Genomic DNA, 72089 nt, shown 5'->3' on the forward strand with positions numbered 1-72089 from the left:
GGGAAATTCACGACCTGTTGAGTCAAGAAGTGACAAATTAAAATAACATCATGTAATTGGAAAATCTCCTTGCTTCTCAAGCATCACCTTTAGACAAAAGAGGTTTTGGACTTGAAGATGGTCAATGTTCTACGTCACATGGAAAGGACAACAGTTTTTAAATGATGAACAACCTCCTACCTTCAAACAAGATCACATGAACAGGTTTAATAAATCTTACAATGACAAGAATATTACATGATATTAAATACTTCAAAAAATGTGGTAGCCCTTTTTATATTAGAAGAGATGAAGATTATTTGGGCAGGTTTGATTCTAGATCAGATGAAGGTATCTTTCTTGGTTACTCTTCTAAAAGTAAAGCGTTTAAGTGTTATAACAAAAGGTTGTACAAAATTGTTGAAAGTGTGAATGTTAAGATTCATGAGGTTACTAATGTGTCGTGAGAATGTGAATAGTAGTAAGGAGGAGACTAGCACTATTGTACCTCCTTCCCCTTTACCACAAGCTTGGACAATGAACAATGATGAGGAAAATGCACAAGAAAAGGTTCACTTAGAGTGAAAATAACTCCCCTTTATATGATGAAGGTGAAGCAACATATAAACCAGCCGAGTGTGCACCACAAAATGAATCGGGTATATCTTCCTCGAAGACTCTAAATTTGTGCAAAGAAATCATCTTTTAGATCATGTTACCTGAAAGAACTAGAGCCACTAGAAAGAATGTTAATTGCTATGAAGATGAAAATGCATCTCCACATTTTTTGTCTAAGTGTAAATGTTTTAAAGAGACAGCCAAGGAAAAAAATTAGTTTTCTGCTATGGAAGAGGAATTAGAACAGATTTAAAAGAGCAACACATGGGAACTTATACCTATACCCAAGGATAAAAATGTCATTGGTACTAAATGGTTTTACCATAACAAAATAAATGAAGAAGGTAAAGTAGTGAAGAACAAGGCATGCTTAGTTTATAAAGGTTATGCTCAGATTGGAGGTGTAGATTACGATGAAACATTTTCTCCCATAGCAAGGTTAGAAGCAATTAGAATTTTCGTTTCGTTTGCTTCATTTAGAGGTTTCAAAGTTCATCAAATGGATGTTAAATTGGCATTCTTGAATGGTGATTTAAATGAAGAGGTGTATGTTGAACAGCTTAAAGGGTTTATCTTGAGTAACAATTTCGATTATGCGTACAAGCTAAAGAAGGCACTATATGGGTCAAACAAGCTCCAAGAGCTTGGTATCACAGGTTGGATAGATATCTACAGCAACAAGGCTTCAAAAAGGTCTATGTTGATAGCAATTTATATATAAAAGAAGAATGTAACAACATTCTCATTGTTATTGTCTATGTTACTAGTTCAGGTTTGGTTCCAAGTTCGAAGTTTGGGAACCGATTCGCAAGTTCGTCAAAATTTTGGAAAGGGGTTTGGCTTTTTTAGTACAAAAACATGTAGGAATTATATATATAGATTTATGAAGCATGAGTTAAAATTAGAATGTAGCACAGTAGCATAAACACATTTAAAGAACAAAAATGTCATAAACTTGTAATCATAGTGATCATACCATCATATAGTTAAAAATTAAAGATTCAAAACATTCAAAATAAATCATGGCATCAAGTTCAAGTATCATTGTTTCACGTTCATTGTTCAACTAATGGAATAAATATCTATTAATATTCTAAGTTCTTCAATATCCATCTTCTTCTTCATATTCGTCCTCTTCATCTTCTTCCTCTCCGGCATTCTGGCATTAGTTGAGCTAAGGCCAATGGGATCAACAGCAGCAGCAACATTAATTGTGGATGCGAAAATATCATTAAATTTTGCAAAAAAATTTGATTTTTGCTGTCCGCAGGGCCCATCAAACAGGCAGGGTCAAACTTGGCTCGATTTTCCTGGATTGGTCCGCCTAGGTTCAAACTTGATTCAAACCCAATCAAACCCGCAGTCAAAAAACAGCACCCTGCTCAAACCAAAGTTTGAACCGGACCAGAACTTTGAACCAGTTCGAATTTCTGCTGGTCTGGGAGGGGGAGGGACAAACCATGGTAATTTAGATTATTGTTTATATTGATTTGATTTTTGGAAGTGATTGCTCTAACACGACAAACAAGTTTTCTGCTAGTATGAAGAAAGAATTTGAAATGTCAATGTTGGGCGAGTTTTCCTATTTTCTTGGGCTTCAAATTCATCAATCACCAGGTGTGATCTGTATTTTTCAGTCTAAATATGTTGGAGAGCTGCCATAAAGGTTCAGGATGGAGAATTGTAATCTGGTTAGTACTCTAGTGTAAAACGGTTGCAAATTAAGTAAAGAAAATGAATTTCCTAGTGTTGATCAAACATATTATAGTTCTATGGTAGGAAGCTTACTAATTGTTACAACTATTAGACCTGATATTATGGATGTTGTTGGTTATGTTGCACGTTTTAAGGATTCTCAAATTCGTAAAAGGAATGGTTAATCTTTGTATGTGGCACTCAAAATTTTCTGATTTTACTTTAACTACCTACACTGATTTAGATTCAGGTGGTTCAGTTGATGATAAGTAAAAGTACAAGTGGTGGTGCCTTTTTCCTTGTTTGCTGCTTTGTTTCATGGTTTAGTAAAAAATAGTCTTCCACATCATTATCCACAGTTGGAGTTGAATGTACTGCAGATGTGTCATGTTGCTCATAGGTAATATGGATGAAACATATATTGCTTGATTTTAAAATTGATTATGCTGATCCTATATCTATTGTGACAACATTGGCACTATAGACATCTCCAAAATCATGTAATACGGTCATGTACTAAACTCGCTCCAATCAGATTTCATTTTGAGAAATAGCATGTTGTTAGCTATGTTGTCAAGCTGGAATATGTTTGTACTAAAGAACAGCTGGCTGATATCTTTACCAAGGCATTACCCTGAGAACACTATGAATACTTCAGGAGCAAACTTGGTGTACTTCTTCATCACTAAGCAACTTACTTGGAGGGGGAGTTCTTAAACACATTATCTTTTACCCCAAAAGACATTGTTTCAGTTTTATCATTGAAGTCAAAGGGGGAGTAGTATCATTCAAGGGGAGATGTATAGGATTGCCATCAATGAAAAATAGGGGGAGATTGTTGATATTTTACATTAATGTCAAAATACACGTGTTCCAGAAGTATGGATGTTGTGAATTTAAGTTTCATGCCAATCCAACCTGGCACCTAATAACAATGAAATCTGGGCAATAACTTTGAGTCGAACTGTTAACTTTTGTCATTAACGATTGACGCCAGCTTCATGATCAAGACAACATGGTCCCTTGCAGTCTGAATGGATACCATGAGGCCTGATCTATAGCCAACCTTCACTGCAAGCTGCACAATTGGCCTGAAACAATCAAATTCACTTCCAATTTCCTGTGGCCGCTTCTACATGATGATATGAGATCAGTCTAGAGCTCTCAAGCAACGTTTTCCTTCTCTCAGCTCGTCAGATCTACATTTCTCGATTCTGATTTACTGTTCCAGGTGTTAACTTATATATCATAGGTGGGAACTTGCATTAAAATGTGTACAAAATGCTTAGGTACAAAAAGGATTCACCAAACCTTCGACGGGTCTACAAAAGGAGTGTGTTGGGGTAACAGATGTTGGTTAGAGGAATCTATGTGGGTGAAGAAATATGTATTGCATGTGTAAAAATGAGTTTGGGCAGTTTGCCTATCTATAGGCATCACAAGAGGCTTTTTTTGTTAATAGATATTGTCCATTTGTAATTGCATGCAATTGGAGGTGAGGTAATTAAAACTGTCCTCGATGAATTTGTTATGAGGTAAAATGCATATTCCTTTTACTGACATTTTTTTATAAAATTTGGTGAATTTGGATGATAGTTGTTTTCAAGAAGCAAAATGCGAATGACAAGATGCATGAATGTAACTAGCGCTTGTGGTTAAGTTGTTAGTAGGTGTTAAAATTTGAAGAAGTATTGAATACATATAAAGTCGTTATACAAAAAGTCTAGATGCTTATAGGTACAAGGAATAGTCAAGTATTGATGATGTGCATTAGAAAACATATCTACTATGTTTTTGAATGAAGAGCGATTTGGGTAATTATCGTAGGTTATGAGATAGTCAACCATCACAATTTTCTACCGTAAGGAGTTAAAAACTTTTTTTTTGCAGTCAGATATACAAGATATACATCCCTTTTGTATAGATATAGGGCAAGTGGAGAAGTGTTGGGGCTGTAGAACACTAATACATTTTGCATGCTTTTATATGAGTTTTAGAAGACCAGTTTATAAGTAAATTAAAAAAAGCAGTGTAAAGGTTTTTTTTGTGTGGAGATTGTAATTGAAACAATCATTGGTCACCTGGTCAGTTGTGGTATAGGGCTTACAGAAGTATCATTAAATTTTTCTTGAGGATGTAGAGGGACCTGTGATTGATGTATGAGAAAGGTGTTTCTTTTGATTTAAATCTGATTGTTTCTCTTGTTGAAAGTCATATGTTGTAAGCTATTGGTGGTAGCCATAAAGCTGGTTGTTTGGGGGGTTTTAGAGGTTGGTGCCTATTTTTTTATTGCTGAGTTGAGTTGTTCCTCATAGTCAGGTTGAAGCCTGAATTTGAATCATGGAGCTTGAAGCTTGTTGTACTGGGTTGTAGCCCATTATAAACTGATTGGTAAACCGTGGTTTTTACCCGAAAGGGTTTCCATGCAATAAATTGTGTCATTGTCTCAAACATTTTCTTGTGGATCTGTCCCATCTCTATTAAAATTTTAAAATACTGATTCCCCCCCTCCTGCTCAATATTTTTTGTGTTCTCAACATTATGCTAGGGATTATTTTTGAGGGAATGATATTTGCCATGTTTTCAATCTTTTGGGTTTCCATTAACAATGTTTATACTGACAATGTTATAAACTGCATGCGTTCTATCATGTCATTAACTTTGTATGAAAGTGATATCTGTACTGACGCCCTGAATTTTTTTTCATTTACTTTGAAAGGAGTTTGTCACAACTATTTTGCCAACACATCTGTAAGTGCTTGCGATAATTCTCAACTGATTTATTCATTCATTTGTATGAAAATACATGAGTTGGAAAAGATAAATTAAACTAAATCAAACTAGAGATAGCAAAGATAACATCAACACCAACTAATTTTAGTATTTACATTGATTAAATACCTCATACTTGCATTCAAATGAGTCATCATAGGTCTGATGGAGAGGACAGATTTTGGACAGTTAATAAGAGTAAGATATTAGGTCTTCTAGTGACTCAAAATGGTACTTGAAGAGGCTTCTATGCTACCAAATTCACTTCCAACCTTGTGAATAGGTCACTCAAACTGCTCAGAAACTTTTTGCAGCAAAGAAAACACCTAGTTTGACTGAATATTGCTTGCAATCCCTTCAAAATCCAAAGCTGTAGTTAGATGATGCCCTTTGATACTTGTATGGGTATCTAAAAATATTCTGATAATAGATAGCTTCTATTATTATCTTAGATCTATTATTATTTAATAGTTATCTATTTGTAATCTATTGTAAATATTAGAATGTTTCTAATATTTAGTTAGCTGTTAACTGTTAGCTAGAGTAGAATGTTTCTATTATTTATGATCGTTTCCTAAGGAAGCATCGTTTATTCCGTTGTATATATATTGATGTATTGATCACTGTTAATAACAAGCAAGTATTTTACCAATTACTTCCTATAATATGGTATCAGAGAAAATACTAAAATAATTTTTAAAAAAAAAAAATCTCAAATGAAAGCTTTCCTTGAAATCTGAAAAACATTTTTTTTTCTGCATCATTTCTGGTCTATGATTTTTTAAAGAGAAAAATCCGGATAAGATTTTTTGTGCAAGGCATCAGTTTGTATCTGGTTTGATATTTTGGCTCGTTCGTGGGTATTGGTGCTGAGATTTCTACTTCGTAGTCTCTTTCTTTGCAGCTGTTTTTTCTAGGCGTGTTTTTTCCTAACGAATTTTCGCAACTACAACCATCATTCTCTGCAACTCGCCAATATATAACCTCTATTTTTTTTGCCTGCACCTCATGGCTATTATATTACATTTTTTAATCCAAATCATGGTCATTTTTCACACTATTGAAGGCATCTAGATTTTTTTACAAACCTTTGGTATTGATTCGTGCCTAGAATCTGCTGTTTTTTTTGCAAATCTGCCATTATTTTGAAGCTTTTTAGCACAGGCCATTTTTTTCTCGAAACCCCAATTTTCTGTACTGGATCTAAAAAAATTATAGATTCTTCGTGGGTTTTTTGAGAGCTCAACTAGGCTGTCTATTTTTTCTAAGTGCCTCGATTTTCATGCCTCAATTTTTTAGGGAGCAGAACCAAAATTCGACATGTTTTTTGTGGGTTTTTCGAGCTCTCTTCAAGGTACCTCTTCATTTTTCTGGGTCTTCTAAAATTTTGCCTTGAAGTGCATGCCTACAATTTTTTTTAATATTTTCATTGAAAAATGTGCGATGGCATCTCTAACAAATATTTTGCTCGAGGGAAATGCAAAATTCAATGGTCAGAATTATGGCACATGGAAGAGGTGAATACTAACAATCTTTGAATATCATAATACTGATGAGATTATTTTGGGTGTTACACATCGTCCATGAGATTATACTGGGTGTTACACATCGTCCAACTGCAACTAGTACTGATTAGAATACATGGGATCAGAATAATGGGGAAGCAGTGATGCTTCACAAATTATCTGTGGCTGATGATTAGCTCCCTCAAGTTCTATCCGGCAAGACAACTATCGAGATATGGGACTTCAAACAAAAGTAGGGCCTTCTTTCTCTAGAACTCTCTATTTTCTATTGTCACGGATGAGTAAAAATCGCTCTAGGAACACTTGAATAAATTCCAGGATATCTATGATCAATTTCTTCTCATTGGATGCAAGATGGAGGAAGAGGACATTGTGGTAATAACCCTCAAAAGCTTACCCAAGTCCTACGAGCATTTTATCGAGACCCTCAACATCACTTCTACTGGTGGTAATCTGAAGTTCACAGATCTTTGCATACTTCTGTTTCAACAAGATCAGTTGAAACAACATTTCAGTAGTAGTTCTAGCTTCACCTCCAAAGAGCAAGCCTTTGTTGCTAAATCCTTTTAGAAGGATAAAGGCAAGTCTCATTCACAACAATCTTCTCAGTAGAAGTCCTCTACTTCAGCATCAGAAGGCTTCAAGAAAGAGAAACAAGTATGGTCACATGAAGGTTAAATGTCAGAAACATTTAGTTGCCCAAGCTAAGCAATCCGGTTCGCAGCCCAAAGTGAATGGTGCAGAGCACACTAACTAGACAGAATTTTCCTTTTATGCCTTCATGGCTAAAAGACTTGTAGATCATGTAAATTTGTTTGCTTGGTACACTGATTTAGGTGTTTCTCGTCATTTCACCCACCATAGAGACTGGTTCACTGACTACCAACCTTTTTCATATTCAGTTACTTTTGGAGGGAAGAGTACACTATTGTCGGTAAAGGCAACATTCCTATCGAGTCTACTAAGAGGAATCTCATTTTCTTCGATGTGTACTAAGCTCCAAGGATGAAACTCAAGCTACTTTCAGTCAATCAAATGACACAACACTCTCCACGGTTGGATATCACCTTCAGTTGCACCATCACTGATAGGGATACTCAGTTTGTTGTTGCAATTGCCTTGAGGATCATGGTCTTAAAAGACTTGTTGATTCTAAACATTCTTAGGACCCATCTATGGTTGCTCGATGGTCTTCTATTAGCTCACTTTGGCATCAACGGTATGGGCACTTAAATGTGCATTATCTCTCTCAACTTGCTCGAGAAGAGTTTGTCCTTGGTTTGCTAGAGATTTAGGCTTGGCTTGGAGTTTGAGATGCATGTCAAGCTAGGAAGCAACATCACACACCTTATCTTGTTGCGATTCATGGTGCGCTTCTTAGGTAATTCAGCTTGTTCATGCCAATATCTGCAGTTTTATGGCTACTCCTATTCTTGGGTTCAGGTATTTTCTGTTGTTTGTTGATAATTTCAATAGAAAGATGTGGGTATATTTTCTTAATAAGAAATCAGATGTGTGTACAATATTTCAAAAGTTTAAATCTATAGTTGAAAAAGAGTCTGAGAAATCTATTATTGCTCTTAGGAGAGATAATGGGGGGGAATTTTTTTGTACTGAATTCTCTAGCTTCTATGATATTCATGGCATCAAGCACTAGTTAACCACACCCCACACACCACAATAGAATAGTGTAGTTGAACATCGAAACAAAACAATCATCTAGATGGCTTAATCCATGCTTGAACACAGACATGTTCCACAAATTTTTTGGCCAGAAGTAGTTAACACTGCAATTTACCTCTAGAGCCGGTCACCCACTATGACGGTCAAAATTAAGACGTTGGAAGAGGCTTGGTTAAGTCGCCAGCCCAAAATTAGTCACCTAAAGGTTTTTGCCTCTCTTGTCTATGTTTGGATCCTTGATGTGTCACGCACCAAGTTGGATGCCAAGTGTAAAAAACTCATGCTTGTTGGATACAACAGTCTTCACAAAGCCTATTGCTTGATCAAAATTGAGACATCTCGTCTCTTGTATAGTCGTGATGTAGTCTTTAATGAGCAATGAGGACCATTCATGCATGTTTCTCCCATTCCTAATCCAGTAGATCAGCCTATGAAAGCTCATGATTTGAGAGTTCCGCTTCCATGAGATCAACCTGATGGGAGGGCTCCAGTAGCTCCTTCAGCTCCAATTACACCAATGATTCCTCTACACACACCTCCTCCTTCTCCTATAGGATCACAAAGATTTGTAGATGCTTTAGTTGAGTTTGATCCAGATTCTAATGTTGGTCCTCCTCTCCGACCTAAGTGGTGGGCTAAGACTTTTGCTGATGTTTGAGATAATGAGCTCATTGACGAGAAAACTGTTCGGAAAAAGAGCAAGCCTATAGAGCTAGTTAATTTTTCTCTTATGGCCAACATTCACAGTGTGTTTGAACCTCAAACATACTCAGAGGCCAAAGGACTTTTAGGGTGGGAAGAGGTCATGTAATTTGAACATCAAATCCTACTAAATAATCACACTTGGGTCCATTATGATCTTCCACTAGGGAATAAAGCCATTGTCTACAAATGGGTTTACAAAATAAAATACAAGTCTGACAGTACTCTGGATAAGTACAAAGCTCATTTAGTTGCAAAGGGCTTTTCTCAACGTCAGGGCATTGATTATGTGATCTTTGCTCCTTTAGCAAAGATGAGCACTATCAAATTAGTCCTAGCCATGGCAGCTCAATTTGGTTGGAAGGTCCATCAAAATGGACGTCAAGAGTGCTTTCTTGAATGGTAACCTACAGAAGAGGTTTACATGACGCAGCCTCCTGCTTTCAAGGTTGTTGGAAAAGAACATCAGGTTCTCAAGCTAGTGAAAGCCCTCTGTGGTTTAAAGTATGCCTTTAGGGCATGGTACATGAAAATTGGTAAGTACCTTAGTGATCAAGGCTTCCAAAGGAGTTCTTCAGACTCAAATTTGTACACCAAGACTACTGACGGTGATATCAACCTTCTGGTCATTTATGTGGATGATTTGATCATTACTGGCAGTTCGGCATCTTTGATTCAAGGAATCAAATAGAGTTTATGCCAATCTTTTGATGGCTGATCTCGGCCTTATCCATTATTGCCTAGGTGTTGAGGTTTGACAACAATCTTTTGGTATATTCGTTTCTCTATCCAAGTATGTTAGGGCTCTGTTAGACAAATTTCGTATGTAGGATTGCTAGCTTGCATCTACTCCCATGAAGAAAGGTCTAAAGTTAGCAGCCAAGTCTGATTCTCCTCCCATTGATGATACTACATACAGGCAACTAGTAGGCAACCTCAACTACCTCTCTGCTACTAGACCTGATATTAGCTTCGTAGTCAGCTACATCTCATGTTTTATGAGAGATCCCAAGGTTGATCATTGGATGGCAACTAAGCGCGTTCTTCATTATGTGAAGGACACTATAGATTATGAACTTTACTCCCAAAATTCTAATTCTAAACTTAGTGGATTCACAGATTCAGATTGGGCAGGCTCTATTGACGATAAAAAATCAACTTTTGGATGTGTTTAGTTTGGGATCCGGTGTCGTCACACAGACCAATAAGAAGCAATAGGCAATTTCTCTCTCCTCTACAGAGGGACATTTAAGGCAGGCTGTGAAGTTGTTTGGCTTCATCGGATGCTTGGGGATATGCGAATGTCACCAGTAGGACCGACCACTTTGTTTGTTGATAACGAAGGCGTTATCAAGTTAGCATGGAATCCAGTCTTCCATGAATGAACTAAGCATGTGAATGTTCACTGTCACTATATACAATAGCTAGTTGAAGACGGGATATTAGACTTGCAATATGTTCCCACAACGGATCAAATTGCAGATATTCTCACCAAGCGTCTTGGTCCTAATAAGTTTACCAAATTTAGAGGACAGCTTGGTGTCGTGGATAGATTAACCATTAAGGGAGGGTATTACGATAATCGATAGCTTCTATTATCATCTATTAATATTTAATGGTTATCTATTTGTAATCTATTGTATATATTAGAATGTTTCTAATATTTAGTATGTTAACTGTTAGCTGGAATACAATGTTTCTATTCTTTACTATTGTTTCCCAGGGAAATGTTGTTTATTCATTTGTATATATTGACCTATTGATCACTATTAATAACAAGCAAGTATTTTACCAATTATTTCCTGTAATAAAAAACACCACCAAACTCAAGTACAAACACCTAAACCCCTCTTAGAAACTTCTGCAATCACTTTACCTAATCCAAATGCCTCTGTATGAAGGAATTTCATACCTCAAAAGGAAGACTTAAGTATGGAACCACCGTCCACATGTTTCCTTCAACAATGTATATCTCTGTTCTAGGGCAATTCAGTATAGAAATTCAGATGCAAGACAAAACTTACTGAAATGTATAATCTTCATCACCCTGATGCTAGGAATCTTATAAACCAACATCCATTAGCAAAACCTGGTTCTTTCAAGAGATATGCCCCGAATTTTACATTATTCCTTTGCTTTTCAATGATTTACTATCAGAAACAGTGTCTAATAGTTTCCAGTTTGAGGAATAATGATTTATATTGAAACATGTGAGCATTAACATTATAGCAGAGAGGGCTACATTACATTCTCAACATAAAGTATATTCATACTGGTTGACAAAAGAACACATTGAAACCATTGTGTACCGGGAAGTAACAGATTTGCTGACTTGTCACCCTGAAAATGATTAACAGTGCATTCAGATCTCCACAGTGCCAGAATTATCTAGTAATACTCCTTAGCGACTTGAGTAGACAGGGAAGAACAATAAATACACCCTTTTAATTCTGACCTGATAATAGAGACACCCCAATATAATTTCTTGTGCCAAACATTGCCGAAAATTCTGACATACTGTTCCTATACTGTTGCACTCTGGTTACTGGTCAATACCAGAAATATATATATATATATATATTGCAGGAATATCAGAGAAATCTTAGTGCAATGTTCACAAGTCGGCAGATTTAACAGAGGTTTAGAAAATAGACATGCTGCATGATCACAGAAGACATTCCTACATAAATTCTTTACAAACCGAGCACCAAATTTCATATTGCTTTGAACTGAGATGGCAGATTGATGTCAAATATTCATTCATGATGACATGAATGATACCATAGTTAACATTACTTTGCATTCCTGGAGGGAACTCAGGCTGCTAAATTCACCAGTGAACACTAATAATCTTCCAATCTTTCATATTCCCATCACCAATTTATTGAGACCTTAAACGATCTTTGCATGATGGAGTACGAGTGCATGTTTGGGTTTTATAGAAGTCGTCACCGACTCCACAACACTTTTATTAAAAATAACCCCAATGCACACTATAACTAAAATTATTCATCACAAGTTTTAAGAGTCCCTTCCACTTCAATATTTAAGCACACAGCTTCTTATAAACCCAATAATATTTTGCAGAGACAACAAATATATAAACATAATTCATCAAATAATATTCTCGACGATCCTTGGTAATGATTTGCATTCAGATATAATTAGAAATTGATGCTGCTAATTATCTTATATTATTATGTCAAATGCTTTTCAACTTCGGATCTATTGAAACCCCTGCTGCTCCCCACACAGAAAGTTTAATCATATTATGAAGTTCAAATGCAATCTCACTTTTATATTCAGCACAGCTATTGGCATTTTCCAAGAAGTGAATCTCCACCAAACTAAGGAATTATCAATAGACTAAATAGAATGAAAGAAGGATAATATTATTTGAGGCGTTCAATACAATCTCAGTGTAAAACCTTTCTTCTGTGTTTGTCTCTGTAATGCTCTTTGCCTATTATGAAATATATCATCTTCATTGCAAGCCCAATTGAAGAACCTGTGGGAATCTTTCTTCTCCACCTGGGGAATATCTCTTACTGCTGAAAATGGCTTCTGAGGCACTTCCCTAGACACACTCAGAAAACTCTCAAATTAATAAAATAAAAAATAATCCAAAATCATACCTTTCACCAATTCCCAAAATCTATTTCTCTCCTATACCACATTATGTTTCAATGATATAATTGACTTTCTAAAGTATTTTAAATAATTATTTAATATTCATCATTTGATAAAAAATTAAATAATTAAACTTAGTTATTTTTTCTCTTAAACTTTAGAAATAGATTTAGGGGACTTTACAAGATACAAGTCATAACTAGAGTTTTTATGTAGATAAAAATGTATGGCCGGAACCAGAAATATCATTCAAACATGTAAAATACTCAAATTTGTGAATTAAACTTCAGAAGTCATCAAAAAGCTCCCTCAAAACTATAGAGGTAACAAAAAAAACTTCATAAATTTTCATTTTCTCAAAAGTCCACATCACCAAACTCAATCAAAATCAATGTTTCTTTTTTTGAAACCAGTAACCAGCTAGGGTGGATTTTTCACCATGGAAATCATAAAAATTGTAAAGGGTCTGCATCCTCAACTATTGAAGAACTCTTTAAGTTCATTTCAACAACATTTTCATGTCTTTGAATCAGAGAATAAGAGCCCAAACTCAAAAAAATAGGCTTCTAGGGAGAAATTAGAGCGAATTCAACTAAAATATTCGCTTGAAAGAGGCCCCCATATAACATTTTAAAACACCTTATGTCTTTCATGTTGAAATCTAAAGTAACTGCGAGACAAATCTTCTCACATCTCAGTTCTGCAATTTTGGTTTCTCCTTACGCAGCTGGCTATTAGTCCTCTCTTCAAGTTTTGTATATACCTCTTCAGCTCTCTGAATTCTTTTCGGTTCATGGATGATATTCTTCTTCTTATTCTAGTGTATTGTGTTCTCTGTTCAAAGCAAGCTTTGTTATCTTCATCACCATGTCTCTCATATTATTCAGTGTATATCATGTTGTCTCAGCATAGGGTGTTTTTCATATCTATCAGCATATATTATCACTCTACCGCCTTTGAGAACTCTGCCAACTCAGACTTGCCTCTTGTGCACTCTGATGGTGAATGGATTCCTGTGTCGTGTTTTAAGATAATGTGCAATCATGGATATGGGCTGGACCGTTTATATTTGCCGGCAGCTTAATAATTATTATTTGAAACTTCTTTATTATGATGGTTGGTCTATTAAAGTTAGTGATGCCTCATCGGTTCACAGTCTTGTGTAATCGCTTTCATCCAATACCTTTCAAAAAGTCTCTTGGTGGTTAGGTTGATCATTGATTATCATTTCCCATGGGCATATCTTTTATTATTATTGAAGATGCTTCAGTATTTTTCAAGGATACAAATTCTGTGGTGAGGCATTGATCGTGTGTGCAGATGATAATTAGTTTCGTTGTATCATGTCCTTCAGATTCTATGGTTGTATTTTGCAGACTATCTTAGTATTGTTGTATCATGTCTTTCAGACATTTCATTTTCATTTTGTGCAGTCTGTTATAGATGCTATATCATGCTTGTCTGGTATTGTTCGTGTTCTTCCAGGGTTTTATCATTGTTTCTATTTTGTGTTATGATTGGAATCATCATGCAAGAGCAATAGTCTCTGATATATGTGTTGTGAGCATATGTAGTGAAACTCTATTAGAGTTCTTATACATCTGATCTAATCTTGATTCAATCAGGTTGTGTGAAAAACATTAAAGATTTCAGAGTGTGATTGTTCTTATATCATTCAAATAAAGTGCACAGGTTCAGTGGGTTGGCTTGTTTCCCTAGGTGAGGAGGGTTTTTCCCAAGATAATCATCTTTGTCGTGCTTATTATTTTTAAGTTCTAATAATTCTGGTTTAAATTTAGCATGGTATCAGAAGCTATATAATCATCTATAAAACCCTGGAAGAACATATTGTGCGGTTTGTTATAGATGCTATATCGGAAGCTATATTGGAAGCTTTTGGTATTGTTCGTGTTCTTCCGATATAGCATCTATAATCTGTTTACCGTACTGGTAAAGAAATCAACGCATACAGACAATGGAACAGAATAGCAGAATTATATTAGCATATGCCAAACATACATTATGCTTGATACAATCAATGATAGAAGATAGAAGATTAATGATTCTTTACAATGATCCCGGACGGGATATAAATACTATCCACCGAACACTCCCGAAGGAGTTCGTGGCCACAAACATTATGTCCGCTACAAACTATTTAACCGTCGGCTACAAAATACAAAACACCGACGACAATCATTCTGTCGGCTATAGAAACATCGACGGGACCATCCAGTCGGCTGACACCATCCCCCCCAAAAAGAAAAGTTGTCTCCGGACAACAATTACAAAATATCTGAAACAAATTAACAAACTAAATACATTAACAGAGTGACTACAACAAGAGAAATCTGCTTCTGTCACATCACTTCCACATTCATCCCGTTACATCTGTAGCCTCTGCTAACACAATACTGTCTCCTCAAGCTGACCTTGATAGCCACTTGTGCTGCTTTCTCTGTTTTCAACTCCTTGGTACCATGAGCCAAGTGTTTGTTAATTTGTTTCAGATATTTTGTAATTGTCGTCCGGAGACGACTCTTCTTTTTGGAGGGGGATGGTGTTAGCCGATTGGATGGTCCCGTCGGTGTTTCTGTAGCCGACGGAATGATTGTCGTCGGTGTCTTGTATTCTGTAGCCGACAGGTATATAATTTGTAGCGGACATAATGTTTGTGGCCGATGAAGTCCTTCCGGAGGGTTCGGCAGATAGTATTTATATCCCATCCGGGATCATTGTAAAGCATCATTAATCTTCTACTATCATTGATCTTATGAAGCGTAATGTATGTCTGGCATATGTGCATATAATTCTGCTATTCTGTTCCATTGTCTGTATGCGTTGATTTCTTTACCAGTACGGTAAACATAATCATCTTGCTCCTTTCATTCTGTTCATTCTTCATGTTTGTTCTTTGCTCCTTTTTCCACGTGTGAAGATGGTTAATGGCTTGAAAATTGAGGACAGATTAGAGGGATGTTTGAACTTTTCTTCTTGGAAACCAAGAGTGCTGATAGCTCTCGAAGAAAATGTGCTCAAATATATAAAGTCTGATGTTAAAGAACCAGTAGATGCTGCTGGTAAAGCTCAATGGAAGAAGAACAAAGTTATGGACAAAAAGATGATGATTGACTCTATCAGAGATCAATTGATTCCAGTGATTTCAAAGTTGGAATTTTCAAGAAAAATGTTCAATGTTTAATAATACCAGTAGGGCTCTTTCTCTTAGGCATCAATTGCTGCACATTAAGATGTCAAAAGGAGAAACTGAAATTTCCTATTTCTTGAAAATTTTGGAACTCAAAGATCAACGTTCTGCTATTGGCGAGATTTTTGGTGACCGAGACCTTGTTATGTTAGCAATGAATGGTCTTCCTCACTCTTGGAAGTCATTCATTCAAGGCATGAGTGGAAGAGATGAGCTTCCAAAGTTTGATCAATTAAGGGCTGATTGCATTCAAAAAGAATGTAAGTTCGAAGCAAGAGGTAGTAGTCATAGAAGTCTCCATTAAGATGATCATGTGCTTGCAGCCCTACATCAAAAGGCAAGGCAAAGAAAGAAAGCTTCAAAAGATTTAAAGATATGAGTTATAATTCAGCTCTTGAATTCAATAAAAAGAAAATAGATATTTCTTGAATTCAGTTCTTTAGGTGTGATAAATTTGGTCACTTTGCAAGAGGCCGTAATGTGAGATCAAAACCTTCTCATGGATCTGTTGTTGCAGATGTGGAGAAATCTTCTCCTCAGAAGGAGTCTTGCAGTAATTCTGAAGGTTTTCTTTTTATTTCTGCACTTTCTAGTAATATTCCTACAAACACTGATACTTGGCTAATCGACAATGGTGCATCTCGTCACATTACTTTATTCAAAGAACATCTCTCTGATATGAAGGAAAAGGATTCTCACTTGCAAGTCATCATTGGTGATGATGCTAATTATTCAGTAAAAGGTGTTGGCTCTACATCTTTTGAATTGGATTCTAGTATTGATCTTCATTTAAGTGAAGTGTTAGTTGTTCTTGGAATAAAAAGAAATCTCATTTCTATATCAGCCTTAGAGGACAAAGGATATCATGTGACTTTTGCTAATGGTAAAGTTTGGGCATGGAAAAGAATTCTAATTTTAAATCAGCTCATGAAATCAGAGTTCGTTTTGACAGCCTTTACAAACTTTCTGCTTGTCCCCTACATACCCTTGCTCTAAATTCATCCGATTCATGTGAATTATGGCAAGAGATAAGTTATAATGCATGATATATTGTTATTGATGGAAACTACATTCAGTATTCTTAGCCACGTTTCAGTTTTACATGATTACAGAAGGATTGGACATGTGAAATTGAGTGAGAAACGAAAGTAGAGAAGGACACAGTCACATAGAACAGCTTGGTATGGATAGATGATGGAGAGTTAGAGGCTACAATGGTAGAGTTTGGTAATAGACATTCTAATGTGTCTAATCTGATCTTCTCAAAATTTTGAGTTTCAATATGTATGAGATATATATTGATAAAAATATATTAGACAGTGTGTTGGCTAGAACAGGGCAGTTCGTTATGATCGATTCGATATAGTTGGATAATCAATTTAGAGCATCAATTTGATGATTACTTATTGTAGAGCCGATTATGCATGATATTACTCTTGCCTAGCACATTGCGATTTGGTGATTTGATCGAAATATAGCGAAGGCCAACAAGTTTCATTATTTATCCTGTTTTGGGCAAACAAAGTTATGATTTTGAGTTTATGATCTCCTATATAAGATCAAGTTTTGAATGTGAAGGAGATGTATAGATATATGTGAATGTGAGAATATTAGTCTATGTAAAGTGATGCAGTTTTGATTTAGAGCTTCATTGTAATTGTTTAGGCATACTTGATGCTACTAGTCAGTTCGGTATTGGACTGTAAGTCCATTTTTGCTATGTAAAGTGGCTATATGCCTTCATTTAATTCGGTTTATGTAAATTGAGTAGTGAGCTCTAGGTTGTAAGCTTGAGTGCAAGTGCATTCCCATTTTTGTATTTATACCTTTAACAGGGTACTTATTACTGCAGAAGTGAGATATTTGTGGTATCATCCCCACCAGGTTTTTCCTTGATAAAAAATCATGGTGTTCATGTTGTTTGTAAAAACCCCTAGCCAGCTCCCAATTCAAATCTTGATGAACAGATTATTGTTTCAAAGTTTTCTAATTTTTTTGATCATATATCTGCTCTTTTGATATTTTGAAATATATAACTATTGAGACCATAAATTGCAAAAGTATAAACCTTTTCAAAACAATGCTTGTAATTTATTAAATTGAAAAGACTTATGTGTTATAGTAAGGGAAAATGACAATTAAATATTTCAGAACCTGTAGCTCGATTTCACAGCCCAAGAATGCATGCTGAAAACCGTTGCTCCCAGTCCAATAACAAATACCTGATCCTTCTTCCAATTGGCTGCCAGTAACCACATTTGGTATTACTCCGGTGCAGGCCGCACATGAACAATGTATAGGCTCAATTTTTGTAGGTAGTTGAACCACCCATCTCCAGTTACCTTACACACCTAGAGACCCAATAAACTCCAACAAAAAGGACACTAGATGCGGCTCCAGAATAGCACAGTGACAACCATCCTCCTTGCAGCAGTATAAACAATTAATAACAAGCCCTGAATTGGATTGTTGTGGTAATGTTTGTCCCTCTTTGTATCTATTTGCAGCTGAGACGGGATTGCACAATCACCTCCAACAGTAACGGTGACACCTCCAACAGAGCTTCAATTTGCTGCTGTATGCAATGAATAGTCCCACACCCACCCACAGCTATGGACTATTGAAACCCGTGACCAACCAATGAACCGAAGGCTCCAGGCAAAGTGCGTTAGCTTGTTTTACTGTCACAACTCAACACAGAGGTGTAAAGGCCGATGACTTTCACAATGATGCCATCTTCACACTTCAGAAAACACTCCCTTACTTTACCCATGTTTGCCAATACACAATGAGATTCACAGCTTCCAGATATCAGTACTTCCATCAACATAAACGTAGACTTACAATAGTAAGTCACAAGCCTACCCTTTCAAGATCTCCAATACAAGTTCTTAGCAAAAATGAGAATCTCAACACTTCCAGAATCAGTAACAAATTCTCCAAGCCACAGGAATATAGCAAGGAGACTTGGCAAATTGTTTATAACAACACAATTTGCAATGAAATTACCAGAACAATATCCGAGACACAAGAAACACAGATAGGAGATTTAGATAGTGAAATCACTATACATCAGCAGTGACTTCAAACATCAGAAACTTCAGAGACTCTTATACTTCAGCAAGGGCTCACAATTCAGACTCAGGAAAGCCACAAAGGCACAAAAAGTAAATGTATATTCAAGCGTGTCTTTCCCAATGAATAAGCTCTCATTTATAAGCTTTCGTTGGTAGAAGTTTCCATAAAAATCCACTTTAGAAATCGTGGAAGTTTCCCCAAAGAATTCAATACTAGAAACTTTCCAACTTACTTTTTAGAAATATCTCTTAAAGTCATTATTATAATAATATAAACATTATTATAATAATGCAACTTAGTGAATAATAAATAAATAAGAGCTCAGGAAATTATTAACTTGATTAATTACAGGTGATGACCAACTGCCAAGCCATCCACCACATTGCAAAAAATAGTAACTGCCCAAAATAGACTTACTAAAAATAGAAATTAATCAACTGAGACCCCCAAAACATCTTGTTAGCTCATGAGGGTTGCCATGATTAGCTAACTCTATCAACTACACAGACTAGCCAAAAATGGGGGCATTACATTGTTTATCTTATTTTCAGTTATTTGTGGATTTGGGCTACTTTATTGGTTTAAGAAAGTTAAGAATATTGTTACATCGATTAAACCCCCACCTAATCCCCCTCCCCCATTTGTTGCTCCCTAATCCTGACATTTTGATAATGCTTTATCTCCATGTGATTTTCTTCTTTTCCACTTTTATCTTGTGGACATTTGGAAGCAAAATGTCCAATTTCACTACAATTAAAATATTTAACTAGAAACTTTCCTTTATAGTCACTAGATTCTTTCGTTAGCTTCCTCGTGAAGAAATTTTCTTCTCCGTCTATTTCATTGCATGAACTCTCACTCATTTTGTTTGTTATGTTTTTCATCTTTCCTTATCCTTTAAGGAATGCCTCATTTTGTGATGGTTTGTCTTCAATCCTTATTTCATAGGTAGTGTCGATCCCATGCAACTTGTTCTTTTCAATGTATCTATCTTTTTCATTTCTTTGAGTGTACGAGAGAAAAGCGTCCAATTTTACCACAATTGAAACATTTAAATGGAAACTTTCCTTTGTATTCCATAGATTTTTCTTTAGCTTCCTCATGAAGAAAGCATTGTCTTCATTTGTTTCTTGCTTGAATGCTTGCTCATTTCATATGTTTTTCTTTTTACCTTTCTTGATGCTTTAAGGAATGCCTCCTTTTGCGATGGTTTGTCTTTAGTCCTCATTTCATAGGTAGTGTAGATCCCATGCAACTTGTTCTTTATCGTGTCTAGATTTTTCATTTCTTCGATTCCAAGAACTTTGGAATCAAATCTTAAGAGCAAAGATTTTAGAATCTTTTAAACAACTATGGCTTCCTCAACTTTTTCATCAATTCCTTCGATTGTATTTTGTGATCTCATCAACACAAAGCAAGAGACTATGTTCATCTCTTCTTTCATCTTTAGACTTTCAAATTGTGTTTGAAGGTATCAAAGCTTTTCTTTCTTCACTTTACCAACTCCTTTATAGATGTTCTTTAACTAATTCTATATGCCTTTATTGGTTGCAATGCATAACCTTCATGAACTTAGTTTTTAGATAATCCATAGAAAAGGTCATTTTTGGAGCCAAAAGCAATTAATAAATTAGTTTATGATGGCACTTTATTATATTTTAATTTTATATGTGGCAAGCTTCTTAAGTGAAGTTCATTTGGGAAACTTTGTGCCATTTGGAGATTATGAATATGAGCTTATTTGATGAGTAAAACATTTGATTATATGTTTATCTCTTTGCTTGTTGTCTTTGTGACAATTTCGAGTCTGTGGTATTGTGCCCTTGCTGAAGTATAAGGGTTAGATTCTGAGTTTATTTTGCAATTTGCTGCTAAGGTAAAGCAAATTGTAATCGCTTCTCTACTATATCTACGGTTATTGAGAAGTTGATTGAACAAGTGCTGAAGATTAGATTCTAGAGAACAAATTGAAGGCTGAATTATTAATTTTATGCTTTTATGTCTCGGTTGGGAGCTGAATCTGAGTGTTACAGGGCTGCCATTTCACCATAGGGCAGCAGTTTATCAACTGCAAGGTCATGTTCACCTAAAGAGGGTTTGTGTGACATTTCTAAGGGGTTGTGTTACAATTTTCAAGAGTTGCGTTCAATTTATATGGCCTACGATATATATTATTGGGGTTGTTGTAGCTTCACATTGGACTGCAAACTAAAGTCAAAGTCAATCTATATTTCCAAGTTCTTGGCATTTTAAATATTATTGTTGCTACTATTTGTTTGAAACATTGTTGGTAATGAATTAAAGTTGCAGCAAATTGTTTGTCTTTCATAATTATATAATTGCACAGTTCGTAGGGCAGAATTATGAATTAATGTTGGCATTCATACAAAAAATTTAATATTAAATTGATCTAAAATTGTAAGTGCCCAATTGCATTCTCTAGTGTAATTTCAAAAATCAGATTATCAAATTTGCAACAATAACAGTAAAGACTGCCGAACGTTTGACGAAATGTTAGATTATTGATTAGCAAAGGAAAATTGATGATTGTTACGGATATAGCCTATTGGAGTTATCACAGTGGTAGTAGAACGGTTTCTTGCCATCCTATGTAGTGGGAAAGTTATTTTATTTTCAGATTTGTTGTTGCATTTGGAGTGACCAGCACTTAACATTTTCTAGCCATGGACAGACATAGGAGGACTAGTAGTTCTAGAATTTGGTGGAGTAATGAGGAAGTTAGCAAGAAAATAAATGCTTTGTAGGAGAGTATGGAGAAACTGAAGTTTCATCAACAGAGGTTGGCGGAGAGCTTGTCGGATTTTGCGACTTTAGAAGGCCGACATCAAGGTTGCATGATTTTCGGAGCCAAAAGCAATTAATAAATTAGTTTATGATAACACTTTATTATATTTTAATTTATATGTGGGAAGCTTCCTAAGTGAAGTTCATTTGGGAAACTTTGTGCCATTTGGAGATTATAAATATGAGCTTATTTGATGAGTAAAGTATCCAATTATTTGTTTATCTCTTTGCTTGTTGTCTTTGTGACAATTCTAAGTCTGTGGTTTTGTGCTCTTGCTGAAGTATAAGCGTTAGATTCTGAGTTTATCTTGCAATTTTCTGCTGAGGTAAAGCAAATTGTAATTGCTTCTCTACTATATCTACTATTATTGAGAAGTTGATTGAACAAGTGCTGAAGATTGGATTCTGGATAACGAATTGAAGGCTGAATTATTAATTTTATGCTTCTACGTCTCGTCTGGGAGTTTAATCTGAGTGTTACAGGGCTGCCGTTTGACTATAGGGCAGCAGGTTATCAATTGCAAGGTCATGTTCACCTAAAGAGGGTTTGTGTGACATTTTTGAGGGGTTGTATTACAATTTTCAAGAGCTGCATTCAATTTATATGGCCTACAATATATATTATTGGGGTTGTTGTAGATTCACATTGGACTGCAAACTAAAGTCAAAGTCAATCTATATTTCTAGGTTCTTGGCATTTTAAATATTATTCTTGCTACTATTTGTTTGAAACATTGTTGGTAATGAATTAAAGCTACAGCAAATTGTTTGTCTTTCATAATTGTATAATTACACAGTACGTAAGGCAGGATTATGAATTAATGTTGGCATTCATACAAACTTTTTAATATTAAATTGATCTGAAATTGTAAGTGTCCAATTGCATTCTCTAGTGTAATTTTGAAAATCAGATTATCAAATTTGCAACAATAACAGTAAAGACTGCCAAATGTTTGACGAAATGTTAGACTATTGATAACAAAGGAAAATTGATGATTGTTATGGATATAGCCAGTTGGGGTTATTACACAACAATTCTTTTTAAAAACTTGATTAGATACAATAACGGTACTTTATAAAGATTAATCAACCACGCATGCGAGATCTAGCAAGTATGAATACAAATTAAGATTAACATAGAAACCCTAGAGGTAGAAAACCATGACAAAATATTGCTTGTATTAATCTTACATATACAAACTTCGTGGGCACTAATCTACAAGAGGAACCATTCCTTACATTATAAGGCATCCTCATCACTAATTCCTGTAGATACATTCATTTATGGTCATTTAGAACATCGTTAACCCAGTAGTTGACATTACTACCAAATCCTCTAGCATTTTTAATCAATTGTAGGTTCAAAAAGGATTATACAAAAAACTATAACATTGGATTGCATGTAATGGAATGACATGAAATTAAATATAATTTATCAATATTCTAAATATGATTTTTAGTTTTAAACATGTGCAAGATTAGCTTCAAGTGCCTTATCATCACCGATTCCTTACCAACAAAGTCATAAGGAGAAAAGCAATCACAATCACAAAGTAAAGCATAGCACTCAACTGAGGTTAATGTACTTGGCCCTACCTTCGCAGATTTTAAGCCCTCATATTCCCAGAAATACATCCATTCTTAGTAATCCACATCAAATTTTAAAGCCCCACTTATAAATCTTAAAATAATTCGTATTTTGGCTTATAAAAGTTTAAGTAGAATAATTTACTAGACATTTGAATGCAACTAAGATATGATAAGAAGATTGATAAGTGTAAACCTATGAATTCCTTGGATCCACTAAAGCATTCAAATAGAAAGTAAAAATAGCATATAAATGGCAATAGAAGTAATGTCTTATATTTGATTTACTGAAAGAATCACAAAGCCATCACAAATTTTGACACATAATTTTTTTTTGCATTAGTCAAACATCAAAAACAATGCAAATGGCTTGGGTAAACCTCAACACTTTTAAGCTTGCCTAAATCATGAAGAGATACCAGTTCCTTTGATGCTGAAAGAATTTGTATTTATAGCATTTTGTCTGGTTGCTTGAATCCACATGGAAAATCCAATTGAGATCGAATATCATCAATGCAAGAAATCCATTCAGGATTGGGTATCATTAATGCTATGTGAAGAATAAACTGAAATCCTAGAAATTGATTGAAATGGTGAATTGGAGCATGCACAAAAATTAGTGATGTAGAAAACACCTTATTAAGAACAATGTTCTGCGACTGTTTAAAGCACATTTGATTCCATGGCATTAAGATAGACAACTATTTCTAGGCAAGAAGAACCCTTTTAGCGCGATTATAACATCAAATCTGGTCATTAATGGCGATTTAGGCCTAAGTTGCTGATTCAGGTTCGGTTCCAAGTTCGAAGTTTGAGAACTAGTTCACAAGTTTGACAAAATTTTGGAAAAGGGTTTGGGTTCATTAGTACAAAAACATGTAAAAATTATATATATATATATATATATATATATGAAGCATGAGTTAAAATTAGAATGTAGCTTAGTAGCATAATAAACACATTTAAACAACAAAAACTTTAAAACACCTTTTCCAGCCATTGCAAGCTTGCAAATGTGTACGAATGATGCACAAACACTTGAAGAACACCAACAAATCAATCTTCAAACTCCTCCTTGCACAACCAGATACTTGCTCAAAATCTTATGTGCTCTCCCTTAAGACAAAATAACCTGCTTAGAAACATAAAATGATAACGAGAGGGCACAAAAGCAATTCATAACAACCTTTAGGTTTTATGGATGCCAAAAAACAATTAAATCTTGCTCAAAATACACTTTACCAGCCGTCTGTGGGGCCTAGTTCTGTTGTGAGGTTTTCACACATTGCCCCAAAATCTTGGGGACCCCCTTTTTAATCGCCTTTAGGGCCAGTGGAGAAGGTTAGATGTATTTTTCACCCGGTTTCAACTTGATTTTCCAGAGCTATCAGTTCTATCCTTAGGCCGAATAAGTTCAAAATTGATTTCAACTTGGCAGGATAAGGTTGTGAATTTTGTACTTAGACGATTTCTTTTGAAAATTTGGATTTAATTGTAAATTTGAATGATTTTCAAATAAGGAAATTTTTCGTTAGACTTAGGTTCTTGGAAAATCTTATTTTTTTTGGTGAAATAGAATTTAATTTTGTAAGATTAAGTTAAATTGCAAAATCGATTTTTACTCTAGAGGCAATTTTATTTTTTTGTCATAAAATTTTAATTATTTAGCAAAATCGATTTAGAGGAAAATTGCAAAAATTGGCTTTAATAGATTAAATTTGCCTTGAAAGCTTTTGGTATTTAATGAAATTGGTAAATTAATATTAAGAAATGGCTTTTGGTTAGCCAAAATTCAACTTCAAGGATGTATTAATTAGCAAACCATCATTAAATAGAAATTTTTAGCATCCCCAAGGCACCATTCAATTTCGTTTTGCAATTTGTGGTTAATTAGTAAATTAAAAGTGCAGTTTTCATTTTAGAAAATTAAAATTTTGGCAAAGTATTTAAAGTGGGCCACTAACTTAGCTTTAATTTTGGTTTTTTTTTTCTCTATAGGACCAAGTCGGCTAGCCTGGGAGGAAGGTGAAAGCTGCTATAAAGGGAGTCCCCTCCCATTTCATTTTCATCAATTCATTTGCTCCTCATGCTTGGGCGAATTTGAAGCAAGGGCAGATTTCCAGACTTGGGCGAAATTGGTGGAAGGCAGTTTTTTGGCGATTTTTGGGCAATTTCTCCATTGCCATTGTTGGGCGATTTGTCTAAGGGCCAGATTTTTTGCGTTTTTGGGGATTTTTGCTCCACTTTGTGGGCTGCGATTTGTGCCCTAGGTGGCAGATTTTACAGATTTTGCTCCTTCTTTGCTTGGGCGAATTTTGTGGAAGGGCAGATTTTTTTTCATGCTTAGCCGAATTTTGTGGGAGCCGAATTTTGTGGGGGCCGAAATATGTGGAAGACAAAATTCTGATTTTCTAGAGGGTCTGCAATTTTTATATCAAATTTGGGCAATTTTGTTGGGAGAAGAGATACATATGAAAGTTTGATTTTTGCATAGAAGGCAAGTGTTGGATAAGCTTAGAGGCTTTGTTTTCTAATTTGCAAAGGGATTTGTAATTCTTTGATGTCATATCCCGGGTTTCGAAAAGTTGCTGTAAGATTATTAGTTAAGGTGAAAGTCATCATCTAGAGTTGCAAGGAGTGCTTAAGCTGACATCCATTCTTTCGCTCTTTTCTAAGAATTGCACTACTTGGTTCTTCTTGCCTTTTGGTCCACCACTCTACCATCCCGTAATAGGGCGACGAGCATGGAGGATGATAGTGCAAGTAAGAATCCCAAGCGGGCAAACGCTAAGAAAGACAAAGAGGATATGACGCCCAAAACTTCCTTCTTCTCGAAAATGAAGAAAATAACCGATACTAATATCGCTACAATGGACATGATACGGATGAGGGACAGACTAAAGGAAGGACAATCCCCCTTGGCAAAGAGGATATAGAAGAGCGGAATTGTACATGCAGCAGCTTTTCCTCCTACTTTGCCTTGTCCGGAATTGATTATGGAGTGTGCATCCAGATTTGATCTAGACAGTAAATCCATCATTTTTGGCGAAGGAAAGAGAGTGTTGGCCAACATTGGCGAACAAGCAATTGAAGAGACATTTAATATTCCTCAGATCAAGGGCATGACAGTTGTAATGGTGGATCAGGCGGCCAAATCATTTCAAGGTAACCAAGAGGCCTACTTCTCACATCTAAAGCGGAATTGGATACACGAAGGAAGGAAAGGAGTTAACAAATCAACAAGACTTACAGTGGTAGATTTCAAGCCGGAATATGGCGATCTCATTGTTCTTCTCAGCCGGATCATGGGCCTAGCTCAAGCTATGCAATTCGAAAACTGGATGTACTTCTTCATTGATGAAATTGAAAAGGGAAAAGGAAAATTTGATTGGGCTAGGATCATAAGTGAAAATTTAGAGTTGCAACTTAGGACAGTTCAAAACCAAAGGCAATTCTACATGGGATCCTATCTGTTTTACTTAATTGCTAGATTGTATGAGAGTCCGGGACTTAGGGCCTTAGGAGAGATTGGTAATGGGCCGGGGCAATATTTGGTGCATGAATGCTATCCGCAGCTTCATTTGCACAATAACAAGGATTACAAGATGTTTTGCGATGCATTCGCCATGAAGACAGTAAGGGTATTACAAGGGGCGCCTGCTAAGAGACTTTCATCGGAAGCAGAAGCAAGGATTAAGAAGTTTGGGAGTTGGTTCATCCAATTCCCGCAATTCACATACATTAGAGTGGCAGGAAGTACAGTTTGTCCCAAGAGGCTTCCAAGATACCCGCCCGACAAGGTAGTTTTGATGGAATTGGCTAGGCAGCTTGAGCACTATGATAGAGTAATGAGGAATGAGGGGAAAACAGGCGTTTCCTTCTCAATTATAATTGGCAATGATAGTTGCCCAAATCGGGCCGCCTTTGAGGCTACGGAAAAGGAATTGGAGTGGTATCATCTAGGATGGTACAGAGCAAGGCAAGGATTCGACCCTGTTGGTCTTATCAAGGCATCTCATGAAAGCGAATTTAAGCATGTTCCCACTATAGAGGACTTTTGGGCCAATGCAAAGGATGATTTTCACGCGAGAAAGCTAGCTTTCTCGAGATTGTCGGTGAACATGATGAGAGATATCAGATGGAGAGGCCTTGATATTCCCGATCAATTGGAGGATGATCGTAGTGTGTTGAGAGAAGACTATGAGACAGTAGTTGGAACAGAGTTGAATCCAGTGGATTGGGACGATCATCAGGATCCTTCCTTGGAGGCAGTCACAAGGACAGTAGATTTGCATACCGAGTCGTGGTATAATGCCAAGTTGAGAAAGCTACAAAGACAAAAGGTTCTCCTTACTTATGAGATGATGAAACCGAAGGAAGGTCTAGTAGAATCAATCGGACAGAAGGGTGAAGGAAGTGGCCGGCAATCGGAGGTAGTTAGAAATAGCAAGAAGAGGGCTTTGGAGGTAGAGAAGAGCCAAGAACGTTCGGAACCTCCAACCAAGAGACAGCGGGCAGCGCCGTCAAGGGCTTTTATTGGGTTTGCAAAGGAATATGAGAAGGATCACGAAAGGATATTACAAGCAGCAAACAGCGTGGCAAAGTCAGCAGAACTCCAAGCGAAGCACACACCTTGTCCTCCTATGGAAGAAGTTAACGAAAGGCTAGCTAAGTTCATTGCCTTAGCTAAAAGAACAAAAGAAAAAGGAAGAATTATATTAGAAGATCATCTTATGTAAGCCCAAGTGGCAACTTTCTCTTTCTTCTAGAATAGGACAAGTGTTTGTTTCTGATTGGCCACCATTTTGGTGCCTTCTCATTGGTTGCCACTTTTGCACTTTTTTCATTGGTCCATTGATGAGGTGGCATCTTCTCATTGGCCGATGGGGTGGCAACCCTACTTAGGGTTTTTGGATCCAATCTGGATCGTCGATCTTGTTTTGATCTCTACCGTCCATTGTATTTTGGACCTCTATATAAGGCCATTGGCTCTCATTTGTAAAAGAGGAGGGGTTGGAGAAATTGTTGTGAAAATAATACCAAAGTGCTCTCTTTTTCATTGCATGTTGACTAAGAACATTGGGTGTTATTGCATGTTTTCTACTTCCACATAGTTAAATTTTCTTTTCAAGTTGAAGCAATTTCATTTCAAGTTGTTAGAGTAAGAGTAAAATAAAATGGATAGTTGCATGGTAGCTTTGGTAGATGTTTGATAGGGGTCAACACTAGGCCACTAGCATCCTAGCGGCTGGTTGGGAGGCTTTGTGTGGTGATCTAGTTTACTTTCCTTTGAAGCGTTGCATCTATGGAGGTAGGGCCGCTGGTTAGCCTTCATTAGATTCGATCCCCGTCCATCTGCTAACCTCCCATTCTTAGGAGTAGGAGTAGTTGAGTAGCCAAATTTCATGCTTAGAAGAGGTTAGTTAGAGAAGTAAACCAAAACATCGGCATTCTCACCTTCCATTGCCATTCACCCTACATTGCCATCATCGCGCCATCAACATCATCTAGCATTCACACCGAACCACCATCTCCATTTTCTCACCAAGATCCAAATTTTTCTCAAACAAGAAAACGTAAGGCCGCCTATGTGATTACCAGCAAATCACATTGATAAAACTGAGCGAGTATCCAACGGTGTAAGGAACATTGGAGTTATACTCATGTCCCATGAGAGATAACTTTTCAAGAGAGGAATTGTGTATTTGATATTCTGTATCAAGCATCCAATTACTAATATGTTATGTAGTGACACAAAACTCGCATCAACAAGTTCGCTGCGGGTTTGAATTTGGTTTGAAAGTATGGAGTTGGTTCGAACCCAATCAAACCAGTAGTGCAAAAATTGCACCCTGGTCGAACCAAGTTCAAACCGGACCCGAACTTTCTTGGGTGCGGGGGGATCTGTGCAACTTAGATTTAGGCACATAAGTGGGAATGAATAGAGCAAAATCTGAGAGTTTTTTGGATCTGTAGTTGGCAGTAACTCATAACTTATTCTACTACTAGGGATCAAGGATTGTTATGCCTCATGCTTAAAGCAAACAAATAAAAGTATCTCCACATCTCTGACACCAAATGACATAAAGAAAGTTGTTAGGAATCGGGGATACCTCATAACTCATTCCACTTTCTAGTACCAAAGTTTAGAAGTAAGGCATGCTTCATGCTTTATGCAAACATATAGGGATATATCTTACTTGGGAGGACCCATACAATAAGTTATTGGGAGTTGAGGATCAGAGATACCAATTCATTGCTCAAAGTATGTAAACTAGGGTTATTCTCATCTTGTGACCCAAAAGGGTGAACGATATGAAATGTCACCGATCAAGGTTGGTTCATAACTCCTACCAATATTGAGATTTCATGATGCCTCTTACAAAGTAGTACCCAAACAAGGATGTGTTTGAACTCTCAATCTCGATGAGATAACGCAATGTAAGTGTCAAGGATATGGGTTTTGGGACACTTCATATCTTGTGCCACATTACGAGTATACATTGATCTCCAACTTTGAAGATGCATACAGAGGAAAACGTTGGAAGATAGAGATCAGAGGTACTAGGGAAAAGGTCCAAGGTGAAGGAATGGCCAAAACCTTGGCTTCAAAAAGATATGCATAAGGAAACATTGAAAGTTGGGGAGAAAAAATACCAAAAGGTAATTGGGTAAAAGAATGGCCAAAACTCTGACTCTAAAAAGTAATTTAGTGCAAAAGGTTGAAGTCAGAGATTGGAGTAGAGCATTTTGGTAATATATAGTCCAATATTCTGATAAAGGGAAATGTGGGGTTAAGGAAAAGGGGATGTTGAGAAGGAAAACTATGAAATTTTGACAAGGAAAAAGGGGTTAAGAATGGGGAAAAAATCAAAGGTTGTTCCCCAAATGGAAAATCCTGATATCCTAACAGGGACAAAGCCAAACAGTGAACTTGGGAAAGTTATATTAGAAAGGGAAACTCTAAAAGGGATGCAGGGAAGGGAATCTCTGAAGCTTTTTAACTTGCCTACACTTGAAATGACCAGAAAATATCCCAATCAATTTTTATTTTCTTTTGGATTTTCATGACTTCTGACACTTATAGGCACATGGGGGACAACACAGGACAACACTCGGTAACAATTTGCCAACTGGAGTCCTGCTTAGACTCTCAGATTGGTTAAAAATGGTGGGTTAGAACAAGGTGACTGCAACAAAGTGAGCAAGGAGTTAAGATTGTTTGCGTTTTGATCATGCAAAACATGGCTTCAACACAATACTTCTGGTCACTAATATCATTGTAAATTAGACAAAACATTTTTTTGCCAGTGACAAAAAATTAAAATGTAAAAGACTAGAAGCTGCTCTTGAGCAAACAATCCTACTGATCACTAGGTATTCTGAAGTAAACTATAGCTTTTCCGCAGAATACACACGTGAATGTGTGTGTGTGTAAAGCTGGTGAATGTGTTGAGATCATTAAATTATTGGTTTGTCTCTCCTTCAAAGTCATTGAGGGTTTTGGAGAAGTTCTCTGATAGAAAATTGTCACCAATACTTACACTTATCTCCACATACTTGACAATATTTAAGTATCAAAGAATTCAAAAGGTAGTTTCTTGACAGGTTGCACCCCAAACTCTACTAGAACTAATAATGCCCTAAATTGTATGATGAGTGATAAATTCTTTTGCAGGTTCCTCAATTTGTAGAAGCCATTTCCTACATCATTGCAAATGTAGATGGATTATCCATGTAACTGGTGTCTTAAGAAATGATACAGACAGACAAATTTATAAACCCAAGACATGCTAAAGGCAGAAAGTTCTAATATAAAATACCTAACATTCAGGTGGTTGTAACAGAGATGTCTAGTTGGTTACAGATAAAATAAACCGTAATGCTCTGACATAGACAGAAGTGTTCCATACCGTAGAAGATACCGTAGAAGACACTTGTGAATGCCTTGAGCTAAACCCTTAACCTTGAACTGTCAATTGATTAAAGCTGTATCAGAAGCAATCCAGAAAAATTATATCAAAATGTCCCGTGGGTAACTTTGTTTTGCTAGTCCACAAACAATTTCAAGATATCTTGTAAGTTGTTACAATTATCTAGCATATTTTTGTGCCATTACCATGCAGTTTTCTTGTAATGAAATTCAACTATCCGTTAAAACTAAAAAACATTTCTTCTGCAAGAAATATTTAGAGGAAGGAAAAATGACTAAAAGATAGTAAGACTACATGAGAACCTTTATAGAATAGTGTCTTATTAAGATACTTAGGTACCATTGGGCAACACTTAAATAACATTTTAGAAAAAATATATAGAAACTGTGTTGCTAATAGAATGTATTTAATCTGTTTCATAATGAACAATTTCCTGCAGGTTGAGGCAGCCATTTTTTATCCTGGCATGCGGCCTACTGCACTAAGAATCCGTCTGAGGTGTGTAAGATGGCTGGCTGTAGTTCCTTCCTCTATTACCATTACAGTTCATTGTCAAACAAATTTATCTTACTTCTTTTCCTGTTAGAGTGAGAGGGACAACTACAGGTGCAAACAATCGGCTGGATCTTGTTTCCCTTGTGACTAGTGGGGTAAGTGGTAATGATGTTGAAGAGGAGAATGTGCCAGAGATATGGCCAGAAGAAAATGAAACTGATGTACCTGCAGTTTCTCATCAAAGGGGATTAGCTTCCTTAGTATTTGTACCATTTGAAGAGGTAATAATGACTTCTTTTGTCATTGTTTCCAATGTTTCTGTCTTACAACTGTTGAGTTATGTTGCTGACTTATATTTACAGGTTGACACGTCAGATCTGAATTTGCCAGTGGACAAAATGGATTACTTTGTCCCAGGCTAATCTAGCAGACAAATCTAAAGTTCACTCTCAGATGTGATCTGTTCATCCATGTTGCAATAATTGAAATTCGTAGTAGTATCTTTTTTGACTTTGTGCTTCCAAACTCCATTGATTTTCTCTGGACTGTATCTGGGTATGATCCTGAAAAATGGAGTTCTTCATGAAACTTATTTGGATAAGCAAGCAAGTGGAACCCATATGTTGAAAATTCATGTCTTGTACAGTCATATAATTCTGTTAATTTTTATATGAAAGCAATAAAAACCATTTTAAAAAAAAATCTTTGTGTGAATTGAATCCCCCCAAAATATTTATTGGTGTAATTTACTTTAAGAGTCAGACTAAAGTACCATTTACGGATATTTTACATTTCAGCACATTATGAAATCTCAGATTACATCTAAAATATGTTGCTCTCGACAGGCCATTTTTCTTGTATTTAATTTCAGGTTGCTTGAGGCCTCAAATGGATGCTTAAAGATTATTTGCTAAGCGTGATAATATTTGCATGGAATGTATATATTCAATTGGTTTTTTACGTATCTTTAAACTAATGAGCATGTATATCTGTTAATGCTCAGTTTTAGCATTTGTAATTAAAACTTGATTATACACCTCATTCACTAAAACCATTGTTCAAAGCACTTAATTATAGTGTACATTCTCCAGGCTCATATCTATGTATGTGTACATGTCTATGCTTATATGATGCAGAAGCATTGAAGGAGTTCTGCAATCTTGCACTACCAAAAATGTTAGCTTTTTATTTTGGTTCATGTATCATCATTCTAATGTTTTCTTTTGTGCTTGATGTATTTGGGTCACTGGTCCAAGGCAACTCTTGCGCCCTATACAGTTTGTTATTCATGTGCATAATTGCTCTTTGCATACATGAGTTTGGTGGGATGTTGGTTTCGGATAGCTTCATTCAAGTTCTTATTTGTGCTTGGTGACCTATGCCTTTTATGCATTGCTGCACAATTACTGCCCAACCCTCTGCACTCTTTAGCATTGTCATGTGAGTGACAAACTCCTATGGGCTATAATGCACAACTTTGTACAAACTTTTGTCTGTTGGAAAACTCCACACACAATTGTTTTTCCCACATTATGTTTCATGCCAAAATACTTGATGTCATGCAATTATGGAGTGGATCCTGAAAATTTGATGTGGCTAGCTTGTCCAGATGTTGGTAGTCTCCATGTAGTCAATTTGAGATTGAAAGACTGTAATATCACCTTTTTGGACATTAGTACTCAATTAAATAATTAAATTGTAAGTTGTCAAATTGCTTGAAATCAAATGCCAACATAGTTTAATTATTTACTAAAGTATTAATAATTATTATTATGGAGTCTAGTGAAGAATTAACAAAGTCATTCCAAGTTTAAAAGGAAAATAAAGAGATAGAGAAAGAAATATGAAGAAACAGGCTGGAGAAAACGAAGACTCCTGAAGTATTATCAAAAAACTCTGGGAGAATTCTGGGAAGCTTTGGCTTTTAGCAGATTTAAGGACAAAAATTCTTGAGCTTGAAGGGGATGGACAGAAACCCATTGTCTATTCAAGATATGACTTATGTGTCGCACTTTGTGCTTCAATTTTATACTTCTAGTTATCCAATCTAACTTTCAGTTTGCTGGCTATGATTGGATGTTTTTTTGTTTATCTACTGAAGATTTGAATATTATAATTATAATATATAATTTTATATTATATATAAGAACTTATATATTTTATCTTTTCAAGTTGTTATGAATGTTTGTATATATACAGATATATATCGGTTTTTTTCTCTAGCATTTTTAAGTTTTTAAATATTGGTCTCTTCTTGGTACATTGTTTGTTTTTGTTTTTGCAATCTTTGCATTGTTCTTATTTATTTTTTAATATTAGTTCTTAATTTTTTTCCTTCTTGCATTTTTTTTTTATCATTTTATTATTTGACTTTGGTTGGTGCTCTTTGTTTTAAACTAGCTTTCTTGGTTTATTTCCTTTTGTGTTTCTCTTTCCTTGTAATTTGTCTAGTCTTTCCCTTCATCCTTCTTTTATATCCAATTGGGTCTGCATTTTTGTTTCTATTTCTTCATACAACTCTCTTTCATCTTAATGATGGATCATTGAGTACTATCTGAAACATTGATGCAAATAAAATTGGAAGTGAATCCAAAAACATACAATATAATTGCTATGGACTATGAAAATCAATGTCTACTATTACTCAAGCATTTTAATTGATTTTTTGAACTAAAATATGAATAAATTTTGCATACATCATAATAATTCACTAAATGAAATAAAACCCTTGATTCAATTTATCCAAAACTCAATAGAATTTGCAAGTAGGGGAGAAATGAGCCAAATTTTTTTTTTAAAAAAATCATTATTTTGGAATAGTTGTTTGTATCATGTAACAATTTACAGTTTATAAACTCAAAATGTGCAAGAAATAGACATAAAATCCTTTAATATTCTTGTTTTGTAAATGTATTACAAATGTATTCTATACTCACTTGGACTTCAATTTGAACCTAGACTAAAAAAAGTTGGAACCCTTTTCTCATGGTCATGAATTCCCTTATAGGGACAAGGGGCAATGAGCTCTAGACTAGAGAATAACAAGTGTCACATTTTTATTTGACAATCTTATTACAAAATTATGAATAAGACAAAATAACCATCACCTCACCTAAAGAGTACTTGTGCAATGCTATGCACTATGTCCTTTGATGGAGATCTAATTATGTGGGCCTATGACTATAAGTAATGAACCTCAAAAAGTAACTAAAAAATATAATACCCAAAATAGAAACCCTATGATTACATCAAATAGTTAAAAACTTAACCGTTTGTCTTTATTCCTCTTCCAAGACCTAACCAATTGACAAAACATTCCTCTGAGGACTAATTATGGTTCAATATTTCATTTACTTTAGCCCTATAGGGAGTGTACTTAATAGCTACCTAATTGGATTCCCTTTCAAATGGTTGAAGAAAGATGTCAGTGGCAATAATCATTTCATATTGCTCACTAACATATTAGTGTTAAAGTCTTCACATATCAATTCAACTTGGGAATTGATCATTGTTTTCTTGTTCCTTTCATAGATGGAAATGTTTGATTTTCCCATGAACACACATAATCTTATGTAGAAGAGTGTCTTGTAATACATCAAAATTATTTAACAACTCCCTAGTTTTCCTTTCTGTACTTTCTAGTAAAACTTTGAAATCTTGAAGTAGAGCAACATGCTTGTCAACATGAAACTTTTCTTTTAGTGGCATCGACCTTAAATCACTTTCCTTATTAATCCACTTATGTAGTGATGACAATGTCTCTTTCCTATCCTTATCTACATTCTTTACAATTTCAAATAATAAAGAATGAATGTGTACCATCCTATCATTCATTTTCTCATTTAAATGGTTCAAAATTGTATCTAGAATTTTGTTGTTCTTTGATATAGATATTTTCTTTGTATCTACCAACTTATCTTCTTACTCCCTATATTAGCGGGCCCTTGGTGAGGTCCACTAAACATGTTAGCTCCTCAATGATGGGAATTGTTGGAGAAGTAGGATATGTTTCACTATCTTAGTATGTGCAGTTACAATATTGGAAGAGGTAGGGCTTTCCTCTAAATATGATGGGGTTGTGATACATGGACTAACACTTGCTATTGTGCAATTCTTTTCTATAATAGAGTTACTTTAGTCTCTAGCTCTATGCATCTCTCATTTGCATTATTGTACTCACTAAACATGTGGTGGTACCTCTCTTTGTATTCATTCTTCTCATCTTGATCCTTTTTTGTGACAATATGTGTGTAGATGCTCAAAAACGGTTTGCGCCTACTCTTTCATCACCTTTACATCCTAACTCGTCCCATTTTCTTAATTCACTAACTTTGGTTTTTTGGCCAACTTAATCATCATTCAGACATATTTCTCAACATTCTCTAAACATCTTTCAATATGTTATTCGCCATTCGTAACTCTTTTCAGTCAAATGCAGGTCATCTTGAAATCAATGCAAAACTAATCAAATCCATTTAGAATTGATTTTGGACTATTCAAGTGTCATTGAAATCACTTGAAATCAACCCTAATCAATCATCACCATTGACCCTCTAGGCATTGTTATGTCCTCTAGTGCCTTATCAACATTCCTCAATTCATGTCATGTGTCCTTGACATGTCATCAATCATCACCATCAAATCTTTAGGCATTGTTATGTCCTCCAACACCTTATCAATAATCATTAATTCATGTCATGTGTTCTTGGCATGCCCTCATTTTATCAATTCAATCCTTGGCATTGTCATGTCCCTCAGTGCCTTGTCGTTATTTGTCATCAATTTGATCCTTCACATTGTTGAGTCCTTTAGTGTCTGATCATGTTCCTATCCAATCAATTTAATAACATTGCTTGTGTCTGTTGATATTATTATGATAAATCCTATGAATCAATTTCAATCAACCTATGGCATTTGTAGAGTTCGTTAAATGCCATATGCCATCAATCTTTGTCATATGTCCTTGACAAGTCATCAATTTTTGTCCTTCATTTAACATCATTTCTTTCATCAATTCGATCATGTCAATGACCTTATCAATATCAACATATTTGATCTGCATTTTCATCATGATCCTTTAATAGGATTATCCTTGCATTTATCTCATCATTTTGGCCAATCATTTTATTAATTTTCCCTATAAGATTAAATAACCCATGCTTTATTCCTACATCTTTTATCATTTAATTCATTTCATCTTATTAGTTCTTCCTCTCACTAACTCTTCTCAATTAAATAATTTTTATTAATTAATTGTTCCCTTTTTATGAATTTCATATTTCCTAAATTCTATTTTTCTTAATTTCTAAATTCCTAATTTTCATTTATGAGGGAATTATGAGCTTTTGAAAATTAAAAATTCAAATGCTTACATCTTCCTATTTTCTAGCTTCCACTCTTACACCTTCCTCTTTCAAACTCTTAAACTTTCCTTTCACTTTCTTACACCTTCCCTTTAATTTTTGACTTCTTCCACAAAATGTGCTTACATATTTTTATGTACACCTCTTACAATTTGTCATAATGAGTTGTTTTGTGATACATTTTCCAATATTAACTTTTTAATCATGACAAGTTTCTAAATTGTACAATTTAACTATGACAATTTTCCAATTGCACACTTTTCCTTCCAATTTTGCATTTTGACTCTCAAATGCTATAAATTAAACATCTTTGCTCTTTGTGATATCACTATTAGGATTTAACTGTGTGATTTTGAGTGAAACTCATTGACCCATATTTCATGAGTAGTGATTCAACATGAATCCATCTCTCATGAGAATAAATGGAACACTTAGCACTCATTGGTTCTAGGTGATCTTTGCTCTTGTTTCGTTAATTGTAATCCAAATATTCTCACTATCTTGTCACTTTGTCATCATCATATCATCATCATCTTGCTATCATTTTCTAGGTGTATTTTGTCAAGACAAAAAGAGCTATATCAACTTCAAATATTTGAGAAGAGAGGAGAACATAGGAGCTAAACTTTAAGGAGGTTTCTTGTTTTTAATCTCTTTTATTTCAAGTTTCTTTTATGTTAGGATAGATTGGTTTTCATATTTTTGTATGAGAATTGTGGTTCTCTCATTTATGCTTTCTTACCTATTTCTAGTCTGACAATAGGCCAAATTTGTTGTTTCCAACACTAATTTGGATGCGTCTATTCCAGGAGTGTCAAATGCCCTTTGTATAATCACATTACCCCTCATATTTGTGTTCATGTTAGCAATACCAAGTTTTTTCTCTATAGGTGATAATGACCATATTGCCAATGTTGCATAACCATAAGAATAAGATGCCTCTTTCATTGCATGGTTTTCCTGGTTAGATTCTCTTCCATATAGTATCATATTCCCTCTTACTACATCAAAAGCAATGACATCCACAACATTCCATTCTATTAAGATGAGGACCCTTTCCTAATGTGATTAGGCTAAGGTGATGAATTAGGGTTGTCATTTATGGAAATATATAGTCTACTTGAAGATGGAAGAACTTTTTGTAGTGTATGGAGGCACATATTTAGAAAATTGACTAAGTATATATCAAGAAAACAGGCTTTAGAAGACTTACTTTGTTTGGTGAGCTTCCCTAGAGGAACATGAGGTTAGATACACTCGAAGGTAGATAGTATGGACAATTAATAAGATATATCTAAGACCACTAAAGGAGATATTAAGTTTTGTATGAATTATGGAGAATTTACTAGTAACATGGTAATAGGAAAGAACAGAGAAAAAGGTAGTATAATGAACTTTTGGTTAAGGAAAGATTTTGGTTAACCAAAATAAATACTTAACAATGTTGGGATGACATCCTAGATGTTAACCCACATGTGGCAAAATATTATTCAAAGATTTAGCAAAATATCAAGTAGGAAGGCCGACAAGACTAAAAGTTTTGGTATAAAGGCAAAGTATTTTGTTAAGTGAAGTATGGAAATTGAATTGTTATATAGATGTAAATTTTATATGTGCACTTTATGTGATTGGTATAGATGCAAATTTGATGTTCATATCATAGAAGAGAAGTTGTTTAATTGTTTTGTGAGGAGAAATTGCAAAGATAAATTAGATATTGAAGATATCAGCATAATGAAAATTTTTTGTGTCTATCTCTATTGCTAGCATTGTATAGTTCTATTTGCATGTTTGAGCAGTAGGCTCATCTTGCACCTTTTGTATTGTAATGACAACCCCTAAAAGGGATAAGGCTTCTAACAAGGCCTAGTCCTCTAACAAGGACATATACACCATACATATGTAACAAAATCTTAACAGGGTCACTATATTTCACAAGATACTTTTGATGGGTGTGCACACCAAGTTGGTGTATAAAAAAGTGGACAACCCCACGCGCCCCCCCCCGCCCCCCGCCCCCCAAAAAAATTAAATTAAATTAAATTAAACAAAAATAAATTCAATAACCTAATTAGGTTTTCAATAACCTGATTGGGATATTTAAAAGTGAAATGTCGGCCAAGCTTGGCCATTATACTTAAAAAAAATCGATTGGGTTTTGTAAAATATATATTTTCTTTGTTGTTTGCATTTGAGGGCATCTTTATACCCTCAAATGGTAGCAACAACGTGGAGTGTGGAGAACATCAAAACCTGATAGAGTTTAGCATAATTTTTTTTTTTTATTGCATTTCCATCCATAGTGCCCCACAAACAAGGTAGTTCTTCATTCTATTCATTGTTTATGTATTTTTTAATCAAATTTTGTTATGTTGTTTTATAATTTATGAGTTTTATAATTGTTTTTAATATAAATGCATCAAGGAATCGAAGAAAATCCTACACAAACTCCTCCACCTGTCATGACACAACCATAAAACACTCCATCCATTGTGACACAACCACAAAATCCTCCACTCGATATTCTCATTCAACAACCACCGCCTCCTTTAAACCCTCCACGCATACAATTACATCATTTAACTACTACACAAGAGAACCTCATAAACCGCCTCTCACAAAATAGTGCTAACATTACCCAAATGGTCAATAGGTGCAGTCATCTACACTTTCTCACCACTCAACCCTAGTGAATACACTTGAAAAAATGACCCAAAATGAAAATGAGGTGTCTAGGGAGGCTACGAAATGGGGTATATAGAGCAATAGGTGCCATGCATTTTATGTCGATGGGTTATCATTTCAACAAGTGAAAGATAAAGACACAAAGAAAGGTACTATATGTTCTCTTTTCATCAATCCTAAATCTAGAAACTCCCTATAACACACAACCAAAACTTTTCCTATTCATTGGTGCACTCATACTAGGATGAGATCATGTTTTTGGGATAGGTGGTGTACACCAAAAAGAGTGCATTTCTCTAAACCCTTTTATCCAAGGTTTTCCATGGATTGGAAAGCTTGAATGTCGGCTTAGGGCTCCCTAGTCATGGAGTGCAAAAGCATACAAATAAGCATAAAATGGCTCTCAGCTAAGCCTTATAGATGTAACACTTGCTAGTAAACCATGAAATGAGAGATTCTTTAAACAAGAGAAAAAATGCTAGTGTCAAAGAACTCTTGATGCATGCAATGCAAGAATGCAACTATGCTAAAATGGAGTGCACAATGCAACTAAGCAACACAAATGAAAGTATTACAGCCATCCTAATTAATCTATGTGGTCTAAGCTACTCGCAAAAGAACTACACTATATGAAAACTAAGCTAAGATGCCATGTAAACAGAATGCCATGAATGCAAAGAATGAAGACAAGAAGATCATGCTCTCCACAAAAGATCTCAAGCACTCCAACAAAAATCCTACAGCATAACAATACTCAAGAGTGTGGATCCTTTTGGGGGAGAAACCCTCTTCCTTTTAAAGTTGTACAGATAGTAGAGATCAAAATTGAGAGGGTGGATGATCAATGGTTGAAATTGAAACTAGGAGGGATCTGTGTGCACACACAAGTCAGCCAATAGAAAATGAGTTGACCTATCATATAAGACAAAAATCTCATAAGCTTTTCTTTTAATTTCAAAAATAGAAAAGAACTTTATGTGTGCACTTTAAGTGGGTTAGGAGAATGGGGTCTTTTTATTTAATTAAAAAGGGGACATGTTCTTTTAATCAAATAATGAGCTTGGGATAGCATAGTCAAACTATAGGTTATAATCAAATTAATTGATTATTAGCTACTTGGTCTAGGTAAATGATTGATTAAATTAGCCAAAATGCTAGGAAAAGGGCTAATAGTCTAGATGACCATTAGGTGATTACATTTGCCCCTCTTTGACTAATCTGTGATCGATCTGAGAACACATTATGTCAAAGAAAATAGAAGCCAAGTAGGCTGCAATAGACATAGATATCTTATTCTGAAGAACAAAATGCAGAAAGAGATAGCAAATCCTGAATGTACAGCCTAATAGTGGTAGTACTGAACATTAGGAAAAAAAAAAGGATGATGTCAAAATCCAAGAAGAAGACTAACACCTAGCAAAGTAGATAGATCAGGAGTAAGTGAAAAGATCAATCATATGCTCCTAAGAAATAGACAGCTGTAGCGAGCGACGATAAAGTATGTCTGGCCCCTCAAGATCAAAATCAAAATGAGGTAAGGGAATGCAAAAATGAGTTAGAAATGAATAAATTGAGTTATAGCAATGTCCAAGCTAAAAGATGAATGATTAGAACCAAACAATGACTAGTACAAAGTGATAGAATGCCCTAGTTTTACATGAGTTGACCATGAAGGATAAAGCATAAAAACTAGGTCAAATTGAGTAAAAAAGTGATATTAAGCATGAAAAGGTGAATAGAAGGAGCTATGAAGCATAGAAATGGTGAAGACATAAAGAAATTAAGATGCCCCAACGATGATTCGAAGATTAGACCTCAGAAGATTAGCTAACTACTCAAAAGAGGGTAGAATTTTAAAATGTGATTTTGACCATCAAGATGAACTTAGATTTTGATTTTGATCCCGAAAATGGATCCAGGACGTCAAAATTAGCTAGGGATGCAATTTTCGTGCAATTCTGAGAGGTTTGAAAATTAGGTCAAAATGGGGTCGAAAACTATAAAAGGGGCCCAAGTGTCATTTTCAAATTCATTGTCTTTTGTGAGTAGTTGAGAGCTTGTGAGTGGTTGAGAGGCTACGATGGCTTTGGGGAAATTTTGCTTCACTGACATTGTTTTAAGCGCAGCCGATTGCACAACTAGCCATAGTAGTACAGGGCACTGGTAAGTAACAACTTTTTGTCACTTTTTTGAGCTTTTTGTGGTGTTTTTTGGTATGGTTTTAGGGTTTTTTGCAAAATATCGCGTGATACTTAAAAATTATTGCACTGGTACTTTGATAAATGTTGCTCGATAGATTTTTACACAAAATGTATTGCACGCATGCTATGTAATCTATCACATGGGACATACCCATATGTCGCATGGATCGGTGTGAAATGTCGCACGATAGGATTATGTTGTACAACTTTAGGAAAAGTCTCACATGATACTCTGTCAGCAAATTATGTCACCTGTAGTAGGAAAAAGTATCGCATTGCATGTTTTTGTGGCTTTTATGTTATGATTACATTTTTTATGCATTATTGATAGGTACATGTTGTGTGTTGACAGGAGGTATTCCCAGCGCTACTGATCCGAGCCCCCAAAGTGGTGGGGTTGCATGTTGTGTAGTATCTAAGCGATGATGAGCATGCGGCCATATCTGTGATGGATTTGCGATGGGTTATATGGATGCCCCATATACGAGTGAACCATGGATTGCAGACTGCGCTGGCTGAGCAGTGGCACAACAAGCATAACACCTTTCATCTATTGACTGGTGAGGCCTCTATTACATTAGAGGATGTCTATCGCATTCTTTAAGTGCCATGCCACGAAAAACCGGTAAGTTCTTTGATTGATTATTTTTATCATGTGTTGCAAATGTTGATGCAAGAGGGACTGATGTTAATCTTGGTTATGTCATGTTGATGCCTCTTGGTAAGCTAGAGCAGCCGGCTAGGGGGTGATGACGAGCAGGATGCTAGGATCTACACATTGGAGGCAGAGTTACAGGTAGCTCGAGTTACCATTGCAGTGCATGATCAGTAGCTCATGGATGAGAAAGCACGAGGAGATGAGCTCCATAGGGAGAGGGATGTTGTTTAGCATGAGGTAACTCATCATGGTGCTTGGGCCACATACTATTATGCCACATATAAAGGTGTGGTGCCACTAGGGAAGGGACTAACTAATTACTCAGAGCAAGCAAGTAGATCAGAGTGTGTAGTACAACCACCAGATAGGAGACAAGTTCCACCACCAGGGCCACCACCTCCACCTACTATAGAGGGTGAGAGTTAGTCATAGGCTAAGACTGATGTTTTGACATTTTGATTGTACATCATGTATTCTTGAGATGGATATCCAAATTTTGGATTTCATTTTTTTGTATATATATATATGAGATACTAGATTCGATTAACAATCTTGTGTACTTGTCTCAAATGGATGTTTCAACATTTTAGTTTACATGTGATGTTTCAATTTATGTTTCTTGCTCATGTATGCATTTGGTTGGATACTTATGCTCATGTGTCTCTCTTATGTATGATGTTGTTAGCTCTCATGTGTATGATATAGACTTTTATGTTTCTGAAAATATGTGACACTTGGATAGATTGAATGTGATGCTTAGATTAACCCCTTTTGATGACAAGATAGCAAGATATACATGAAATGAAAGATCAAGAAGGTGAAAGACATGATAAAGAAAGCAAAGAAGAGCACTGAAGTAGTTAGCTGGCAGGTCCATAAAAAGGATAAAGAGAGAGTTCTCCCCATATGTAGGAATGCAAAACTAGACTAGAAAAATGAACCTAAAAATGCAAGCTAATATGCAAAGTGGTTTATCGAAAAGGGACACATAACATTTAGACTCTTATTTCATCATTGAGCATTTATTAGGGACATCACGAGATCATATAACCATCACTAGTATAACTATGAGGATATGAATATGATCAATATCATATAGGTATGTGGGAATCTAATCTAAGCATCAAAGACATAGAAGTCAACATGACTACATGATCAAATTCCCTAAGTTTGATATAACAAGATTACACCTGTATTAAGGCATAAATGCCAAGATAACCCTCAAGTGTGGTCTTGTAGAAAACAGTCAAGGATGATACGTTTATAAGTCCAAGTGTCAAAATAGGATCAGCATGCAATGCTTTAAAACACTATAGACAAATAAAGTATACCCACAAGCAGAAATCAAGAAAACGTGCCCCATGCCCCCAGTCTTCTAGTTAATAACATCTTCGAGAGACTATTAGAGAGGGAACACATAGTAAAGAAATTGTCATAGACAACACACAAAGTAGATAAAAATCAGCATAGCTCAATCGTTTAAATGTTTAAGTGTGTGTGTGTGTGTGTGTATAAGTCACTTGGCTATTTCTTCAAGACTTGATCCTGATAGTGAGAAATATTACAGCATCAGAGACTGTAGGTAAACGATCTGGAAAGTGTTGAGAAAAACTTGATGTATAGTTTGAGGGTAGTGTTGAGAAACATTTTTTTGTGAGTTGCCAAAGAAAACCTAGTGCACAATGAGACCTCAAGTGGGCTAAAAATGATGCCCCTGAGACGAGGACATGAAACAATCCCAAGCTAGGAAATGTGTAGCAAGATGGGTGATTGAGACTAATAGACATAGGTGCAAAGGTCTCAAGCAACGCCCATTTCTAGGTTTTCACCACTCGGGATTTTTTTTCCAGGATTTTTTTATAGTTTTTTTGTATTTTTTGTATTTTTTCCTTTTTTTGGTGATACATCGAAGCACCTATTGCTAGGTTTTCACTAAGATGATCATTTTTTTAAGACATTTCCAATTTTTAGGACATTTTTCAAGATCATAAATATGTACAAGATAGTTGAGCAGTAGGCCTTTAAGCATAGAACTTCTTTAAGTGTAGGACATTGATGGGCTCTGCAAGATCTTCACTTGTAGGATAGAAAAATGATAAGCACTAGACTCAAATGTTGTTGTGATAATGTATGGGCCTAACCAATTAGGCTCAAACTTTCCCTTCTGCTCTCTACGCTATTGATTCTTTGGATTTTCTCTAAGCATGAGGTCACCAACTTGAAACTCATGTGGATGAACCTTTTTATTATACTGAATAGACATGTGCTTCTGATAAGCCCTCATGTGATCAAAAGTTTCTTTATGGTGCTCATCAAGGGTCTCTAATTCTTGTATTCACATAGCTCTATGGTCTTCATTAGTTATCAACCCATGCAAAGAGACTTGCAAGGAAGGGATCTCTACTTCTAATAAGAGAACAACCTTGGAACCATAGACTAAAGAAAAGGGTGTGGCCCTTGTAGGAGTACGAATAGTAGTTATGTAGGCCCAAAGTGCTAGATTTATCTGTAGGTGTCAATCTCTCCCAAACTTATGTACAATATAGTATAGGATTTTCAATAATGTTTTTTTGGAGGCCTCTGCTTGACCATTCCCTTGAGGGTAATAAATAGAAGACCAGTGTTGTTTGATCTTAAACTTCTTGCATAGCTATCTTAGGTCCTTATTTTTGAACTATCCTCCATTATCAATGACAATAGAGGAAGGAATACCATATTGACAAATGATGTGATTTAGTATGAACAAGGCAATGTGTTTGCCTATAGCAGAAGATAATGGTACAACTTCAGCCCATTTAGTGAAATATTCAGTTGCAGTGATGATGAACTTGTGGCCACTAGAGGAACTTGGATGAATTTTTTTGACTAAGTCAAAGGCCCATTGTTGAAATGGCCAATATGTCATAGAAGGGATTAACTCATGTCCAGGAGCATGAATTAAGTTACCATGGAGTTGACATTTTTGACAAGACTTGGCATATTGAACAACATTAGCTTGCATAGTTGGCTAGTAATAACCTACTCTAAGTAGTTTTCAAGCAGGTGCAAGGCCATTAGAATGTGCCCCAAAAATGCCATCATGGACTTCAACAAGTGCCTTTTCGGACTCTTATAGTTCTAAACACCTAAGAAAAGTTTTTCTAGACCCCTTCTATACAAGTCACCATAGAAAAAAATGTAATGTGAGGCATTACAAAGGAATTGGCATTTTTGGTTGTGCATGAGGTTCTGAGGAACAATTTGATCATGCAGGTAAGAGAAGATGTTGGGATAACAAGAAGAATCATGACCTACAATAGTGCAGATCACTTGGTTATCAAGGGAATCATAGGTGGGATGACATAGTTCTTCCACCAGGAACTCAAATCGAGATTCATGTTCTTGTAGTTGGAGAATAGATGCTAGAGTAGCCATAGCATCAACAACTCTATTTTCTGCCCTAGGAATTTTTTGAAATGTCACAAAAATAAAGTAGTTCCTTAGAGCATCTATCAACCTTTTATAAGGTATCAACTTGTCATCCTTCATTTGATAGTCATTATTCACCTGGTTAATAACAAGTTGGAAATCCCCATAAATATGAAACTCCGTTATTCTCCATTCAAGAGCCATCTTGATCCCATTTGTTAAAGCCTCATATTCTGCCATGTTGTTTGTACAAGGGAACAAGAGTTTGTAAGATTTGGGAATCCTATACCCATGAGGAGAAACAAACAATATACTAGCTCCAGCTCCATTTTGTGTGTGAGAACCATTGAAGAACATTTTCCAAGTTCTCTCAGTTATGTACATTATTGAGGCATTTGGAAATTCAGCTTGTATGGGTGTTGTATCCTCTAAAGGAAAATCAGCTAGTTGATGAACTATAGCTTATCCTTTGATGGCTTTATGTTCAACATATTGAATGTCAAATTTTGAAAGAATCATCATCCATTTAGCTAGATGACCAATAAGTGTAGCTTTTCTCAACAGATATTTCAAAGGATCAATTTTGGCAACTAGGTGGACTGTATGTGCCAACATGTAATGTTAGAGCTTTTGAGAAGAAAAGACCACCACAAGACAAGCTTTCTCAATGCTTGTATAATTCATCTCATAGGAAACCAAAGTTTGACTAATATAATATATGGCCCATTCTTTACCAGTCTCATCACTTTGGGCTAATAGCCCTCCTAAAGAAGAAGTTGTAGCTGATATATACAAGATCAAAGGTTTGCCTAGAATAGGTGGCATAAAGATGGGAGGTTTTTCCAAGTACCATTTGATTTGATCTAGAATTTGTTGACATTCATCATTCCAGATATGAGTAGAACCTTTGTGTAAATTCTTGTTGAAAGGTTGAGCTTTATCAGCCAATCGAGAAATACACCTTCTTATGGATTGTAGACATCCTTGTAGACTTCTAAGTTGACTAATTTTTTTTTGAGGAGACATATCCATGATAGCCTGGACATTTTCAGGATCAACCTCAATACTTTTTACTGAGATAATGTAGCCTAGCAACTTTCCCAAAGTGACACCAAAGGCACACTTTTTTGGGTTTAGCCTAAGTTCAAATTGTTCCATATGGTCTAGTATCAAACTAAGGTCTTGAAGGTGTGTGTCTCTTGTTTTAGATTTTGTCAATGTATCATCAACATAGTCTTCCATATTTTTATGCATCATGTCATGGAAAATGGTGGTCATTTCTCTTTGGTAGGTAACACCGGCATTCTTGAGCCCAAAAGGCATGCCATTCCAACAAAAAGTACCCCATGCACACTTGAAGGTTGTCTTCTCTTGATTAGCTGGAGCTATCTTAATTTGATTATACCCATAAAACCCATCCATAAGGGAGTGCATTTCATATCCTGTGGTCATGTCTATGATCATATCAATGTTTGGTAGTGGGAAATCATCCTTGGGGCATGCTTTGTTAAGATCTCTGAAGTCAGTACAAACTCAGATGGTTTTATCATGCTTCGATATAGGTACAATGTTGGAAATCCATTCCGCATAGTCAATTGCTCTAATAAAGTTTGCACTCAAAAGTTTCTCCATCTTTGCTTTTACCAACAAAGCTACATATGGATGCATCTTCTACAGTTTTTTTTTAATAGGCTTGATATCAGGAGAAATAGATAAATGATGCATGATAAGATTTGTGTCAAGCCTGGACATATTCGAGTATGTCCATGCAAAATTGATCTTTTTATCTTGGAAAAATTGGGTAAGTTGCTCCTTTTCTTTAGCTTACAATGATTGACCTCCATGAATAATTTTAGGAGATTCCTCTGTCCCCAAGTTGATTGGATACATAGGCTCAATAAGAACTGATGATCTATCTTGAAAATAGCTTGGTAGACTACCAAGTACCTCATCTGTAGGTTCCTTGAAGAGGTTTTCACCGTTAGATACGTCTTTATTTTTACTTATTTTAGGTTCAGATACCACCACAATGTGGTGTTCACCATCTGACCATTTATTTTTTCTTTTGATTTTATGACTAAGGTACTTGATATCTATTTCTATCATGTGAATCGTGGGTTCATTGGTGGAAGAAGTGACAAGTTCAATGGCATTTAGGTAACATGTGATCTCATAGTCATTGCAGAAAGACAATATTTCTGGTGTTTGATATTGAATGGACCAATCGATGAGATCAGGATGGATCAGTGAGAGTGAGGTAGAAGATTCAAGATGATTGATATGAAAAGAGTCATCTTCGGTGACATCTGAAGGTGAGCCTATATTGAACATTGCAAAGGTATCCAGATTAGGGATAGTCCTAGAGGAACTAATGTGATCCACTAAAGCATATTGTGGGCCAAACTCATCTAACCCTACACTAGACTCATTGGCTACATTTGGTTGAGTTACATAAGCATGCATAACATACACTCCTAGTTCACAAGAGGCGTCTGATAAAATTTCCCATTCATATTCTTGAGAGTTTGTACTCTGATCTCTTGCAATTAGACAAGCAATATTTTGTCTAATCTGGCCTCTATTCATGTCCTCATGGTCATATTCATCTTGTTCTAGTTGTCAAGAAGTGGAAACTTTAGCATCATTAGTGGTATTTGGAGTGTCTTCCCCCCAAAGAAGAGAAGTTGCAGGCACAAAGTCCTCATCTTGCAAAGTAGTGGCAACAAGGGGAGGATCATCATCTTTTGATTCACTAGATATGGGTGCATTTTGAGTAGACATTAGCATATTATCCTCTAGCCCAAATCCTAAGCTAGCAGTGTCTCGAGCATCACGACATTGGGTATGACTTAAAGGTTCAGCTAGAGCTTTTTTGTTATCAGTTAAAGACCCATGACCTTTTTAGCCCATATTTGCAAGCATCTTATATCCTTTTCCATATTGTGTGGGAGAAATGGGCGTGGTAATTGTAACATCCTCTTCATCATCCCCTCCCTTATATATCTAGTCTTTAATAACTTGTTCTTTTTTTTTTTTTCTTCTAGAGGAATTGAGGATTGGACAAAAGTGTCAAAAAGAGTCATGGTAGAGGTAGAAGGTTTTTTTGGTGGACGGTTTCCAATAAGACTGAGGAGAAATTAGTAGAGCAACAATAGAGTCTAAAGTATATTCTCCCATATCAAGACTCATCATTTTCATTTTCTTCTCACACTCTATAAGAGATGGCATTGGCTCATGAGAAGAGCGATTGTTGGGAACTAGTGTTTCAGCAGTAGACAATGTGTTGATAGACATTGAGTTATCACTAGGGACAACTACTTTAGTGCCATTGAAAGGGAACTTGATGCACTAATGATACGTAGAAGGAACCGCTTGCATGTTGTGAATCCATGGTCATACCAATAGAAAATTATATGCAAGAGGGATATCTAGAACTTGGAAAACAACATCCTTTTCCACTGGACCAACTTGAATTGGTAACATAATTAGACCCTTGGAAGGTCTTTCAACTTCGTTGTAAGATTTTATGGTGATCTTGTGCCTAGGATCAATAGAAAATTCTGACATGCCCAACTGTTGGATGAAATTAAAGGAGATAATGTTGAACCCTACACCATTTTCTATCAAGACTCGACAAACACGAGTATGGAAGATTTGGACTTCGACATGGAGAGCAAGGTTGTGGGGATGACTAGGAGCTAATTCATCTTTTTAAGAAAAGGTAAGGTGATAAGGTGAGGAAATATGATTCACCATAGCTTGGAATTGTTTTGCATCAATATCTATGGGAACATTAGCAGAGTGTAAAGCTTTTTCAAGGATATCCTTATGCAAAGGAGATAACTCTAACAACTCAAAAATGGAAATTTGTGCCTGAGTACGCTATAACTGACTAACAAGGTCATAGTTCGAGAGCTTGGAAGTGGTTGGTTGTTTAGAAGATGAAGCATTCTTGGAATCTTGGGAAACTTTTAGAACAACATTAGATTTCCCCCTAGTAACAAGATTAAGTGGTTCACTTTGTGATGAAAAAGAATCGATCACGCGGAGCACTACCTTAGGTTAAGAGTCATTATGGTATTGAGGAACATCACATGTTTTTAAGACAACTTTAGGTTTTTCTTTTGCATATCGGTTGTCATCATTAGAATTTTCCATGCATAAATACTCAACAAGCTCAAGCATACCTATGACATTCTTTATGTCAGCATAAGCATAGCTGATCTTGGCATGATGATTCTTTTTAGTAGCTTTAGAGGTTTCACCCTTCTCATATTCTGGTAAGGGTTGCTTAAAAGCTTTGTGATCAACATTTTTAGTGAGATCATCTGTAACAACTTTTCCTTCCTTAATAAGATCTTGAATCACATCTTTGAGCTTGAAATAGTTTTCAGTGTTGTGACCCTTGCTTCTATGATAACTTCATACATGATCTTCTCTCCACCATAGGGGTTTGACAGGTGGGTCATAAGGTCGAGAATTATCTGGTAAAGTAATCAAGTTGTTTGCAATTAAAGTTTTCAAGACCATTTCATAGGGCTCAACCATTGGTGTGTAAACACGTCACTTCTTGGTAAACTTAGAGCTTTTGTTAGACATTTGTGGTTTCACATTTTCTTGTTGCTTTGTAGTGTAGATCGTAGTGGAAAGATTAAATGCAGGCTCCTTGGTCTTAGGAGCATCCACCACTCCATCATTAACAACATACTTGTTTTTATTCCAAGGTTTACCTTTGTCTTTACCATTCCCATTGTTGATCTTATCTTTGTTTATGACAATATCACCTTTTTTGATAGCAACATCTTCAATACGATACATGCTCTCAACCATGGCATTGAAGGATGTAAATAGTTGTTTCCTCAAATCAAAGTATAATTCTAGTATGAGAGTATTGACAAAGATATCATTTTTTTCAGCTTCACGAACCTATTAGGGATATCGAGAGCATAATGCCCTCCACCATTGAAGATATGCTGCAAAAGGCTCTCCCAATTTTTGTTCGATGTTGCATAAGTCTAGCACACTTACAAGGTGTTGAATATTATAGGAGTATTTTTGAATAAAATGTTGTGCACACTCATCAAATATCTTAATGGGAGGACTCAATTTAGGAACCATTCCACAACTTTCCCTCTTAGACTCCTAGGAAATAACCTCATAAGAAAGGTGTCTTCATGCATAAAATCCATGCTAAGAGCATAAAAATGCCTCACATGATCATGAGGATCACCATTTCCATTGTATTTTTCATACTCAGGAACCTCTATATCCTTAGGAAGTGGTAGCATGTAGAGACTCCTATCAAATGGAAGGGCACGTATTGATTCAAAAAATGAGGTTTTAGGTGGTTCTTTTGAAACTTGCAGTTGTGTAATTTGCCTCCTCAGTTCTTTTATTTCTTCCCTTAATATCTCAGCCTTAGTGGGTTCCCATTTTGGAATGATGCACTCTATATCAAAATCTTGGGGAAGTTTCCATCCTCTTGCTGCCATGTATCGAAAGTATTGGTCTTTGTTTTCCTCTAAAGCTCTAAGCATTAGTTTTTAAGTGAAACTATCTTATTGGAACTTTATGACATCTTTGCTTGTTACTTCTTCATCACTATCATGATGAGAAGGGCATACGCCCATGATGACTCTAGGAGTTCTTAGTGGTGTATTGTTGCCATCATTACCATCAAGAGAATTTCAAGAGCAAGTCCCTTTATTCCCTTCATGGTGAGTATGGTTATTGTTTTCAGCTTGTTGATGCCCTTTTTCCCTAGCATACATGGCTTCAAAGGTCCTTTGCTTTTCATGCGTTTGTTCCTCTAAACAATGTTGGACCTCATTGGGGTGTACCATGGTGACCAAACCATTTTCACCCTTAGGTGTCTCACAAGATGTGCCAAATGAATTTTCAAGACTATAGAGCAGATTATGCCTAATGTTAGTTATTTGTGTTTCAATTGGCTCAGGGTCTTCCACACAAGGCTGTAAGCGAGGATGTCTAGGTAGGGTTTCTAGTTGTCTAAAAAAAAAAGGAGTATGATTACCACTCTCAATTTGAAATATAGTTGTAACTAGCATGTAAAAACTTGTCCTAGTTTGATTAGAATGAGAAAAGTGAGTCAGAGTTGAAGCTTTCACAATCAAGATTAGTCAATTGTCAAAGTATGATAGATGGCTAGTTAAGCAATGATCAAGAATTTACAGCACTAATGACTCAATTCGAGAAAGTGAGCAAGAAGATTAATAGAAAGTAGCTAAAAGAAATGGTAACCAAATTTTGACAAGTGATTTATTAGTGACATTTCAAGACTTACATCCAACAAACTAGACCCATCTTTTCAACCTTGAACAACTTCCTAACATGCAAATATGTAACTAGAATTTAGGGAAAATGAATGCCACACTCTAAACCAAAAAGACTAGAATGCAGACGTTGTTTTTGGCCAAAAATAACCTTAGGTGATACTTTCTCAGTTATCAGGTGACAGTGGGACAACATAAAATGTCATACGATACTCTTCAGAATAGGAGGGTGATACTTTTCTAACAAGCAATAGTTAGCAGAAAGCGATGTGATGGAATTGAGGACCTAGGGCAATATAAGTCACAATAGGCAAGCAATACAATTTTGGAAAATTTCTATCGTGCGATATTTCTTTAGAGACCAAGCGATAAAGTGCCAGTTTGTGTAGAAAAGAGCAGTTTTGACTCAAAATTTTATGTTTCAATTTCAATAATTAGGTGATTTTTTTGAATTAGGCAATGTAGGTTTCCAATTCGTGTTAGTTATCAACAAGGTTTGCAAATAGTAAGTGTTTTAACATGTCTTCAAACAATTGAAACAAGGGTAAAAACAACCTTGCCAACATGCACTTGTGATATGATAACAACCTTTCTACTAATATTACCGCAATTTTTTGATGTGCAAAAATGTTAACATTGGTCAACACATTCAAAAATAGTAGCCAAGCAATCTACCTTAAGGTCACAGGTCATTATTCAACACCTTGGCCAACGCTTGATGCTCCTTCACCTCACACCATGTGGTTACCCACAAGAGATATTGGCTTTGTCATAGAAGTGCCATAAGCACAACTAAGGGAACACATATGTGAGTGTAAATCATGGGGTGATCCGGGTAGTTCACTAGGATCAATCCTTGCACCAAGAACTTGAGCAACAAAATAGGGTGGATACTAACCTAAGGTGTCTAGATAGGGCTTCTATTCATAGTGTTCCTCTTGCTCCCAATTACTGGACACCCCACCTTGTGGTGGGTAACAGACCTCGTGGCCACAAGAGCACCTTAAGTGTTCTTGCCTAGTGATCTCCCTATGGTTGAAATCCCATAAGCGATCACACTAAGCAAAGACAAACACTATGTCTACCAAAGTTTTGTGTCCTTAATAGCCTTGAGTTTATAGTGGGTTGGAAGAGATAGGTAATCTGCTTGTCCCCACTTGGGTCGTTCCTCTCAGGTTGTCCTAGAGCAGGCCTGCTAAATGATCCTAACTAAACATTGAGTGGATCAACTTTTGGAGGTCAAGATTTCTGATTCACCTCAAGGGTGAAGAGCATACTCTCCTATTCCAATCATGTCACCTTAACACACCAAGAAGAGTAAATTACCCACTTGCTTTCAAAATCCAAAGGTGGTTCAAGATTTCTAATTCACCACAATGGTGAAGAGCATACTCTCCTATCACCAAGGAATTTCAATTACAAGTTTTAATGTGCCTACAAAATAAACAAATAGTATATGCCACACAAGAAATAAAAAGAACAAGCAAGTTTTTGGTTTTTATGCATCGAGTAGCCCTGCAAATAATTGTTAGCAGCCCTTTTGCATTTGGAGCTTTGACATGCATTCTTTTAAGCAATGTTTCAAACTTTCAAAATGGCAACTTGCAACCACAACTATTAGCACCAAGAATTAGCTTCCAAAAATAAAGAAAAATTTGTGAATGGACTTCTGTAAAACCGTTTAGAAACCTATAAAAAATAGCAACCAGCCAACAATAATAAAAAACTGATCAAGACACCTCAAACAACAAGCAAATCTTTGTGAGACAATAGTTTTCGCTGGAAAAATGTCATATGATACTTCACAGTATACCTATGCGACATAGATTTTTTGCATGATATATTTCCTTAAGTGAGGTGATAGAAGTATGTGTATAGAGGTGATATAGTTCAATATAAGCAGGTGACACAATGTCCAAAAAATGTATCGTACAACAATACTATGAATTGTCATATGAAATTGGAAAAATGTGGTCTAGAATTGTGACTGTAAAAAAAGAAAAGAAAATGCGGAACAGAAAATGAAAATGGTGATAAAATAGAAAAACTAAGGACAAAACTACTATTCTACCCCACAATGGGTGCCAAAAATGTACACCAAAAAGAGTGCACTTCCCTAAACCCTTCTATCCAAGGTTTTCCATGGATTGGAAAGCTTGAATGCTAGCTTAGGGCTCCCTAGTCATGGAGTACAAAAGCATACAAATAAGCGTAAAATGGCTCTCAGTTGAGCCTTAGAGATGTAGCCCTTGCTAGTAAACCATGAAATGGGAGATTCTTTGAGCAAGAGCAAGAATGCTAGTGTCAAAGAACTCTTGATGCATGTGATGCAAGAATGCAACTATGCTAAAATGAAATGCACAATGCAACTAAGCAACACAAATGAAAGTATTACAACCATCCTAATTAAACTATGTGATCTAAGCTACTTGAAAAAGAACTACACTATATGAAAACTAAGCTAAGATGCCATGTAAAAAAATGCCATGAATGCAAAGAATGAAGACAAGAAGATCATGCTCTCTACAAAAGCTCTCAAGTACTCCATCGAAATTCCTATAGCATAACAATACTCAAGAGTGTGGATCCTTTGAGGGGAGAAACCCTCTTCCTTTTAAAGTCATATAGATGGTAGAGATCAAAATTGAGAGGGTGAATGATCAATTGTTGAAATTTAAAATGGGAGGGATCAGTGTGTACACACAAGTCAGTCAGTAGAAAATGAGTTGACTTATCATTTAAGAAAAAAGTCTCATAAGCTTTCTTTTAATTTCAAAACTAGAAAAGAACTTTATGTATGCAGTTTAAGTGGGTTAGGAGAATGGGGTCTTTTTATTTAATTAAAAGGGGACATGTTATTTTAATCAAATAATGAGCTTAGGATAGCATAGTCAAACTATAGTTTAAAATCAAATTAATTGATTATTAGCTACTTGGTCTAGGTAAATGATTAAGTAAATTAGCCAAAATGCTAATAAGGAGGCTAATAATCTAGATGACCATTTTGTAGGTGATTATAGGTGGTATATGGTATTCTACCTACCACCATGTAATAATTATGAGGTGCCTCTATTTTTGGAGAAAGCTATATTGTGAGTTTATCCTTGGTGAGAAGCCAAATTACTTTAACATTCGTTACTTCCAGGGTAGATGAAGAGGCTCTATGTAGGATAGACTTGGGGCTCATAGGGAGGTATGACAACATGAGAGGATATGTAATACATGAAAAACCATGCCTCATGTTGTGCTACCATCAATTTTAAAGGAGTCTATTGATTTATAGACTCTTCATGCAGCTGCACTATTGATAGATGTTATCATTGAGCATGGCTCATAGTTAGGTGGTTTTCCTTCACCTAGGGCACCTTGACCATCATTAGATGCACCTTTGGGGTCATCAAAACATGTTACAACTCCATCATCATCACCTATGGAACCAAGGTCATCACAACATGCGACAACTCCATCATCATCACCTATGGCACCTCAGTCATCATAGTCTACGACAACTCCATCAACATCATTTGCACCACCAGTTTCATCTCCTCTTGTGTCACCTACACCACTAGTTTCATCTCCTCTTGTGTCACCTATACCACTAGTATCATCCTCACTTGTGTCACTTGCATCGTCATCACGTGCATCCTTACAGTCTTCAGGGCCCAATCAACATTTTTGTTTGAGCTGTCAGCATATGTGTGATGGGATAGATATGGAGGCATTTAAGGATGGAGTTTCATCTCATCCATGTGTAAATTGTGGGAATACTTGTTATTCATATGAAGGTGGGGAATTCACACTCACAAATAATTTGACAGCGATGGTCTTTGGTGGAATACACATGTTTGTTTGTTTGAGGTTTGACATGATATTGTTTAGTCACCTAAATATTGTAAAAGAAAAAAAAAAAAAATAGATCACTCTAGATTGATATGTGAAAAATATGCAATGTAGGGTGCAACAAGCAGTATGAGAACACCACATAATACTCCTTCAACTAGAGGTGTGAGGCTAGGAGAAAGGACAACTAAGGTCAAGTTTTTTAAATATTCTTAAAATTACAATAATACATTAACTTTAAAATGTTATTTCTTAATTGGTATGACACTAACAGCCCGCTTATAGATCATCTTCCATCTCCTACCATCATTGAAACCCTTACATTCATCAAATCCATCCAATTCCCATCCACATCTCTTTTTCCTAGCATTACCCAAACCCCATCTAATCAACCTCATGAGTTTTGACATGATATTATTTAATCACCTAAATGTTGTAAAAGTATATTTTTAAAAAATTTTATAAAGCACTTTAGATTGATATGTTCAAAAAATATGCAATGTAGGGTACAACAAGCAGTACAAGCATACCACATAGAACTCTACTAGAGGTGCGAGGCTAGGAGAAAGAACACCCGAGGTAAAGTTTTTTAAATATTCTTAAAAGTAAAATAATACATTTCCTTAAAAATAATATTTCTTAATTGGTATTCTTAAAAGTACAATAGTACCTTTCCATTTCCTACCATCATTGAAACCCTCCCAAATTAATCAAATCCATCCAATTCCCATCCACATATCTTTCTCCTAGCATACCTAAACTCCATCTAATGAAGCTAATGAGTTCATCCTCCATATACCCATCCATAGAAAAGAGCGTCCATATCACATAGGTGTCTTTTAGGAGTGCAGAGATCATAAATCTCCACTTTTATTTCCTGACAAGGTGCCAAAAGTTCATTCGCATCTCTCTTTTCCTTCTTGGTCCCTTTGTTTTCAACTTAAGCCTTGTAGTCTTTTTGAGCTTCAATTTTTCCTATCTTTCAACTATCCTTCCAATATCATCCTTCAAGTCCTTTTATCTTCTATCCCTCCTATGATCTTCTTGTAGTTATTGTGTCTTATTTCCATTTACAAAATTATCTCAAATTTATAACAATACCCTTTACTATTTTATAGGGCTTGTCAGGGGCTAAAATTTCTCAAATTGATGATGCCACACTTTCTCACATTAACTTTGGCCTTGAGAGCTATGTGGTATCATAGCTTGCAGACCTATCAAGTTTACAATTTGAGTTGAACTCTTAATGTGTCTTATTGTTTCCTCTTATGTTATATTTGTTTCTTCTTTAAGGTACTCCACATAACTCAAGTTGTGAAGGAAAGGGAAGGAAGTCAACAAGAACACCGAATCAAAAAATGGTATTAAATAAAAATCAAGTTTGTATTTTGAAATTTATTATGAATGATGTATATAAATTTAGTCAATATTGATGAATACATGTTGAATTGTTTGTTGTATATATGTAGAAACAATTTAGTTTTGTAGAATTGATAAATGCACCTAAGACTACCGACATTGAGGCAATGGAAGAGGTAAAATTTCATATTTTCCTTCTCATAAATTTTAGGTTACAGTATGCATTTGTTCTATATACATATTAAATAGTTGTATTTACAAATGAGTACTTTTTTTCCTTCAATTTTATAGTAATTATCAATAGTTTGTCTTATTAACATGTGTTATTTGTCTTTAACCTATTACAACACTCTTTGAAACTTCATGCAAATCCTTTCCCATTTCATTTTGTCAGGAGTCCCAAGCATCAAAGATAGGGTCAAACACAATAGAGACTAAAGGTATGTATGTAGAGTCTTAGTTGAAGCCCTCTTGTGATCTCAATTTGGATTGCTTGTGTGTGTGATAGAAATCCATAATGCCTACTCCACAATTCTAACATTTTATCGCTTACAATACAAGTTGTGCCTCATACCAGCATTGACTCATCATTGGTTGTGCCACCTCCTAGTATGGGAGATCCAACTCAGGTTGCAGTATGTTTTTTTGTTTTTTACTCTATTTGGAATCCACCACATTGAGGGAAAAAACCTTTCAAACACATGGTCTTATAATAAATGCACCCATCATCTCATTGACATAATACACTTGCAATAAGTTCTCTTAGTGACTTAGGAGGTAATTGTAGACCACATTCCTGCAATATTTCATTAGTATGCAAAGTAAAACATATATACCAATAAACATCATAATGCATAGAAAACTCAACATGAACCCTACAACAACATGTAGTGCATGTATGGTTTATCTTAACATAGAATGATTTTGTCATCTCGAAAAAGCTTTGGCTTATTTTAATATTAGGAAATCTTTGAAGAAACATTTCATAAAATTGTGTTTGAGTCATATCCAAAAAATGTTTTGCATGTGGCTCAGGGTTTGTTTTTCCAATTTGTCTTTTGGCATTTTTTTGGTTTGGTGAAGCCCTTTTTTTGTCACCCTAAAAGTTTTCTATTAATGTTCTTAGTGCATCAACAATAACATTATCCTTATGTAGGAGTCTACCTTGGAATGACCAAAAAGAAGTCTAATTAGAATTCTCAATTTTCTCTCACCTTACTAAGGCTTTGAGTAACGTTGTTCTACTTATCCTTAATGATTTACTTGTTTTACTTATCATATGAGTTTTTTCCATTTCCATTCCCATTATGGTTGATGTGAGGACTCGTCAAGTTATATTATTATCTTTAGTACATGATTTTGAACTAATGGATTGGTATGCATCAAAGATATTTCTACCGATGCTTCTTTCACTACTATTTTTAGATGCTCTTCCACAGTTTGTGCTACACGTGTAGCTCTAGGGCCTCTATCCCTTCATAAACCATTGCAGATAATGGTAGGCATCCTACACACAAGTTACATTTTTAGTGAGTTAAGCGTAATGGGTTAGTGATAGGCCAACACTGGGGCAAATAATAACAAAAGAATTAACAATTTTATAGCAAAGTTAGGCTGGTCTATATTTGTCAATCCGAGAGCGTAAGCTTGTGAAAGGTGTCCGAGCAATATGCTATCAAGGGGTGCAACTTGTGATATGAGCAATTATGAATGTATCTACAACACACAAAATTGAATCTATGAAAACTGAAATAAAACTACGACAGGAACTGTCACTTCCTGCGACAGGAGCTTGGCTGAAACCTACTAAAGTAATTCTGATAACAAAAACATCAACAACAAAAATGTCTTTCTACCAATAATAATAATATGATTACCTCTATTCAAAACTATGAAAATATATTAGTAATTATAAGAAAATAGTAATCATATTATATTAATGCAAATCAAATTATAAACTGAATAGGAACAACAAGCATACAATATCAATACAAATCAGATTACCAACTAGTTCAAAAATAATAATTAAATGAAACTTGATATTACTGAAATACAAACATACCACACTGAAATAAAAACTAGAAAACACACCAGACGTTCCAAGAAGTGGGCCCCCTCCTTAGTCTGTCAGGTGGTGAGATAGAAGACAGTGAGCACGAGGTTGATCAACACAATATATAGTATTTTTATTTCTCAAAAGAATAGTACAGAATTAATACATATATTCCTTTGATTATGAATTACGCTATTTATAGACACAACCTACAATACATAATAGGAATAGCTTATAATAGACAACATAACAGATATCGTACAACCTTAGTTATAGGCTATGAGTAGTTGCAAATATAGCTTATTTATGCCAAATGTGTTTGTTTCATTTTTGGCCCATGGCTAAAAAACTATAATATAATAGTTTGTACAATCTTGGATTATAACAGACAGTAAATATAGGAATAAAATTCCCATGTGAGACTTCCAAATCTTTCTTCCTTATACCAGTCACACAAGTCATTCCAGAATGCTGTTAGCAGATGACATAGCATTACATCTTCCACCGTGAACTGCAAATAATATGGTTTGAATAGAATATTTTAGTAGCAACCTAGCTATTCATAGCCTGCGGTTCAAACCTGCATATATGCTTGCAAATCTTGCTATAGAAATGGAACTATGACATATGAATTAATATGGATTAATATTCCATCCATCAATTCTGAGCCATTGGTTTGAAAATGGTTTGGAAGACAATAACAATCAGATTCATTAATCTGATTTACGTGGCTTGACATTTGGAGAGAATGCTTCCTATTATTATTCCACAAAGATACAACAAGTATTGTAATTAATATATGTTCATAATAGGAATAAAACTTATGCAGCTGGAAAATACATTCTCCACCAGTCTTTAATGTCCTCCCCACGTATCTATGTTGAGCTAGTAACAACAATAAAATATAGAACAAACTTTCCAAACCCGTAATAGAAAACTCACATTTTGAAAATGGCCTCTAACTTTTCCATCATGCACGTTCTAAAGATTCTGTCACACGGGATTGTAATTGGGCACATTCTAGACAATATCCAGGTCTCAGATTTTTGAGATTCATCTGTATCTGTTTGCAAAAGGAAATACAAAACTATCTGTCTTTATTTTTAGTTGCTAATTATTCCGGTTAAGTTATTTAAAAGTGGATGGAAATTTGTATTTTCAAAATAGCTTTATGAACATGCATAGTGGGTGACAAGAAGAACCATAACTTGTTAGATAAATACAATCTCATCTATTTATTCACATATTGTATCTAATAACTATATTACATATTACTCATAAATATTTGGTTATATGCAACATAGAAGGAGAAAATGGAATAGAAGATGGGGATTGAAATGCGTGTGAAGGCTTATACAAAGGTTAAAATATGGTATAATTTGGGACATAAAATGCTCTCATCATTCCCCCCAACTTAACTTATTGCATGTCCTCGTGCAATCATTATGATCACGAGGTCTTCAGTTTTAACTAAAAGCACTTTGAATTTATATTTTTGGCTTTCTCTCCACCCCGAACCATGATAACTCATAAGCACAAATCCCTTTCTTTTGGTTTACATAACAAGCTTTCTTCTTATTCTTCTTTTTTTCAATAGGATTATCTCCTTTAACTTTCATAAATCATTTTTCTTTTCTCTTTTATTTTTTATTTGTTTTCATTTTTTATAGTATCATGGTTCAAAAGGTTTCATATAGGAGAATTTATCTCAATTTGCATAGGAGGAATTTAAATGGGTAAACTATGAGAGATGAGAGATTAAACAAAGGCTTTTGTATGATGGATATAATGGATAGTATGATGGGTTTAGTAAGCATGAAAGATGGAAGATAATATGGTGACAATCTTCCCCCCAACTTAAAGGTTGACCATCCATGGGAAACAAAGAGAGGATAGGAAGGGGCATTGCATAATGATCAACATAAATAAGTAATACAAATAAAGTTAAGAGATAAAATAAGGAAAAACAAAATTGATTGTTTTACCAACATGCATGTGTAGAGAGACCAATGTTGGAACACAAAGCAACTCAGCAACTTGTGCCACTAAGAGTGATGAATCATCAATAAGGAACAAAGAAAGGCTTCCAAAACGACACTGCAACACCACAAAAGACCACCATTTGAGTGAAAGTATTGAAGAGAAGACCACTGGAAGGAACCAACAAAACTAGGAGAGTGACTGCAATTGGAGGGGCCGCTAGCATCAACTGAACTAGTATAGATCATATAGGAAGTAGCACATTCCACTGAAAATACCTCAACTGAACAGGCAACTCAGATTATGGGTGATCAAAGATTTGAGGACCACACTGAAGAGGAGTAGAGTTACAAGAATGAGTGACAGGAGGTGCCAAAAAGGAAAGAACCACTGAAACCAATAAGTGTTCCTGAAAAGAATGATTAGCAGAAAAACTAGGAACACCAATTATTGCATTGTTTTTTTTTTTTTTTTTTCGATCAAATTTTGATAATGAAAAGTGACCACTGGCAAGCTAGTTTTCAATCACTCACCGCTTAATGGCGCTGTAAGAACAGTTTTCACCACTAAGAATTTATTTTGCAGTTAACATCTGCCAAAAACTGGTTTTCAGATATTAATTGGCCAACAATGCCTGAAGGTTTTCATTGTTGGATCTTTTATTTATTTATTTATTTATTTTTTCTTTTTTCATTTTTTTTTTCAAATTTTTTTCAATATTTCAATAATTGCATAAAATGACCAAAGAAATGAAATCCTGACATGGATGATGAAAAATGATACCATCCAAAGCTTGAGTTTTGTCCATGACCTCACAGAAGAAACTGCTGAAACTGGATTGCATAATGAACTTGAAATGATCACCAAGAATAACCTCATCAAAATTGGAACCACAAACCAAAGGATGATGATTCTCCTATTTCTCTATGCTGATTGAATAAGAAGACATCTCTTGAAGATATGAAACCCTATTCTTGTGAAGCTTGTGAAATATCCATTGTAGGAAAATGTAAAGTTGCGAGTAGCACACCTTCATAACCAAATACATGAGTATGGAGTGAAAACCAATAGTAGTCACCAATGTGTCCATAGAACTCTAGAGAGACACAACTCAAGGAAGGGGTGTAGTAGCTGGCACTATATTCAAAGTATTTTCAGAAGTGCTCTTGAATATTCATGAATCTCGTAGATCATGCTGCATATTTTCCTCCATGTGATTAATCACCAAAGAAAGGAAATCTTGTCTCAAAGTGGTGAACACCCTTATGCCAAAATCTACATGTGATCTTGAATAGTGAAGCACCAGTTAAATGGATATGCACCATATAGCTACCAAACCCACATAATGTGAACAAAGCAACATAGTGTTTTATTCAATGCTTGTGTAGAGAAGCATCATCAACTGGTATTGATTCTAAGATTATCACACCACAACAAGGGACCTGTAACCATATTCTCAAAACCAAGCATATCAAGCATAGTAAATGAATATCATCCATTCAATAACTCTATCATTAAGTTGGTTATTTAGTATTACAAATGATAGATAGAGTTATTACTATGAATAGATACTTGATAGAATGGATAAATAAAAATAAACTCTTGCGTTCATATAATAGCAATGTGAATTAACACTACAACACATACCTTGAATTGTGGAGATGTCACCTGTGAAGATTTGCTAAAAAGGACCAATGAGATAATCAATTAAGCTAGATTTGAAATCATCCAAGAACCACAAGATTGGAGAGATTCCCCCCAACTTAACTTCATGCTACAAGGTCATGAAATCATTAGGATAACTAAAGAAATTAGGTAACCCGAAGAGAGTAACACATCTTTAGAATTTTGTGAGTCTTACAGAACCAAATATTTCAATAATTTGATGGATGAATTCCCAAATCAATTGTAGGTTATAAAAACATAGGGAATTTGAATCATCCAAGGAATCAAGAAATCAACACGTGTAGTCAATGAATGATCATCTGAAGATAAGAACCAAGAATGAAAAATATATGGATAGTAATACCTTGGTCTTTTCTAAATAAATGAATCATCCATAGTGTATTTGGTCATCTTGGGACAATGGAAAGATTTAACAATGACAAATAATACTCATCTAATTATAATAGTTGTTGTTTGGTCATTAATGCATAGAATCCCATATGGTCGTGCTTAATCAATTATTGGTCCTAAATCAACAAGCGTGTAAGGGATGCATATTTTAACCATAGGCCTCCAAATATCAATATGTATATGTACAAGAGTGATAAAATATAGATATTGGAGGATTTGGCAGCATATTTGTGAAATATGGAACATATATGGCTTAATACTACTTAGTGAATGATTAACATAAACATGCATACTCATGAGTCCATTAATTAAAATTGATGCAATTTGATGCATGGGTTCATTTGTCGGTATGTTGAATTCACTAAGTAGAAAAGAAGAACAAAGTTGATTATATTTCAATAAATAATATTGTTCTTCTAATTTAATTAAACCAAAATCACATCCCTTATATACATCAATACATTCCAATGTTGATTTATCGATTTCAAGCACATCATTAGATTGTGGAGGGATCCTTGAAAGCTCAATATTATATGTATCATTAGCCACCTTATTATGAAGTGGTATATGAGACAATATAGTTGTCTTTGGTGGATATGGTGGAGTGGGTAGAATATGATGTGAATGACATAACAAATGTGGTAAGAAATGTGAAGGAGATAAAGTAGATGGTAATAAGTATGACTAGTGGAATAAAGATGGTAAGGATGGATATGGCGATTGTTGTGAGCATGCATGATTACATTCATTGTGCATGCAAGGTGGAGAAGTATATTTTGAAGAAATATGTTGGCTTTGTAATGAATTAGAGTGATAATATATGTCACCAACATAATGCATACCTTGATCTTCTTGGGTTGGTATTTGACATGGTGTACTAGGTATAAGGAAGAATTGTTCACTTTCATCCTTATCAAGGTAAGGATCACAAAAATCGTGTACCTCATTCACCATTTGCTTTTGATTGTTAAATTTTCTTGTGTACCTCATTCACAATAGGTGGTTAAATTTTCATCATCAAAATCACATTGCTCTAAGAATTCATCAATGATTTGTTCATGTTCAAACATAGGGATAGAATTCTTGCATACCTCTGATAAGGGAAGATCAAGATCAGAAAAGATGCATTCATTAGGTAGTGAGGGTATTAAAATATTGCCTTTGATCAACACATTTTCCCCACCAAGTTCTTTTGTTTTTAAATTTGAAGGCAGGGGCTTGGGGGCGGCAGCCACCAATGGGGTCAAGGGGCAATGCCCTTTGCGGGGTCCTGGGGCAGTGCCTAAGGTGCACTCGCTATTGTAGTATAGAGCAGGGTCGAGGGGCAATGCCCCCGATGCCAAGCACATTTTGCCTCTTGTGTTTCCTTCAAATTTTGCATTTTTGAAGCAATTTTCAACCAAAATTGATGGACTTGAAGAACCTTTAAAATGCATCATTTTAAACATTTTTCTTCAAAATAGCTTATAATAACTCACAACAACTAATGATAATGTAAAATGGAATCTAATTTTTAAGACAACTGGTGAATCAAATGTCTAATGTCTACTTGTAAACTCTAAAAAAAACTTCTAAAGCAATGCATCTATATGATTTACGCAATGCAAATTGAGATTAATTACTTAAGCAAGGCTAGCAGTTGTAAAAGTGCTCATCCCAATGCATTGTTCCTAACTCAAATCAGCAAACTAACATGCCTTTGACACCTTTCCCCGGAAACGGCGCCAAAATGATAGGCCAACACTGGGGCAAATAATAACGAAAGAATTAACAATTTTATGACAAAGTTAGGTTGGTCTATATGTGTCAATCTGAGAGTGTAAGCTTGTGAAAGGTGTCTGAGCAATATGCTATCAAGGGGTGCAACTTGTGATATGAGCAATTATGAATGCATCTACAAAACATGAAATTGAATCTATGAAAACTGAAATAAAATTGCGACAAGAACTGTCACTTCCTATGATAGGAGCTTGGCTGAAATCTACTAAAGTAATTCTGACAACAAAAACATCAACAAAAAAAATGTCTTTCTACCAGTAATAATAATATGATTACCTCTATTCAAAACTATGAAAATACATTAGTAATTATAAGAAAATAGTAATCATATTATATTAATGCAAATCAAATTACAAAATGAATAGGAACATCAAGCATACAATATCAATACAAATCAGATTACCAACTAGTTCAAAAATAATAATTAAATGAAACTTGATATTACTGAAATACAAACATACCACACTGAAATAAAAACTAGAAAACACACCAGATGTTCCAAGAAGTGGGCCCCCTCCTTAGTCCGTCAGGTGGTGAGATAGAAGACAGTGAGCACGAGGTTGATCAACACAATATACAGTCTTTTTGTTTCTCAGAAGAATAGTACAGAATTAATACATATATTCCTTTGATTATGAATTACGCTATTTATATACACAGCCTACAATACATAATAGGAATAGCTTATAATAGACAACATAACAAATATCGTACAACCTTAGTTATAGGCTATGAGTAGTTGCAAATACAGCTTATTTATGCCAAACGGGTTTGTTTCATTTTTGGCCCATGGCTAAAAAACTATAATATAATAGTTTGTACAATCTTGGATTATAACAGATAGTAAATATAGGAATAAACTTCCCACGTGAGACTTGCAGATCTTTCTTCCTTATACCAGTCACACAAGTCATTCTAGAATGCTGTTAGCAGATGACATAGCATTACATCTTCCATCGTGAACTGCAAATAATATGGTATGAACAGAATATTTTAGTAGCAACTTAGCTATTCATAGCCTGCAGTTCAAACCTTCATATATACTTGCAAATCTTGCTATAGAAATGGAACTATGACATATGAATTAATATGGATTAATATTCCATCCATCAATTCTGAGCCATTGGTTTGAAAATGGTTTGGAAGACAATAACAATCAGATTCATTAATCTGATCTACATGGCTTGACATTTGGAGAGAATGCTTCCTATTATTATTCCACAAAGATACAAAAAGTATTGTAATTAATATATGTTCATAATAGGAATAAAACTTATGCAGCTGGAAAATAAATTCTCCACCAGTCTTTAATGTCCTCCCCACGTATCTATGTTGAGCTAGTAACAGCAGCAAAATATAGAACAAACTTTCCAAACCCATAATAGAAAACTCACATTTTGAAAATGGCCTCTAACTTTTCCATCATGCACGTTCTGAAGATTCTATCACATGGGATTGTAATTGGGCACATTCTGGACAATACCCATGTCTCAGATTTTTGAGATTAATCTATATCTATTTGCAAAAGGAAATACAAAACTGTCTGTCCTTATTTTTAGTTGCTAATTATTTCGGTTAAGTTATTTAAAAGTGGATGGAAATTTGTATTTCTGAAATAGCTATATGAACATGCATAGTGGGTGACAAGAAGAACGATAACTTGTTAGATAAATACAATCTCATATATTTATTCACATATTCTATCTAATAACTATATTAAATATTACTCATAAATATTTGGTCATATGCAACATAGAAGGAGAAAATAGAATAGAAGATGGGGATTGAAATGCGTGTGAAGGCTTATACAAAGGTTAAAATATGGTATAATTTGGGACATAAAATGCTCTCATCAGTGAGGCTCCTAGTGTTGAAACTAGGTTATGCAAATAGTCGATCTCAGAAGGGAGTGTATGCTTAAACAACCTTGCCATAGAAGTATCATTTATCAATTATTCAATTTAGCATCCTATCCTTGTGGGTAAGCATTGTATCTATAAGGTATGATGTAAGTTCTTTCTAAAAACTAGATTCATAATTTGAATTGTATCCAAATAGATGTACCTGAATAAGTAATTATCCATATTTACCATTGTGCATTATATAGCTTCATTTGTGCGATTTAAGATATCCATATTATTCTACATGTACATTGAGGTCATGACTCCTAGATGAATAATATCTACTTAAATTTAGGAGTTCTATATGATAGTGTGGTAAGTAACAATCATGCTAAGGAAATATCACACCTTCACATTTACAAATTTGACTATAGTACACAATGGTGTCTCGAATGGAATATTGTTCAGTATCATAGCCCCTATAAGAAGATGATAATTCCTCTACTATATATATATATATATATATATATATATATATATATATATATATATATATATATATATATATATATATATATATATATATATATATATATATATATATAAGCATATCCATGACCACCTTAGTATCAATCCTTTTGAGGTCAATTTTTACTTCTATATACAATGTAAACAAACCTTAATATTACACTTGTATTTGCATCCAAGATATTGTTCTATATAGTTCACTTCATCATGTTTTGATATTTTTTATATGCCCATTAATTATTATTATATTCCACACTAACTTAGATGTTATACTTTTATGACACCCTGACCCTTCTAAATTATTTTTATTAATGTATAATATGTGATCATTGTTTCACTAGAATTTCATAGTGGGTAGCCATTCACACCTAATGATTCTCTTCTATTTGTTACTATTATCGATTAGTTAAGAGCATAATGCCAATCTAAAGGGAATACAATACCCATGTCTCAGATTTTTGAGATTAATCTATATCTATTTGCAAAAGGAAATACAAAACTGTCTGTCCTTATTTTTAGTTGCTAATTATTTCGGTTAAGTTATTTAAAAGTGGATGGAAATTTGTATTTCTGAAATAGCTATATGAACATGCATAGTGGGTGACAAGAAGAACGATAACTTGTTAGATAAATACAATCTCATATATTTATTCACATATTCTATCTAATAACTATATTAAATATTACTCATAAATATTTGGTCATATGCAACATAGAAGGAGAAAATAGAATAGAAGATGGGGATTGAAATGCGTGTGAAGGCTTATACAAAGGTTAAAATATGGTATAATTTGGGACATAAAATGCTCTCATCAGTGAGGCTCCTAGTGTTGAAACTAGGTTATGCAAATAGTCGATCTCAGAAGGGAGTGTATGCTTAAACAACCTTGCCATAGAAGTATCATTTATCAATTATTCAATTTAGCATCCTATCCTTGTGGGTAAGCATTGTATCTATAAGGTATGATGTAAGTTCTTTCTAAAAACTAGATTCATAATTTGAATTGTATCCAAATAGATGTACCTGAATAAGTAATTATCCATATTTACCATTGTGCATTATATAGCTTCATTTGTGCGATTTAAGATATCCATATTATTCTACATGTACATTGAGGTCATGACTCCTAGATGAATAATATCTACTTAAATTTAGGAGTTCTATACGATAGTGTGGTAAGTAACAATCATGCTAAGGAAATATCACACCTTCACATTTACAAATTTGACTATAGTACACAATGGTGTCTCGAATGGAATATTGTTCAGTATCATAGCCCCTATAAGAAGATGATAATTCCTCTACTATATATATATATATATATATATATATATATATATATATATATATATAAGCATATCCATGACCACCTTAGTATCAATCCTTTTGAGGTCAATTTTTACTTCTATATACAATGTAAACAAACCTTAATATTACACTTGTATTTGCATCCAAGATATTGTTCTATATAGTTCACTTCATCATGTTTTGATATTTTTTATATGCCCATTAATTATTATTATATTCCACACTAACTTAGATGTTATACTTTTATGACACCCTGACCCTTCTAAATTATTTTTATTAATGTATAATATGTGATCATTGTTTCACTAGAATTTCATAGTGGGTAGCCATTCACACCTAATGATTCTCTTCTATTTGTTACTATTATCGATTAGTTAAGAGCATAATGCCAATCTAAAGGGGCAATTACGTTTCAAGGGCAATTTTATGAATTTTACTTAAGTATAAATTACCATTATAAGTTGTGAATTCACTAAATACTTTAAAATCTTGGTATGTCCCAAAATTTATTTCATGTGTGACATGATCATGGTTCACGAAGATCTTATAGCTACCAGGGTATTATAAAAGCTTCCTCATTATCATGTTAATTAAGGGTTTTAGTTTGACACCCTCAACACTAACTCTTATCTTGTTCCACTTTTAAAGTATTTTAACCCTTCGAAGTTTTCAAAATATTAGGATTTACGATTGAGTAATATTTTTCATTAGGGTCTACAATTTACCTTTTCTTTCAAGAAGAAATTTTCTATAATGGATTGATTATCATAGGAGAGCATCATCTCTTTGCTATATATATATATATATATATATATATATATATATATATATATATATATATATATATATATATATATATATATTTCCTATCATTAATCATTTAAGATCACTTAACCCTAAGGGGTTTACCTAAGGGTATTATGCTTTCAGTTGGCTCCCTCATAGAAGCTACTAGCTATAAAGATGAGTTCATTGAAGTTCTAATCTTTTGAAGGTAACATTTAAATTGTACATTTGTTCATGGACCCATTAATGCCCAATGTTTCATAACCTAGCTCTGATACAAAAATGTCATGCCCTAAATTTAACAGAACAAAACACAACCAACAATTTTATTTATTTATTTATGGTTTTGGAATATAAACTAGGGTGTTGAGTAAGAGCTAGCACAGGAGGCGTACATGCAACATCATTAGGTTGCTACAAAGAGTTAACAAATTAATCATTATTATTACATTATATAAGGTGTGGGTATGCACAGGGTTCCTTTGAATGGATAATAACAGACTAATACTTGTTATCCTCTATGGGAGTTTGACCACTTGTATCATCCTTATATCAAGATGACATATTGACAAATTACATAGGTCAGATGTATCCCTAACTCATGAATATTATAATGCATTCAGATTTGTCATCTTTGTATATTTATAAGGTTAATTATTTTCATGATCATTATATTGTCCCCTTTCATTTAATATCTTGTTAGTGCTCAATTGTGATGCCTTCATAAAATTCCTTTTTCCACTATAATGTGTCCTACAAATTGCATAACCTCTCCTATATAAGATTCATGCATGCAATTTTGATATTATGTATATTATTTATTAGGATATTCATTCCAATGCAATTGTCATAAATAATGCTCTTTATCTATTTATTTATTTATTATTATTATTATTTTAAATTTATCTTATTTACTAATAATGTATAATTATTAGGTGAAGCTATCATATAATCCTAATTCTTCCACTGCATGCTTTCATTATAATGGGGCCACCACTAGTTTTCTTTTCATTCATATTCAATTATATTAACTAACCTACAAGTTCGTTTCAATTCGAACAAACTTTCTTCTAATTTTCTAATGGAGGATAGCTTGGATTTTTATATTAGGACTACATTTAAATATTCTCAATGTATTCATTTACAATTAGAATCAAGAATATATATTATTTAATATATTTATTTATATTAAGAACATATAATATTATTATTACTAAACATTTATGCATTAGCTAACACTTAACAAACATAGTGGAGGTCAAAATATAAATATATTTATATCTAATTAGTAAATTACACATTAGTTTTTTATATTTTATATAGTCACTATTTAACAACTACCCATACATATAATATTAAAGAACTAACTATTTACCAATTAATGAAATTTCACTATCTCATCAGTAAGCTAATTTATAATTTACTAACTTCTAAATAAAGTGTTTATACATCTAAGAGTTCTTGACCTAAACTATACTAACTCCTTAAATCACCTAACTAAATTGCTTAGTTACCTACTAACACTTGCCCCAAAACAAAACTACAACCCATGCATTAATGCAATTTCCTTAATAATCTCATTTAATGCCCTACATTAACAATCTAATTGGCACTAAATCACAACTTTTACCTACTAAGTTTAACACCTAACTAGTCCTATATATCTCAATGATCTCACTTAATAAAACAAACACATCCCTTACCTACACATAGTGTAAAATAAATAAACAATTAAATTAAGAAAAACTTACTTTCATGTCCTACCACTACCCCTTTCATACTTTACTAACTATCCTATCTAATCACCAATCTAACTCCCTTAAACCACTTCCTAACTATCACTAATATGACTCGTACATACAAAAAAAAATCTAACTCCAATATTACCACTTAAGACCTAAATTCCCTAAACACACTTTATTCACCTCTCTAACATTCCATTATATCCTAACACCCAACCATATTAACTTCTACCCCAACATAACCCTAAGAGCCCTCCACCATTTTAACAACATAAATCTACACTTTTGCCCCTCAAGCACCTAACATCCTAAGAGGGTGTGCAAATTTTCCCCACTGATGGGGACGCCTAGGAGGAACTGTTTTGACCACAGTCAGACCTATCCCAAAAATCATTATGTCTTTTTATGCATATACCAAGGTGAGGAATGCCTAGGTAAGAGGTTTGAATATTTTCAAGGAAATAGACCTTCACTTT

General features: G+C 34.9%; 2 protein-coding genes across 2 annotated transcripts; both read left to right on the plus strand.

Annotated features, from left to right (window-relative positions):
* The first annotated feature begins 15856 nt into the window (after nt 1-15856).
* On the plus strand, nt 15857-16809 carry LOC149548189 (uncharacterized). The gene is made up of 2 exons (XM_089794234.1): nt 15857-16073; nt 16331-16809. Exons 1-2 carry the CDS (start codon nt 15857-15859, stop codon nt 16807-16809), a joined length of 696 nt encoding a protein of 231 aa, XP_089650360.1.
* A 14759-nt stretch (nt 16810-31568) lies between these two features.
* LOC149548190 (F-box protein 7-like) lies at nt 31569-32414 on the plus strand. Its single transcript, XM_089792232.1, has 3 exons — nt 31569-31715; nt 31804-31993; nt 32075-32414. The coding sequence occupies exons 1-3, from the start codon at nt 31618-31620 to the stop codon at nt 32132-32134; spliced, it is 348 nt and encodes a 115-aa protein (XP_089648358.1). The 5' UTR covers nt 31569-31617; the 3' UTR covers nt 32135-32414.
* Nucleotides 32415-72089: the final 39675 nt, after the last annotated feature.

This window comes from Cupressus sempervirens, chromosome 7 (genome assembly GCF_028749045.1).
Source record: "Cupressus sempervirens isolate cs-2001-9-10 chromosome 7, ASM2874904v1, whole genome shotgun sequence".
Classification (NCBI taxonomy): Eukaryota; Viridiplantae; Streptophyta; class Pinopsida; order Cupressales; family Cupressaceae; genus Cupressus; species Cupressus sempervirens.

Excerpts from the sequence above, each read along its gene's own strand:
- LOC149548189 (XM_089794234.1), top strand. The coding sequence starts at position 15,857 with ATGTCAAAAGGAGAAACTGAAATTTCCTATTTCTTGAAAATTTTGGAA. Across the intron at positions 16,074-16,330 it reads TGATTGCATTCAAAAAGAAT|ATGTGGAGAAATCTTCTCCT; the intron begins GTAAGTTCGAAG and ends CTGTTGTTGCAG.
- LOC149548190 (XM_089792232.1), top strand. The coding sequence starts at position 31,618 with ATGTATTTAATCTGTTTCATAATGAACAATTTCCTGCAGGTTGAGGCA. Across the intron at positions 31,716-31,803 it reads GCACTAAGAATCCGTCTGAG|AGTGAGAGGGACAACTACAG; the intron begins GTGTGTAAGATG and ends TTTTCCTGTTAG. Across the intron at positions 31,994-32,074 it reads TATTTGTACCATTTGAAGAG|GTTGACACGTCAGATCTGAA; the intron begins GTAATAATGACT and ends TTATATTTACAG.